General features: G+C 45.7%; 5 protein-coding genes across 6 annotated transcripts; 3 read left to right on the top strand and 2 right to left on the bottom strand.

The window, feature by feature from the left end:
- Positions 1 to 12480: 12480 nt before the first annotated feature.
- LOC125515014 (putative pyridoxal 5'-phosphate synthase subunit PDX2) lies at positions 12481 to 14986 on the top strand. Its single transcript, XM_087526603.1, has 7 exons — positions 12481 to 12781; positions 12888 to 13015; positions 13708 to 13795; positions 13897 to 13970; positions 14105 to 14296; positions 14476 to 14573; positions 14677 to 14986. Exons 1-7 carry the CDS (start codon positions 12724 to 12726, stop codon positions 14807 to 14809), a joined length of 771 nt encoding a protein of 256 aa, XP_087382729.1. The 5' UTR covers positions 12481 to 12723; the 3' UTR covers positions 14810 to 14986.
- Positions 14987 to 16099: 1113 nt separating this feature from the next.
- Positions 16100 to 18532, top strand: LOC125513253 (protein TRI1). Its single transcript, XM_048678321.2, has 2 exons — positions 16100 to 16564; positions 18069 to 18532. The coding sequence occupies exons 1-2, from the start codon at positions 16256 to 16258 to the stop codon at positions 18192 to 18194; spliced, it is 435 nt and encodes a 144-aa protein (XP_048534278.1). The 5' UTR covers positions 16100 to 16255; the 3' UTR covers positions 18195 to 18532.
- Positions 18533 to 18755: 223 nt separating this feature from the next.
- On the bottom strand, positions 18756 to 21989 carry LOC125513252 (alpha/beta-Hydrolases superfamily protein). The gene is made up of 7 exons (XM_048678320.2): positions 21786 to 21989; positions 21508 to 21683; positions 21339 to 21394; positions 20868 to 20982; positions 20069 to 20191; positions 19137 to 19311; positions 18756 to 19052 (listed from the first exon to the last, which is right to left on the bottom strand). Exons 1-7 carry the CDS (start codon positions 21873 to 21875, stop codon positions 18867 to 18869), a joined length of 921 nt encoding a protein of 306 aa, XP_048534277.2. The 5' UTR covers positions 21876 to 21989; the 3' UTR covers positions 18756 to 18866.
- Positions 21990 to 41985: 19996 nt separating this feature from the next.
- Positions 41986 to 42729, top strand: LOC125513534 (protein RESPONSE TO LOW SULFUR 1). The gene has a single exon (XM_048678663.2). It carries the CDS (start codon positions 42107 to 42109, stop codon positions 42431 to 42433), a length of 327 nt encoding a protein of 108 aa, XP_048534620.1. The 5' UTR covers positions 41986 to 42106; the 3' UTR covers positions 42434 to 42729.
- A 9284-nt stretch (positions 42730 to 52013) lies between these two features.
- Positions 52014 to 55485, bottom strand: NPH3 (Phototropic-responsive NPH3 family protein). 2 transcript variants are annotated; one of them, XM_048681130.2, is made up of 5 exons: positions 55206 to 55485; positions 54956 to 55117; positions 54793 to 54862; positions 53843 to 54476; positions 52014 to 53531 (listed from the first exon to the last, which is right to left on the bottom strand). In XM_048681130.2, the coding sequence occupies exons 2-5, from the start codon at positions 55072 to 55074 to the stop codon at positions 52159 to 52161; spliced, it is 2196 nt and encodes a 731-aa protein (XP_048537087.1). In that variant the 5' UTR covers positions 55075 to 55117; positions 55206 to 55485; the 3' UTR covers positions 52014 to 52158. The 2 variants fall into 2 exon arrangements, with proteins under 2 accessions (XP_048537087.1, XP_048537088.1); XM_048681131.2 differs by having other exon boundaries at positions 55210 to 55485.
- Between the last annotated feature and the right edge of the window lie 14898 nt (positions 55486 to 70383).

Below are 70383 nucleotides of genomic sequence, written 5' to 3'. Positions count from 1 at the left end.
TGAAACTTGGGAGATAACTGATCATCCTTATGGGTGCAAACCTATAGGATGCAAATGGGTATTCAAGAAGAAGCTTAGGCCTGATGGTACTATTGAAAAGTACAAGGCTCGGCTCGTGGCTAAGGGTTATACCCAAAAGGAAGGTGAAGACTTCTTTGATACTTACTCACCTGTGGCTCGACTGACCACTATTCGAGTTCTACTTTCACTAGCTGCCTCGCATGGTCTTCTCGTTCATCAAATGAATGTTAAGACTGCTTTCCTAAATGGAGAGTTGGACAAGAAAATTTATATGAAACAACCAGATGGGTTTGTACTAGATGGCCAGGAAGGAAAAGTGTGCAAGTTGCTGAAGTCTTTGTACGAACTTAAGCAAGCACCCAAACAGTGGCATGAGAAGTTTGAAAGAACTTTAACAGCTGCAGGCTTTGTTGTGAACGAAGCTAACAAATGTGTGTACTATCGCCATGGTGGGGGCGAGGGAGTTATACTATGCTTGTATGTTGATGACATACTGATTTTCGGAACCAATCTGAATGTTATTAAGGAGGTCAAGGATTTCCTATCTCGTTGTTTTGAGATGAAGGATTTAGGAGTGGCTGATGTCATTCTGAACATCAAGTTGTTGAGAGACGATGATGGTGGGATTACATTGCTTCAATCTCACTATGTGGAAAGGATCTTGAGTCGCTTTGGCTATAGTGACTGCAAGCCCTCTCCAACACCATATGATGCTAGTGTGTTGCTTTGAAAAAATCGAAGAATTGCTAGAGACCAATTGAAGTATTCTCAGATTATTGGCTCGCTTATGTACTTAGCCAGTGCTACAAGACCTGACATCTCTTTTGCTGTTAGCAAACTGAGTCGTTTTGTTTCAAAACCAGGAGATGTGCATTGGAAAGCTCTAGAAAGAGTTTTGCGTTATTTGAAAGGCACTGCAAATTATGGAATTCACTACACCGGGCATCCAAAGGTGCTTGAAGGGTATAGTGACTCAAACTGAATCTCAGATGCTGATGAGATAAAGGCCACGAGCGGTTATGTATTCACTCATGGAGGTGGCGCTGTTTCTTGAAAGTCTTGCAAGCAGACCGTCTTAACGAGGTCAACAATGGAAGCAGAACTCACAGCACTAGATACATCTACGGTTGAAGCAGATTGGCTTCGCCGGCTCTTGAATGACTTGCCGGTTGTTGAGAAACCTGTACCGGGTGTCCTTATGAACTGCGACAATCAAACTGTGATCACGAAAGTGAGCAGCTCAAAGGATAACATGAAGTCATCAAGACACGTTCAGAGAAGGTTAAAGTATGTCAGGAAAATGAAAAACTCCGGAGTTATTGCGTTGGATTATATCCAAACGTCTAAAAATCTGGCAGATCCTTTTATCAAGGGTCTATCACGTAATGTGATAGATAATGCATCGAGGGAGTGAAGGAAATATGCCCTAGAGGCAATAATAAAGTTATTATTTATTTCCTTATATCATGATAAATGTTTATTATTCATGCTAGAATTGTATTAACCGGAAACATAATACATGTGTGAATACATAGACAAACAGAGTGTCACTAGTATGCCTCTACTTGACTAGCTCGTTAATCAAAGATGGTTATGTTTCCTAACCATAGACAAAGGAGTTGTTATTTGATTAACGGGATCACATCATTAGTTGAATGATCTGATTGACATGACCCATTCCATTAGCTTAGCACCCGATCGTTTAGTATGTTGCTATTGCTTTCTTCATGACTTATACATGTTCCTATGACTATGAGATTATGCAACTCCCGTTTGCCGGAGGAACACTTTGGGTGCTACCAAACGTCACAACGTAACTGGGTGATTATAAAGGAGCATTACAGGTGTCTCCAAAGGTAGATGTTGGGTTGGCGTATTTCGAGATTAGGATTTGTCACTCCAATTGTCGGAGAGGTATCTCTGGGCCCTCTCGGTAATACACATCACATAAGCCTTGCAAGCATTACAACTAATATGTTAGTTGTGAGATGATGTATTACGGAACGAGTAAAGAGACTTGCCGGTAACGAGATTGAACTAGGTATTGGATACCGACGATCGAATCTCAGGCAAGTAACATACCGATGACAAAGGGAACATCGTATGTTGTTATGCGGTCTGACCGATAAAGATCTTCGTAGAATATGTAGGAACCAATATGGGCATCCAGGTCCCGCTATTGGTTATTGACCGGAGACGTGTCTCGGTCATGTCTACATTGTTCTCGAACCGTAGGGTCCGCACGCTTAAGGTTTCGATGACAGTTATATTATGAGTTTATGAGTTTTGATGTACCGAAGGAGTTCGGAGTCCCGGATGAGATCGGGGACGTGACGAGGAGTCTCGAAATGGTCGAGACGTAAAGATCGATATATTGGACGACTATATTCGGACTTCGGAAAGGTTCCGAGTGATTCGGGTATTTTTCGGAGTACCGGAGAGTTATGGGAATTCGCTGGGAGAAGTATTGGGCCTTGATGGGCTTTAGTGGGAAGAGGAGAAAAGGCCTGCTGCGCCCCCCCTCCCCTCTAGTCCGAATTGGACTAGGGAAAAGGGGGTCGGCCACCTTTCCTACTCCTCCACTTCCTTCTCCCTTCCTCCCCTCTTGGTGGACTCCTACTAGGACTTGGAGTCCTAGTAGGACTCCACATCCTGGCCGCGCCTAGCCTTGGCCGGCCTCCTCCTCCTCCATCCTTTATATACAGGGGTAGGGGGCACCCCATAGACACACAAGTTGATCCTTGAGATCGTTCCTTAGCCGTGTGCGGTGCCCCCTGCCACCATATTCCACCTCGATCATATTGTAGCGGTGCTTAGGCGAAGCCCTGCGATAGTGGAACATCAAGATCGTCACCACGCCATTGTGCTGACGGAACTCTTCCTCGACGCTTTGCTGGATCGGAGCCCGAGGATTGTCATCGAGCTGTACGTGTGCTAAGAACTCGGAGGTGCCGGAGTGACGGTGCTTGGATCGGTCGGATCGGGAAGACGTACGACTACTTCCTCTACGTTGTGTGATCGCTTCCGCAGTCGGTCTGCGTGGGTACGTAGACAACACTCTCCCCTCTCGTTGTTGTGCATCACCATGATCTTGCGTGTGCGTAGGAATTTTTTTGAAATTACTGCGTTCCCCAACAGTGGCATCCGAGCCAGGTTTTATGGTTTGATGTTATATGCACGAGTAGAACACAAGTGAATTGTGGGCGATATAAGTCATACTGCCTACCAGCATGTCATACTTTGGTTCGGCGGTATTGTTGGACGAGATGACCCGGACCAACCTTACGCATACGCTTACGCGAGACCGGTTCCCCCGACGTGCTTTGCACACAGGTGGCTTGCGGGCGACTGTCTCTCCAACTTTAGTTGAACCAAGTGTGGCTACGCCCGGTCCTTGCGAAGGTTAAAACGGAGTCTATTTGACAAACTATCGTTGTGGTTTTGATGCGTAGGTGAGATTGGTTCTTGCTTAAGCCCGTAGCAGCCACGTAAAATTTGCAACAACAAAGTAGAGGACGTCTAACTTGTTTTTGCAGGGCATGTTGTGATGTGATATGGTCAAAACGTGATGAGATATAAGTTGTTGTATGAGATGATCATGTTCTGTTGAAGTTATCGGCAACTGGCAAAAGCCTTATGGTTGTCTCTTTATTGCATAAGATGCAAGCACCAAATAATTGCTTTACTTTATCGCTATGCGATAGCAATAGTTGCAAGAGCAATTGTTGGCGAGACGACCACGTGACGACACATTGATATAGATCAAGATGATGGAGATCATGGTGTCATGCCGGTGGCAATATAGATCATGACAGTACTTTGGAGATGGAGATCAAAGAAGCAAGATGATGATGGCCATATCATGTCACATATTTTGATTGCATATGATGTTTATCTTTTATACATCTTATTTTTTGCTTAGATTGATGGTAGCATTTTAAGATAATCTCTCACTAATTATCAAGAAGTGTTCTCCCTGAGTATGCACCGTTGCGAAAGTTCTTCGTGCTGAAACACCACGTGATGATCGGGTGTGATAGGCTCTACGTTCAAATACAACGGGTGCAAAACAGTTGCACACGCGGAATACTCAGGTTATACTTGACGAGCCAAGCATATACAGATATGGCCTCGGAACACGGAGACCGAAAGGTCGAGCGTGAATCATATAGTAGATATGATCAACATAGTGATGTTCACCAATGAAACTACTCCATCTCACGTGATGATCGGACATGGTTTAGTTGATTTGGATCACGTGATCACTTAGAGGATTAGAGGGATGTCTATCTAAGTGGGAGTTCTTAAGTAATATGATTAATTGAACTTAAATTTATCATGAACTTAGTCCTGGTAGTATTTTGCAGATCATGTTGTAGATCAATAGCTCGCGTTGTTGCTTCCCTGTGTTTATTTTGATTTGTTCCTAGAGAAAATTGTGTTGAAAGATGTTAGTAGCAATGATGCGGATTGGATCCGTGATCTGAGGTTTATCCTCATTGCTGCACAGAAGAATTATGTCCTTGATGCACCGCTAGGTGACAGACCTATTGCAGGAGCAGATACAGACGTTATGAACGTTTGGCTAGCTCAATATGATGACTACTTGATAGTTTAAGTGCACCATGCTTAACGGCTTAGAATCGGGACTTCAAAGACGTTTTGAACGTCATGGACCATATGAGATGTTCCAGGAGTTGAAGTTAATATTTCAAGCAAATACCCGAGTTGAGAGATATGAAATCTCCAACAAGTTCTATAGCTAAAAGATGGAGGAGAATCTCTCAACTAGTGAGCATGTGCTCAGATTGTCTAGGTACTACAATCGCTTGAATCAAGTGGGAGTTAATCTTCCAGATAAGATAGTGATTGACAGAATTCTCTAGTCACCATCACCAAGTTAGTAGAACTTCGTGATGAACTATAATATGCAAGGGATAACGGAAACAACTCCCAAGCTCTTCGTGATGCTGAAATCAACGAAGGTAGAAATCAAGAAAAACATCAAGTGTTGATGGTTGACAAGATCACTAGTTTTAAGAAAAGGGCAGAGGGAAGAAGGGGAACTTCAAGAAGAACAGCAAGCAAGTTGCTGCTCAAGTGAAGAAGCCCAAGTCTGGTCCTAAGCCTGAGACTAAGTGCTTCTACTGCAAAGGGACTGGTCACTGGAAGAGGATCTACCCCAAGTGATTGGCGGATAAGAAGGATGGCAAAGTGAACATAAGTATATTTGATATACATGATTATTGATGTGTACTTTACTAGTGTTTATAGCAACCCCTCAGTATTTGATACTAGTTCAGTTGCTAAGAGTAGTAACTCGAAAACGGGAGTTGCAGAATGAACAGAGACTAGTTAAGGGTGAAGTGACGATGTGTGTTGGAAGTGGTTCCAAGATTGATATGATCATCATTGCACACTCCCTACACTTTCGGGATTAGTGTTGAACCTAAATAAGTGTTATTTGGTGTTTGCGTTGAGCATGAATATGATTTGATCATGTTTATTGTAATACGGTTATTCATTTAAGTAAGAGAATAAATTGTTGTTCTGTTTACATGAATGAAACCTTATATGGTTACACACCCAATGAAAATAGTTCGTTGGATCTCGATCGTAGTGATACACATAATCATAATATTGAAACCAAAAGATGCAAAGTTAATAATGATAGTGCAACTTATTTGTGCCACTGCCGTTTAGGTCATATTGGTGTAAAGTGCATGAAGAAACTCCATGCTAATGGGATTTTGGAATCACTTGATTATGAATCACTTGATGCTTGTGAACCATGCCTTATGGGCAAGATGACTAAAACGCCGTTCTCCGGAACAATGAAGCAAGCAACAGATTTGTTGAAAATCATACATACTGATGTATGTGGTCTGATGAATATTAAGGCTTACAGCAGGTATCATTATTTTCTGACCTTCACAAGATGATTTGAGCAGATATGGGGATATCTACTTGATGAAACATAAGTCTGAAACATTTGAATAGTTCAAAGAATTTCAGAGCGAAGTGGAAAATCATCGTGACAAGAAAATAAAAGTTTCTACGATATGATCGCAGAGGTAAAATATTTGAGTTACGAGTTTGGTCTTCAGTTAAAACAATGTGAAATAGTTTCACTACTCACGCCACCTGGAACACCACAGCATAATGGTGTGTCCGAACGTCATAACCGTACTTTATTGGATATAGTGCAATCTATGATGTATCTTACCGATCTACCACTATCATTTTGGGGTTGTGCATTAGAGACAGCTGCATTCACGTTAAATAGGGCACCATCAAAATCCGTTGAGACGACGCCTTATGAACTATGGTTTGGCAAGAAACCAAAGTTGTCGTTTCTTAAAGTTTGGGGTTGTGATGCTTATATGAAAAAGTTTCATCCTAATAAGCTCAAACCCAAATCAGAGAAATATGTCTTCATAGGATACCCAAAGGAAACTGTTGGGTACACCTTCTATCACAGATCCGAAGGCAAGACATTCGTTGCTAAGAATGGATCCTTTCCAGAGAAGGAGTTTCTCTCGAAAGAAGTGAGTGGGAGGAAAGTAGAAAACTTGATAAGGTAATTGTACCTTCTCCCTTATTGGAAAGTAGTTCATCACAAAACCTGTTCTTGTGACTACTACACCAATTAGTGAGGAAGCTAATGATGATGATCATGTAACTTCAGATCAAGTTACTACCGAATCTCGTAGGTAATCCAGAGTGAGATCCGCACCAGAGTGGTACGGTAATCCTGTTCTGGAAGTCATGTTACTGGACCATGACGAACTTGCGAACTATGAGGAAGCGATGATGAGCCCAGATTCCGCGAAATGGTTTGAGGCCATGAAATCTGAGATATGATCCATGTATGAGAACAAAGTATGGACTTTGGTTGACTTGCCCGATGATCGGCAAGCCATAGAAAATAAATGGATCTTTAAGAGGAAGACGGACGCTGATAGTAGTGTTACTATCTACAAAGCTAAAATTGTCGCAAAAGGTTTTCGACAAGTTCAAGGTGTTGACTACGATGAGATTTTCTCACTCGTATCTATGCTTAAGTCTGTCCAAATCATGTTAGCAATTGCCGCATTTTATAAAATCTAGCAAATGGATAAACAAAACTGCATTCCTTAATGGATTTACTAAAGAAGAGTTGTATACGATGCAACTAGAAGGTTTTGTCGATCCTACAGGTGTTAACTAAATATGCAAGCTCCAGCGATCCATCTATGGACTGGTGCAAGAATCTCGGAGTTGGAATATACGCTTTGATAAGTTGATCAAAGCATATAGTTTTATACAGACTTGCGGTGAAGCCTGTATTTACAAGAAAGTGAGTGGGAGCACTAAATCATTTCTGATAAGTATATGTGTATGACATATTGTTGATCGGAAATAATGTAGAATTATTCTGCAAAGCATAAAGGAGTGTTTGAAAGGAGTTTTTCAAAGAAAGACCTCGGTAAAGCTGCTTACATATTGAGCTTCAAGATCTATAGAGATAGATCAAGACGCTTGATAAGTTTTTCAATGAGTACATACCTTGACAAGATTTTGAAGTAGTTCAAAATGGAGCAGTCAAAGAAAGAGTTCTTGCCTGTATTACAAGGTGTGAAGTTGAGTAAGACTCAAAGCCCGACCACGGCAGAAGATAGAAAGAGAATGAAAGTCATTCCCTATGCCTTGGCCATAGGTTCTATAAAGTATGTCATGTTGTATACCAGATCTATTGTATACCCTGCACTGATTTGGCAAGGGAGTACAATAGTGATCTAGGAGTAGATCACTGGACAACGGTCAGAATTATCCTTAGTAAAATAAAGGATATGTTTCTCGATTATGGATGTGACAAAAAGGTTCGTCGTAAAGGGTTACGTCGATGGAAGTTTTTGACACTAATCCAGATGATTCTAAGTCTCAATCTGGATACATATTGAAAGTGGGAGCAATTAGCTAGAGTAGCTCCGTGCAGAGCATTGTAGACATAGAATTTTGCAAAATACATACGGATCTGAATTTGGCAGGCCCGCTGACTAAATTTCTCTCACAAGCAAAACATGATCAATCTTTGGGTGTTAATCACATAGCGATGTGAACTAGATTATTGAATCTAGTAAACCCTTTGGGTGTTAGTCACATGGAGATGTGAAACAATCACATAAAGATGTGAACTATTGGTGTTAATCACATAGCGATGTGAACTAGATTATTGACTTTAGTGCAAGTGGGAGACTGAAGGAAATATGCCCTAGAGGCAATAATAAAGTTATTATTTATTTCCTTATATCATGATAAATGTTTATTATTCATGCTAGAATTGTATTAACCGGAAACATAATACATGTGTGAATACATAAACAAACAGAGTGTCACTAGTATGCCTCTACTTGACTAGCTCGTTAATCAAAGATGGTTATGTTTCCTAACCATAGACAAAGGAGTTGTTATTTGATTAACGGGATCACATCATTAGTTGAATGATCTGATTGACATGACCCATTCCATTAGCTTAGCACCCGATCGTTTAGTATGTTGCTATTGCTTTCTTCATGACTTATACATGTTCCTATGACTATGACATTATGCAACTCCCGTTTGCCGGAGGAACACTTTGGGTGCTACCAAACGTCACAACGTAACTGGGTGATTATAAATGAGCATTACAGGTGTCTTCAAAGGTAGATGTTGGGTTGGCGTATTTCGAGATTAGGATTTGTCACTCCAATTGTCGGAGAGGAATCTCTGGGCCCTCTCGGTAATACACATCACATAAGCCTTGCAAGCATTACAACTAATATGTTAGTTGTGAGATGATGTATTACGGAACGAGTAAAGAGACTTGCTGGTAACGAGATTGAACTAGGTATTGGATACCGACGATCGAATCTCGGGCAAGTAACATACCGATGACAAAGGGAACAACGTATGTTGTTATGCGGTCTGACCGATAAAGATCTTCGTAGAATATGTAGGAACCAATATGGGCATCCAGGTCCCGCTATTGGTTATTGACCAGAGACGTGTCTTGGTCATGTCTACATTGTTCTCGAACCGTAGGGTCCGCACGCTTAAGGTTTCGATGACAGTTATATTATGAGTTTATGAGTTTTGATGTACCGAAGGAGTTCGGAGTCCCGGATGAGATCGGGGACATGACGAGGAGTCCCGAAATGGTCGAGACGTAAAGATCGATATATTGGACGACTATATTCGGACTTCGGAAAGGTTCCGAGTGATTCGGGTATTTTTCGGAGTACCGGAGAGTTATGGGAATTCGCTGGGAGAAGTATTGGGCCTTGATGGGCTTTAGTGGGAAGAGGAGAAAAGGCCTGCTGCGCCCCCCCTCCCCTCTAGTCCGAATTGGACTAGGGAAAAGGGGGTCGGCCACCTTTCCTACTCCTCCACTTCCTTCTCCCTTCCTCCCCTCTTGGTGGACTCCTACTAGGACTTGGAGTCCTAGTAGGACTCCACATCCTGGCCGCGCCTAGCCTTGGCCGGCCTCCTCCTCCTCCATCCTTTATATACAGGGGTAGGGGGCACCCCATAGACACACAAGTTGATCCTTGAGATCGTTCCTTAGCCGTGTGCGGTGCCCCCTGCCACCATATTCCACCTCGATCATATTGTAGCGGTGCTTAGGCGAAGCCCTGCGACAGTGGAACATCAAGATCGTCACCACGCCATTGTGCTGACGGAACTCTTCCTCGACGCTTTGCTGGATCGGAGCCCGAGGATTGTCATCGAGCTGTACGTGTGCTAAGAACTCGGAGGTGCCGGAGTAACGGTGCTTGGATCGGTCGGATCGAGAAGACGTACGACTACTTCCTCTACGTTGTGTGATCACTTCCGCAGTCGGTCTGCGTGGGTACGTAGACAACACTCTCCCCTCTCGTTGTTGTGCATCACCATGATCTTGCGTGTGCGTAGGAAATTTTTTGAAATTACTGCGTTCCCCAACAGGGAGATGGGTATGAGACCCACAATATGAGTTGTTCACAATGGTAACTCGTTCTTTGTGATCGGATATCCCGTGAATTAGATGTGGAAGACAAGCTGTTGGTCAACTGAGAGGAGAGTATCCTTACTATTCACAATACCACTCCATGAAGATGCAATACTCTCCTAATCTGCATGGCAGGTTGATGTATATGTTAATGTGTTCTAAGTGGCTTATTTAAGCAGAAATGTTATCCTGCAGAACATCTTTTGAAGAACACACCTATATGAGTCTGATTGTCAAACGTCGCAATCTATGAGAGTAGGGTTCTCTCTAGTAAACTCATGAAAGGTCATGGAGTATCACGCATAAGCTCCACCCGCGGGGAAGATCCACGGTAGCCACATATCGGTCAAGGCTTTATGTCAAGTTAGATTCGCAGAAAACTTGCAGTTCAAGGCCCAGTCCACTGTTCAAGTTGCTTACTAGTGTAGCATAGAGTTCTAGGTGGAAATTCAACTTAACAGTCTCCGCTGCAGTACCGGTATATAAAACAGTGTTTTGGAACCAAAGGCAAATTTCTGTGTGCCTCTGTGATCTGGTGGGGGATTGCTGGAATTTAGTCTATTTTGGGCAGCCCAATAACTATTTCAGAAATTCCTAATAAATCCTAGAGGCCCACTTAGCCCATTTGTGCAAGGCAAGGGATACTACTAAAGTTTAGTCCCACATTGCTAGTTTAGTGGGAGTTGGACCTTCTTATAAGGGAGGTTCTTTTCCCACTTGTACGAGCATGAGAACAAGAGGGATATCCACGCGCGCTCCTCCTCCGCCGCCCGCCACGCCACGCCTCGTCACGACGCGCCGCGGGTTGCGGGAATGAGCCGAGCCGATATCTAAATTTTTGCCACGCACGACGGGTATACGAAAGGTCACGTGGGAGTTGAAACGTTTTCTGTAGTGGGCACTGAATTCGAACGCCGCGCCTCTTCGGCCGCTGCCTGTTCGCTTTGTCTCCCTTCGTTGCTTCACCTCCTGCCGCAGCCTCTTTGCGTCCTTCTTCTGTGCCTATATAAGAGAGGTCGCTCCTCTCCAGCGAGACACAACAGAAGCTCCTCTTCCTCTCGCCACAAAGTTCCGATCACTGCGCTGCTGCTACGTTCTTCCCCATCCCCTCTTGCGACGTGCACCGCAGGTCGGGACAGTAGGCCTCCGAAACCGCACCTTTTGAGTCCTATACGGGAGAAGGGTGATAAGGTTTTTGGGGAGCGCTCAGCGCGACTACTGGCTGCTTCATCACGGACGATCCGGTCGCCGACGACTTCTTCCCCGACGTCCACGACCTCCTCGACGACATGGCAGGCGAGGACACCGACCCCAAGTCCAGCGCTTCTGCTGCTGCTGTCCCGTACGTGTTCTTGTCTTTCCTGTTAAAGGTTCTGCTGCAGTTCCTTGTTCTAGTCCTTGTCCTACACATGATAGGTTCTACTTCATATATGCTACTTGCTATACTGTCTGCTTTAGATATGATAGGCTACGGTTCATATATGCAGAAGCTATTTACCTTCTCTCTGTCAAAACGCATGACTTGTTTTATCTCTACTATATTAGTCATGCTTTATCTAGTATTTCTGTTAATAAAATCATTTGGTAAATTGCTCATATTTCCAATATTACCTTGGTTCGAATGTCGTCAATCTAGCATGAGCATACACACCTTAATTTCTACCGGTTCAATGGCTCCAGTTTGTATGAAAATCTGATAAAACCATCCAATTTGGTTGTCCTTTTTTGGGGGGTGGGGGGGCTTGTCCATTGAGCTTAACAAACCGACAAGGTCGCCAATTGTAGATTTTTATGACCGAAGAAAGGCAAAGTGGTCTGATTTATGGCTTTATCTGACAACCAATGAAATTGTGTTAGATCCAAACAACTAAAAAAAAATATGAACAACAAGTGGCAGGCTTGGCCATTAAGCTCAACAAACCGGCGGGATCGCCAATTCTAGTTTTTTATGACCGGAGAGAGACAAACTTGTCCGATTTCTGGCTTTATCCAACAACCAATGAAATTGTGATAGATCCAAACAGCTAGAAAGAAATATGAACAACAACAAAATCATCAATAAAACTAAAAGTTATCAAGAACTCTTTCAAAATCACCCTCTCTTGATCTTTTTTTTTGCAAGCTGTAATAACCCCTAAACGTGAAATCAAAATTGGTTATACCAAGATCACATCCTTGATGGGTGGGTTTTAAAACCGCTCACTTCTCATGAAATTGCCATAGAAGATAAAAGGGAATACATCGTTTCTAAGGAACAAACTGACAGCATGTTTTTATGGTTGGGGATAACAAGTTGATGGGTTCTTTTGTAGGGTGACCACTTTTTTAGGGTTGAAAATATTTATTTCTCCTATTCATTTTTTGAGAAGGAATTTATTTCTCTTATAGGGTGCGTGCCACTAGGGCTGGTGGGCTGACGGTCTCACAGCCGTCACCCGAGCCCAGCCCCTACCCGACGATCGGACGGCCTTTGTCGCTCGACTCCCACTCCCCCAGAGGCGCCGTCTCCGTCCGTCCGTGCGTCACCCACTCACCGTGTGTGGCGGCCGCCGCCCACGGCGACGTGCGCCTCCTTCCTCCCCTCCCTCCCCACTCCCGTGACGTCACCGCCACCCTCCGCCCCATTCCCACCCACCTAACCAAAGCCGCACCACACGTCCCGAGGCAGGCGAAGGGGCAGAGAGGGAGCGGCCATGGCGGCGGTGGTCGGCGTCCTCGCGCTGCAGGGCTCCTACAACGAGCACATGGCCGGTGCGCGCGCGTTCTTTCCTCCTCGCCTTGCCTGCGCGCGTGTCGTGTTACTGATTTCGGGTTGCCTGCGCGCGTGTCGTGTTACTGATTTCGGGTCTGGGTGCAGCGCTGAGGAGGATCGGGGCCAAGGGGGTGGAGGTGCGGAAGGCGGAGCAGCTGCTTGGCATCGACTCCCTCATCATCCCCGGCGGCGAGAGCACCACCATGGCCAAGCTCGCCAACTTCCACAACCTCGTAGGCTCTTCCTTCCTCACATGCTTCATAATCGCCGTCTATGTGTGTATGTGTATGTGTATGTGTTGATGGAGGCTCTGCGAAATATCTCTGAATCTATGCATCAGCCATGACACTTGATGGTTCACTGGAAGGTGGGAATTGGACTCAAATGATAAGGCTCTTTCTTTGTTAGATTCTGCCGTAGCTGAAAATGACTCAAGTGGGTACTACACCGCACTAGTAATTGGTTGCACATCAGAAAACGAATCAAGCGGGTTAGCACGCTGCACTAGTAATTGCCTGCCCAATTAGTATATTAATCACTGAAATTTGATCAAACAACTTGCTTTTGATCAGATTTGAGAAACACTGTCTTATCCTTATTGATGCACATTTCCCCCCTGTTTGTTTGGAAAACCAAAGAGAGGTTGTTTTAGTGCTTCATTGCATTGATCAAAAGGAAAAGAGAACTGCATCAAAGTCAAATTTCAGTTAGTCGTCTATGTGTAGTGGTGCTGGCTGTCGAATAGAGAATTGTGAAAAAGGGTAGTCATTCGAAATGGCAGTAATTTTCGACATTTCCTCTACATGGTCATGGCATTGTAGCCTGTAGCTTCAGCAGAACGCTTGTGACAGATTTACTCAATTGTTACCTGTTTATTTACTTACACTGTAAAATGCTCAAACATTTCAACCCATCTTCTTTGCAGTTTCCTGCACTTCGAGAGTTTGTCGGCACAGGAAAACCCGTATGGGGAACCTGTGCTGGGCTCATCTTCCTTGCTAACAAGGCAGTAGGTATGTGGAATTCTGGACCACCGACCAGTAACTTCTTAGGACTTTATCTCTATAAGATTAATTGATGGGACATCATGACTGATAAGCAATATAACTTGCAGGGCAGAAAACAGGAGGCCAGGAGCTTGTTGGTGGACTAGATTGTACTGTCCACCGTAACTTTTTTGGTAGCCAGGTAAATTTGAGGTCCATGTTGTTTATTTGATGGCTAAATTAGTTGGTAATATCATTTGATCTTCGAAAGTTCATCAGATAAATGGGGAAGAATGTGAACACCATGTCTGATTGCCGACTACATTTCTCTTGCAGCTTCAAAGCTTCGAAACAGAACTTTCAGTGCCAATGCTTGCAGAGAAGGAAGGAGGGAGTCATACATGCCGTGGCGTATTTATACGAGCACCTGCTATCCTAGAAGTAGGCCAGGATGTTGAAGTATTAGCCGATTGCCCTGTTCCTGCTGGCAGACCCAGCATTACAATAACATCTGGCGAGGGTTTGGAGGTTTGCTTTTTTTTTGCTCTCTTGAGTTTGACCATAATATCCATCTTCTGCTGCCAGTTATCATATTCTGCCCATATTTGAAAAGATTAGAGTTGTAGGGTCCAATGTAGATGGACTCAATAGGATTTGTCGGTCTAATCAAATAAGCACAGAACTGATGGGCAAATCAAATCTTGCAGGACCAAGTGTACTCCAAAGATCGTGTGATTGTTGCAGTTCGGCAAGGGAACATCCTTGCCACCGCATTCCACCCAGAGCTAACATCAGACTCTAGATGGTAAGCGTTCTACGTCCATGCGACTTTATGTTATTTACTTCACCACTCAGTGGCCAAGCTTTTAACACTGAAGACACATTGCTTGCGCTCTGCTCCTCGCCAGGCATCGCCTCTTCTTGGACATGGACAAAGAATCTCAAGCAAAGGCCTTGGCTGCGCTATCGCTATCTGCATCCTCAAACGATGCAGATGTTGGGTCGAAGAATAAGGCTCCTGATCTACCCATTTTCGAGTAGAGCTAGGAAACCCGAAATTTGATTATCCGGTTGGTGACAGGAAAGGATTCTGGGCATTTGTTATGCCCAGTCCAAAGAATATTTTTGGCGTCAAAGCTGTGCCAATCAAAATAATGGCCATTGTGCTCCAAACACTATGATATTGCTATGACAAGGAGGCTGACCAGTTGGATTGGATCTGTGTGTCAGTAGTACTTTTTTCGAAAAGGGGTGCTTTATTACTTAAAAGATTTAAGCATTACACCCGGCCTCTGCATAACTGAGATGCACACAACCAACGTCACTGTAGTACTACGTGTCTCGTGAATGCCTGAATGGTGATGTATATTTGTCATGGTTTTCATGTCAGCTTGATGAAAAAATTCTTCTAGTGTGATGGTAGATAATGCCGTTTTGGTTCATATTTACTGCTGAGTATCTTTGATATTACTCCCTATGTAAAGTAATATAAGACCTTTTAGATCACGAGTACTATGCATTTGTCGCATTGGTGAAGACAACTGGAGAAAGCATTCTTCTCTTGTGTCATTATCTTGTCGGCGAAGGTTGTGATTGACATTGCGATGAATTGTAGTAATCTCTTTATCTTGCCCCGTATCTGTATAGCTATTTTCATTTGTTTGTTTCGTGCCCATGTTTCTAGAACAAATTATAAAATAAATTCAGAACCACAAAATTCGACAACGACCGAAGTAGAGCTCCAAAAAAGTGCACGATGGCTGAAAGAGAACTTTGATTTTTTTTGTACATTTTTTTGTGGTGATTTTTTTACATTATAAATATACTTTTCTTACAACGATCATTATAGATATAGTACTTTTTAAAAGTTGAACATTGTAAATATAATTTTTTTGCAGGGTAACATTATAAATATATACTTCGAAATATGAATCAGCAGTAGGACTGGGAGGGCGAACAAACCGTCACGATTAACCCAGTAAAGAAACGCAAATTTGCCGTAAAGTGCATGAAGAGTCGAAGGGCCAGTTCTTTTGCTAGCTTTTTTGGACTTTCAGAATAAGCTGCCCCCTATCTAGCTTATTCTAGAAGTCTAACCAAAATTTTCTTTTTAAAAGCCTACTAGTCAAGTCTTAACTACTAGGCTTTTAAAAAAATAAGTTTGGTTCAGCTTCTAGAATAAGCTAGGTAGAGGACAGCTTATTGCAGCTTATTCTGGAAACCATCAAAAGAACTGGCCCGAAGACACTTGGCAAAGGCGAGATATGCGGATCCATCTGTAGTTACGACAAGTCGTAAGGACCGCAACGCAAAAGGGAGAGGTCTCCTCCTTCCCCACGGCCAAGTCCAAGGCTCCAAATACAAAATGGGCTCCAGGCCTTCCCCCAAACCCTAAACCTCGCAAAACCCTCCGCCCTCCCCACTCCCCCCGCTCCCTCGCCGTACACCACCACCGAAGCGGAGCGCGGAGAGACCCACCCCACGGCGATGTCGACGGCGGCGGCTACGGTGTTCCGCGGGTGCCGGGCCCTCATGTCCCCGGCGGCGGCGGCGGCGGCAAAGGGGGGCAAGAAGACCGCATCGGCGGCGGCGGCGGCGAAGGGGGGCAAGAAGCCCGCGTCGGCGGCCGCGAAGCCCAAGGCGGACAAGAAGCCGGTGGATCCGAACAATCTCCGCGGGATCATGCGGCCGGTGCCGGTCTCGGACGCCCTGCGCAAGTTCGGCGGCGCCGCTCACATCTCCCGCTCCGGCGTCCTCAAGATCGTCTGGGACTACATCAAGGCCAAGGACCTCCAGGTAGTGCCCGTGGACGGAGCCTTAGCTCTTCGTTGATCCTATTTGTGCGGCCTCAACTGTATTGCGCTGTGTTCGTCGGGCGGTGGGGATTTTTAAAGAAGCGAACATCATTTTGGTCGATTTGGTTATAGATTGTCTCGACTTACCAGCCAGTAGCGATTGTATTGCCTGGTTTGATGTTGGGATTGGGGTTTTTTTGGGGGGAGGGGGGGATTTACTGCTGTATTGTTGTCTTTTGGATATAACAGTAATTGGCACATTAAGTTTGACAAAAGTTTCATCCAAGTGAGTCTAAATATGTGTTCTGTTCGACCCTGATAATTTGTGGGTTGTGCTTAAGATAAAGCACCTTTCATTTGTTTGTGTTGCAAGATTATTGTAGGGGGAAACCTCTGTAGTTCATTCCTCATTTCCCTGTCTTAGATAGATACTCCCTCCGTTCCTAATTATAAGTCTTTTTAGATATTTCAATATGGACTATATATGGATGTATATAGACATATTTTAGAGTGTAGATTCATTCATTTTGCGCCGTATGTAGTCCATATTGAAATCTCTAACAAAGACTTATATTTAGGAACGGAGGGAGTAGTGTATTAATCTCACTGGGTAGAGTGACCTACTAGCATTTTAATTCTGTGCTGAGGTGGTTGCATTTGCGTAGCTCTAATACTAATGAGCAGGCCACTTGCTATTCAAATTTTCATGTTCAGCCTTGGTTCTTTCTGGAGATGTGTTGCTTGGTGTCTATCGAGCACATCATCAACAATACTTGTTAAACATTGGTGTTAGGCCCTAATCTTTCTGTTCACTGTGTTCCTCTGGTGAGGCAAGAATTTCTGTGTGTTTGGCGGAATTTATGTATAATTGAGAGTTGTTTGATGCTTTGATAAAATGTCTGTATTGTTGATTACACCTTTTTAATTCACATGGCTAAACCTATATGATCTAGTTTGCTGTATCAAAATTAGTTAATAGTTTCAATTGAAGTCCACTCTGCATTTGCAAAATTATAAACCATAACGTTGCAATTTGTATTAGATATGTTCTATTGACTGCTTTTAGCCAAGTTATACTGATGTTGCATAATCTATTGGCTAACTAAATAACAAATGCAATTGACCGTTTTACTAGCTTGCCATCTGTCTCCAGGAATTTATGTATTATGTATAATTGGCAGTTGTTTGATAATTGTATGGTTTGTTGATTGCACCTTTTTAATTGCATTGTTGAACCTATATGATTTTTAGTTTTCTTTATGAGAAACAGTTAATGGTTTCCGTCTGAAATCTACTCTGCAGTCTCCACTGGCAACTTGTGAATTCATAAAGATGAAGTTGTAATTTGTATATTAGATATGCTATTTTGAGTGCTTTTACTAGCTAGCTCAATTATTACTGATGTTGCACAATCTATGGACTGATTAGGTAAAAATTGAATCGACTGCTTTACTAGTTTGCCATCTGTGATCCTGTAATACAAACTCCCTCTACATGATTTGCAGAACCCACTGAACAAGAGGGAGATCATCTGCGACGAGAAGCTCAAAACCATCTTTCCTGGGAGGGACACGGTTCATATGATGGAGGTCACCAAGCTCTTGTCCCCTCATTTCGTGAAGACTATCTAAGGCTGTCGAGTGGGGGGCCAACGCTGGTGCTTTCTGCCCAGGGCCAGCGTTGGAATGGAAGGCTTCTTTTGCGATCCCTGTCCAAGTCAAGGTTCCACTAGGTAGTTAAGTTAATACGGAGTTCAGACTTCAGACTTTGTTCGCCATTTAAGGGTTGGGGGCTCGGTGATGCATGTAAGAAGGATTCCCTGTGTTTTGTGGTTTGTAGCTCCTGCCATCCTGAGAACGTGGTTCGGTGTTTTTAGTCTGTTAATTCCACTTTGCCCTAGTCATGTATATCATGCTGGTCTCTTGTTTGCATTGGATGGTGAATTTGTGATAAGCAGGTTGTGGTCAAATGCCGTGTCGTGTCATTCCGAAGAGTTCGGCTCGGTTTGCTGCAAGCATCATGGATGGTTACTTGCATGCATATTATACATTCTTTGCGCCTGCATATTATTATGTCTTGGCTGGAGCAATAGGCTGACAACCTCTCATTGTTTTTCCTTCTGCCTGTCACATGATGGTAAATCCCTTTGAGAAGATGTTTGTAGCTCACATTGTGCATGCAATTTCACACACATTGAATTGGCTTGAGTTGTACTCCAATTTGGCAAAAAGGAAAGGAAAACACAATTTGGCAATACACCATTTTGTTCACAATTTTTTGGAATTGGTCAAGCTTCTGTGGCATCAACTGAGGAGATGGTGCACCCATTGCTCTAGGATCGCCGGTGAGCCGTACCAGGGCCTCTCTTCATCATCAGAACCTACAGGAGAATGGTACACGCCGTCGAAGCTTATATTCAGTGCGCCCTCTAGATGCGCTGACACTTCGGGGACGACCCCATCTCCCCAGACTCCGGCGCTGCCGCAAACCTAGTGTGGGATTTAGGGTAGTTTCTGTTAGGAAAATAAATGTGGAATATTCCACAGCATGGCATTGCTTGGGGTGGCACTCACCTGTTTGTAGCCTTGTCCGACGAAACGGGCCCGGAAGGTGGGGCCTGTCGGAGCGGTTTTGTTGTCGGCACTGGCCATGACTGCTTCAGCTACTTCTGATGGGGCGTCCACGGCGACAAGCTCATCTGTGGTAGTAGCCAGGGAGTTTCCAGTTAAAGGAGCACCCTGAATGTACCTGTCAAGAAGGGAGGCTATAAAATTGGCGTTCATTCGTCCATATAGCAGAAATTGTTCCATCAAGAATCCAAAAAAAGAGAAAGTGTGTGTTCTACAGGACTACATTTTCAGGAAGAATGTCATAGTAATTTCAGCCAACCCAGGACAACAGCCTGCACCATTTATGTTCAAGTCTGGCAAGAGCTACATCAACGGTGTTACTACATATTTTCAACGCCCAGAAAATAAGTCGTTAATTATTTGATGCTGTGGCCCTTTGACCTTTGTGTTGCAAAACTTGTACTCCCTCCCTCCCAAAATAAGTGTCGCTGATTTAGTGATCTAAACGCTCTTATATTTCTTTAGAGAGGGACTGCTTCACATCCACAGTGAATGGTTCCAGCACAGGGGCGGATCAATGGGGGTTCCATGGGCCCATGGACCCCCCCCCCCCCCCCCTGCGAAAATGCAAAGTATATTTACTATATACACCCTCCGTTCCTAAATATAAGACGTTTTGGCAGTTCGATTCAATTCGAACTGCCAAAACGTCTTGTATTTAGAAATGGAGGTAGTAATAGTTAGGCTAATTTGTGTGCACTATCAGTCTTTATATACGTGAGTATTGAGCTTGGCACCCCCTGTCGTTCTATTCTAGATCCACCACTGTCTCAGCAGTCTTGGTTAGAAGATGAAATGTAATGCATAAGCCTCAATTCTATGATATGATTAACATATAGTCAATTAATCAGAACCTGAACTATAACGTAAGGTACCTTCCAGCAATGCATACATATCGTAGTTCTGGTGTGTAAACTGCGGGGGCACAATTCTTCTCGACGTAGTTCAGTAGTCCTCTAGTTTGGTCAATTACGCCAGAAACACCTTTGGGAGGAGGCCTGGGAATTAGAGGAAAAAGAAAAGAAATTCAGATAAAGAAAAGTATGTTCCGGGTTTCATTTTGACACTTCATTGTTCTCAAAATTCCACCTGCTATCAAGTTAAAAATATTAAAGCTTGCGGGAATAAACATGTACATGACTTTTATGTATCAACTATCAATCCACATGTAAAAATACATAATAGTTGGGAGATTTTTACATGTAAGGGCTTGTTTGGATGGTTACGTATTAAGTTCAATCCCTTTGGTGGATAGAAAATTGAAGTAAATTATTTGCACATCCAAAGGGAACAGGGTAATTTTTCTCACCTACCCAAACAAGGCCTAATCATATCCTCTAAACATAAAAGTACTGAAATCCACACACAAGTATGGAGAATATTGTGAAGGTAACAGGTATATCTACATTGTTGTAAGTTGGGACAACATAAACTTGCATGTTCTAGGAGAAAAACAGAAGGGGAATGTAACAATAGGTGCCAAATCTAATTTCCTCCATTTCATAATTCATGTCTGTGATGTAAGAGGCCCATAAATTTCTGCAAGAATTTGTCAAACTAAAGAATACAAGCCACTAAGCTTGCGTTACTCCCAAGTGCTAGTTAGAACAAAAAAAGGGTACCACCGGACTACTTATCCATGTGTTTTAACAGTGATCAGATAGAAAACCGTACAGGTGGGGAGTGCCAAGCGTGAGCAGCAAACTTATGTCAGAAGTCCCGAATTCCTCCATGTACACGCGCGCGAGCCAGCCCCCAGCTGAATGCCCTATCAATGATAGCTTCCCATCTGCAAGCATCAAACAGTCCAGAGTCAGGATGAATGCCCCCATTTTTAGAACATCGATCATTTTATTCCATGGTTTTCTGCACAATTTTTCTGCCTGCAATATCGTGGACAATTGAGAATACAGTCCACAATATTGAACCAGTCAGAGGGCTGAAACTAGCAGCAACAGAATTGGGATTCAAATTGGAAGAAACAATTGAACTTTAGATGGTGAACTGGAAGCAAGAATTTCCTTGTCATGGCAACTGAAACCAAGCACAAGTTGCTCAATGGCACAAAGGCAGTAAAACTGCTAGAGCTTCAATCGCGGGGCACTTGTCAGTGCTAGAAGTTACACCATGATTTGGGAGACGGACCTGGAGAGGATAGCTCCCTGGCCTCGGACACCGCTTCCTCCACCCGGTTCAGGTACCTGCAGTGCAGGCAAGGTGTTCGGTGAAACGACCGCCTGAGGTGACAAAATCAACCACGTACGCATTCGGGGAGGGATAGAATGCCCAGGAGGCTAGGGTGGCTGCATTTTACCAGTCGAGGACGGGGCGGGGGCGGAGGGTGCCCCGCCAGTAGCTGGGGTCGGCGAGCCCGGCGGCGTTGCGGAGCCAGTCGGGGCGCGAGACCCGGGCGACGACGGACGGCACGCCGTGGCCGTCCCGCAGCGCCGCGGCCAGCCGCGCGTAGTCGCCCGTGTTGTTCCCGAGCCCCTGCGCGCCACTACGACAGACCGCCGCGCGTCACACACGGACAACCGGAAAGGAAAAAGGAGCCGCGAGGCGACGAGGGGAGAGGGAGGGGCGGTGATTAACTGGGAGGATGACGGCCGGGCGGCGCGGCGAGGTGGAGGAGGCGTCGGAGGGCGCGGCGCGGAGCCGCGCGGGCGGGAGGAGGGAGAGCATGGCGCGCTGCGGTGGACGGTGGGTGGGTGGTGGGTGCCTCGCCGTGGCGCGGCGTGCGCCTCTGGAAGAAAAACTCTATCCGCCGCGGCGGTGTGCGTGCGTGTGACACGAGCGGCTTCACTCGGCAGAGCATAAGGCCAGGCCATCAGACGGCGGCCCATTCTGTTGGGCCGTGACCCCTGTGACGCTGTGTATGTTCATATAAATTTGTAAAAGGTGACCTAGCGAACTTGAACGCGAGAAAATGGGTCTTCCCTCTCGTTAGGGTTTCGCTCTTCTCTCGCCGCCACCGGCGACGTTGAGAGTTTTTTCGTCCCTCACCGCCGCTGATCTGACCGCTCCGCTCGGGCTGACCAAGGGGCAGTCCAGTACTGTTTCCCGGCCTTGGCAGGAGGGTTAGACGAGGTTTGGAGGTGTTAGGGTTTCTGGGTTGGAGCGCGGCGTACGATCGGATCCAAGGCCTGCTCTGGAGATGGCGAAGCAAGGCGCCCCGGGCGCATCATGCAGCAAGGGGAAGGGGAAGCTTCAAGATCTCATGGAGGAACTTGCCCTGAAAGAGGATGACCTAGATGATGTAGTTTTCGAGGAGGATGACGCGCCACCAGCGGAGAATCTCAGGTGGATGACCCTGGTTCGTGTCCATATCGATAAAGGGTTTAGCACGTACTAGTTCTTCCGTAATATGCGTTCTGCCTGGGATCTTGCAAGGAAGGTTAAGATCAAAACGCTTGAAGAGAACCTGTTCATCATGCAGTTCGAGTGCCTAGGTGATTGGGAAAGAGTGACACAAGGGGGGAGTGGCACTTTCGGGGTAACCCCGTGATTATTGTGCCTTATGATGGTTATTCCAAGCCCTCATCGATCGAGTTGTTCAAGTTTGAGATCTGGGCGAGAATCCTTGACTTACCGATCGCGTATCATGGAAAAGTGAAAGCACTGGCAGCAAAGATCGGCGAGTTTGTGGAATCTGAGCCGTCGTCCTTTGATTTTGAAGGCAATTTCTATAGGGTGCGGATCCGCCTGGATGTGCGTAATCAGCTGAAGAAAGCGACCTCTATTGTTAGTGGGGGTCAGCGAGAAATTTTTGTGGTGAAATACGAGCGACTCCCAGATTGGTGCCAGGTTTGCGGCATGATGGGCCATGAATTCAAGGAGCATGGTGATGGTGTTCACCCTCCCTCCGCCCTGACCTTCAAAAATCTCAGAGCACCCGCAACTACGGCATGGGGCACTCGCCGCCGCAACAATGGGCGAAGATCTAGGGGAACAGAGGGAGGGGGCAGCTCAGGACAGCGATCGCATGATGATGGCAATGGGGAGGATGACACCGAGATGGAGGACAATGAGGCAAGCCGCAAGAGGACGTCTGAAGAGGTAGCGACTGTGATCGCTCCCGGGGCAGCTAGTACGAGCCTGGATATTGTGCCGGTTGTAAACAGCAATGGTAGTACAGGAGTTCTACCGCTCAGCCCACCTCCAAAGCAAGACCCAAAGCGTTCTAAACTCTCACTGCAGCCAGAGAAGGTGCTGAATCCAAGCGGAAGGAAGAACTCAGCGGGTCTCAAAATTCTTGAAGCAAAAGCGGCGGTCTCCCCGGCGGAGGACCGCCGAGCACAATGAGTTGTCTTAGCTGGAATTGCCGGGGACTAGGCAACACCCCGACAGTTCAAGAGCTACGAGAAATCGTTCTAAAGTTTGCCCCTAAAGTTCTTTGTATCATTGAAACACAGATTGGTCAAGTTAGAGCTGAAAATCTATCAAGTACTTTAGGTTTTGATTCATCTTTTGATGTTGGTTCCACCGGTAGAAGTGGTGGTTTAGCTTTGTACTGGAATAATGAAATAAAAATTGAGGTGTTGGGCTACTCACAGTATCATATTGACGTGAAGATCTCTGAGATGGGAGGGGACCCGTGGAGGCTGTCGTGCTTTTACAGAGAGGCACAAACTCATCTCCGCCACAGAACGTGGGACACAATGAAAAATTTGGCTGCCTTACAAAACATGCCATGGATGTGCATTGGGGATTTCAACGAGGTTCTCCGATATGATGAACACGAGGGAATTGGACAGAGAAGTCAAACTCAGATTCAAGGTTTTCGCGATGCGGTAGATGTGTGTGGCCTGATTGATCTTAGTTACCAGGGTTGCAAGTGGACTTTCGAAAAAAAAGGTCACTGGCGGATCATATACCAGAGTCAGGCTTGACAGGGCTTTGGGCACGCCCGAGTGGTGTGCTCGCTTTCCACTAGCAGTGGTAGATCATTTAACAGCCGTGACATCTGATCACGCTCCTATAAATCTCACGTTGGCTCCAGTGGATAGAAGGAAGCAGGGAGACAAACTGTTTCGGTATGAATGCATGTGGGACACGCATCCCGAGTTGATCCCTACGGTTCAGCATGTGTGGGAGGCGAACGTGAAGGAAATATGCCCTAGAGGCAATAATAAAGTTATTATTTATTTCCTTATATCATGATAAATGTTTATTATTCATGCTAGAATTGTATTAACCGGAAACATAATACATGTGTGAATACATAGACAAACAGAGTGTCACTAGTATGCCTCTACTTGACTAGCTCGTTAATCAAAGATGGTTATGTTTCCTAACCATGGACAAAGAGTTGTTATTTGATTAACGGGATCACATCATTAGATGAATGATCTTATTGACATGACCCATTCCATTAGCTTAGCACCCGATCGTTTAGTATGTTGCTATTGCTTTCTTCATGACTTATACATGTTCCTATGACTATGAGATTATGCAACTCCCGTTTGCCGGAGGAACACTTTGTGTGCTACCAAACGTCACAACGTAACTAGGTGATTATAAAGGAGCTCTACAGGTGTCCCCAAAGGTACATGTTGGGTTGGCGTATTTCGAGATTAGGATTTGTCACTCTGATTGTCGGAGAGGTATCTCTGGGCCCTCTCGGTAATGCACATCACTTAAGCCTTGCAAGCATTGCAACTAATGAGTTGGTTGCGGGATGATGTATTACAGAACGAGTAAAGAGACTTGCCGGTAACGAGATTGAACTAGGTATTGGATACCGACGATCAAATCTCGGGCAAGTAACATACCGATGACAAAGGGAACAATGTATGTTGTTATGCGGTCTGACCGATAAAGATCTTCGTAGAATATGTAGGAGCCAATATGGGCATCCAGGTCCCGCTATTGGTTATTGATCGGAGACATGTCTCGGTCATGTCTACATCGTTCTCGAACCCGTAGGGTCCGCACGCTTAAGGTTTCGATGACAGTTATATTATGAGTTTATGAGTTTTGATGTACCGAAGGAGTTCGGAGTCCCAGATGAGATCGGGGACATGACGAGGAGTCTCGAAATGGTCGAGACGTAAAGATCGATATATTGGACGACTATATTCGGACATCGGAAAGGTTCCGAATGATTCGGGTATTTTTCGGAGTATCGGGTAGTTACGGGAGAAGCAATGGGCCTTGATGGGCTTTAGTGGGAAGAGGAGAAAGGGCCAAGGGCTGCTGCGCCCCCCCTCCCCTCTAGTCCGAATTGGACTAGGGAAAAGGGGGCCGGCCACCTTTCCTTCTCCTCCACTTCCTTCTCCCTTCCTCCCCTCTTGGTGGACTCCTACTAGGACTTGGAGTCCTAGTAGGACTCCACATCCTGGCCGCACCAATTGCCTTGGCCGGCCTCCTCCTCCTCCATCCTTTATATACTGAGGCAAGGGGCACCCCATGAACACAAGTTGATCTTCGTGATCGTTCCTTAGCCGTGTGCGGTGCCCCCCTCCACCATATTCCACCTCAGTCATATTGCAGCGGTGCTTAGGCGAAGCCCTGCGACGATAGAACATCAAGATCGTCACCACGCCGTCGTGCTGACGGAACTCCTCCCCAACGCTTTGCTGGATCGGAGCCCGGGGATCGTCATCGAGCTGAACGTGTGCTAGAACTTGGAGGTGCCGTAGTTTCGGTGCTTGATCGGTCGGGCCGTGGAGACGTACGACTACATCAACCAAACGCTTCCGTTGTCGATCTACAAGGGTACGTAGATCACACTCTCCCCTCTCGTTGCTATACATCACCATGATCTTGCGTGTGCGTAGGAAATTTTTTGAAATTACTACGTTCCTCAACAGTGGCATCCGAGCCTAGGTTTTATGTGTTGATGTTATATGCACGAGTAGAACACAAGTGAGTTGTGGGCGATATAAGTCATACTGCTTACCAGCATGTCATACTTTGGTTCGGCGGTATTCTTGGACGAAGCGGCCCGGACCAACATTACGCGTACACTTATGCGAGACCGGTTCTCCCGACGTGCTTTGCACATAGGTGGCTTGCGGGTGACAGTTTCTCCAACTTTAGTTGAACCAAGTGTGGCTACGCCCGGTCCTTGCGAAGGTTAAAACAGCACCAACTTGACAAACTATCGTTGTGGTTTTGATGCGTAGGCAAGATTGGTTCTTGCTTAAGCCCGTAGCAGCCACGTAAAACTTGCAACAACAAAGTAGAGGACGTCTAACTTGTTTTTGCAGGGCATGTTGTGATGTGATATGGTCAAGACATGATGCTGAATTTTATTGTATGAGATGATCATGTTTTGTAACCGAGTTATCGGCAACTGGCAGGAGCCATATGGTTGTCGCTTTATTGTATGCAATGCAATCACGCTGTAATGCTTTACTTTATCACTGAGCGGTAGCGATAGTCGTGGAAGCATGCGATTGGCGAGACGACAACGATGCTACGATGGAGATCAAGGTGTCGCGCCGGTGACGATGGTGATCATGACGGTGCTTCGGAGATGGAGATCACAGGCACAAGATGATGGTGGCCATATCATATCACTTATATTGATTGCATGTGATGTTTATCTTTTATGCATCTTATCTTGCTTTGATTGACGGTAGCATTATAAGATGATCTCTCACCAAAATTATCAAGAAGTGTTCTCCCTGAGTATGCACCGTTGCGAAAGTTCTTCGTGCTGAGACACCACGTGATGATCGGGTGTGATAGGCTCTACGTTCAAATACAACGGGTGCAAAACAGTTGCACACGCGGAATACTCAGGTTATACTTGACGAGCCAAGCATATGCAGATATGGCCTCGGAACACAGAGACCGAAAGGTCGAGCATGAATCATATAGTAGATATGATCAACATAGTGATGTTCACCAATGAAACTACTCCATCTCACGTGATGATCGGACATGGTTTAGTTGATTTGGATCACGTGATCACTTAGAGGATTAGAGGGATGTCTATCTAAGTGGGAGTTCTTAAGTAATATGATTAATTGAACTTTAATTTATCATGAACTTAGTCCTAGTAGTATTTTGCAAATTATGTTGTAGATCAATAGCTCGCGTTGTTGCTTCCCTGTGTTTATTTTGATATGTTCCTAGAGAAAATTGTGTTGAAAGTTGTTAGTAGCAATGATGCGGATTGGATCCGTGATCTGAGGTTTATCCTCATTGCTGCACAGAAGAATTATGTCCTTGATGCACCGCTAGGTGACAGACCTATTGCAGGAGCAGATGCAGACGTTATAAACGTTTGGCTAGCTCAATATGATGACTACTTAATAGTTTAGTGCACCATGCTTAACGGCTTAGAATCGGGACTTCAAAAGACGTTTTGAACGTCATGGACCATATGAGATGTTCCAGGAGTTGAAGTTAATATTTCAAGCAAATACCCGAGTTGAGAGATATGAAGTCTCCAACAAGTTCTATAGGTAAAACATGGAGGAGAATCGCTCAACTAGTGAGCATGTGCCCAGATTGTCTGAGTACTACAATCGCTTGAATCAAGTGGGAGTTAATCTTCCAGATAAGATAGTGATTGACAGAATTCTCTAGTCACCATCACCAAGTTAGTAGAACTTTGTGATGAACTATGATATGCAAGGGATAACGGAAACGATTCCCAAGCTCTTCGTAATGCGGAAATTGATGAAGGTAGAAATCGAGAAAAACATCAAGTGTTGATGGTAGACAAGACCACTAGTTTCAAGAAAAGGGTAGAGGGAATAAGGGGAACTTCAAAAAGAACAGCAAGCAAGTTGCTGCTCAAGTGAAGAAGCCCAAGTCTGATCCTAAGCCTGAGACTAAGTGCTTCTACTGCAAAGGGACTGGTCACTGGAAGCGGAACTACCCCAAGTGATTGGCAGATAAGAAGGATGGCAAAGTGAACATAAGTATATTTGATATACATGTTATTGGTGTGTCCTTTACTAGTGTTTATAGCAACCCCTCAGTATTTGATACTAGTTCAGTTGCTAAGATTAGTAACTCGAAACGGGAGTTGCAGAATAAAGACTAGTTAAGGGTGAAGTGACGATGTGTGTTGGAAGTGGTTCCAAGATTGATATGATCATCATCGCACACTCCCTATACTTTCGGGATTAGTGTTGAACCTGAATAAGTGTTATTTGGTGTTTGCGTTGAGCATGAATATCATTTGATCATGTTTATTGTAATACGGTTATTCATTTAAGTAAGAGAATAAATTGTTGTTCTGTTTACATGAATAAAACCTTATATGGTTACACACCCAATGAAAATAGTTCATTGGATCTCGATCGTAGTGATACACATAATCATAATATTGAAACCAAAATATGCAAAGTTAATAATGATAGTGCAACTTATTTGTGGCACTGCCGTTTAGGTCATATTGGTGTAAAGCGCATGAAGAAACTCCATGCTGATGGGATTTTGGAATCACTTGATTATGAATCACTTGATGCTTGCGAACCATGCCTCATGGGCTAGATGACTAAGACTCCGTTCTCCGGAGCAAGCAACTGACTTATTGGAAATAATACATACTGATGTATGCGGTCCGATGAGTGTTAAGGCTCACGGCAAGTATCGTTATTTTCTGAACTTCACAGATGATTTGAGCAGATATGGGTATATCTACTTGATGAAACATAAGTCTGAAACATTTGAAAAGTTCAAAGAATTTCAGAGTGAAGTGGAAAATCATCGTGACAAGAAAATAAAGTTTCTACGATCTGATCGCGGAGACAAATATTTGAGTTATGAGTTTGGTCTTCAGTTAAAAAGAATGTGAAATAGTTTCACTACTCACGCCACCTGGAACACCACAATGTAATGGTGTGTCCGAACGTCATAACCGTACTTTATTAGATATGGTGCGACCTATGATGTTTCTTACCGATTTACCACTATCGTTTTGGGGTTATGCATTAAAGACAACTGCATTTACGTTTAAAAGGGCACCATCTAAGTCCGTTGAGATGACACAATCTGAACTGTGGTTTGGCAAGAAACCAAAGTTGTCGTTTCTTAAAGTTTGGGATTGTGATGCTTATATGAAAAGGTTTCATCCTGATAAGCTCAAAACCAAATCGAAGAAATATGTCTTCATAGGATACCCAAAGGAAACTGTTGGGTACACCTTCTATCACAGATCTGAAGGCAAGACATTCATTGCTAAGAATGGATCCTTTCCAGAGAAGGAGTTTCTCTCGAAAGAAGTGAGTGGGAGGAAAGTAGAAAACTTGATAAGGTAATTGTACCTTCTCCCTTATTGGAAAGTAGTTCATCACAAAAATCTGTTCTTGTGACTACTACACCAATTAGTGAGGAAGCTAATGATGATGATCATGTAACTTCAGATCAAGTTACTACCGAATCTCGTAGGTAAACCAGAGTGAGATCCGCACCAGAGTGGTACGGTAATCCTATTCTGGAGGTCATGTTACTTGACCATGACGAACCTACGAACTATGAGGAAGCGATGATGAGCCCAGATTCCGCGAAATGGTTTGAGGCCATGAAATCTGAGATATGATCCATGTATGAGAACAAAGTTTGGACTTTGGTTGACTTGCCCGATGATCGGCAAGCAATTGAGAATAAATGGATCTTCAAGAGGAAGACGGACGCTGATAGTAGTGTTACTATCTACAAAGCTAGAATTGTCGCAAAAGGTTTTTCGACAAGTTCAAGGTGTTGACTACGATGAGAGCTTCTCACTCGTATCTATGCTTGAGTCTGTCCGAATCATGTTAGTAATTGCCGCATTTTATGAAATCTGGCAAATGGATAAACAAAACTGCATTCCTTAATGGATTTATTAAAGAAGAGTTGTATATGATGCAACCAGAAGGTTTTGTCAATCCGAAAGATGCTAACAAAATGTGCAAGCTCCAGCGATCCATCTGTGAACTGGTGCAAGCATCTCGGAGTTGGAATATACGCTTTGATGAGTTGATCAAAGCATATAGTTTTATACAGACTTGCGGTGAAGCCTGTATTTACAAGAAAGTGAGTGGGAGCACTACAGCATTTCTGATAAGTATATGTGAATGACATATTGTTGATCGGAAATAATGTAGAATTATTCTGTAAAGCATAAATGAGTGTTTGAAAGGAGTTTTTCAAAGAAAGACTTCGGTGAAGCTGCTTACATATTGAGCTCCAAGATCTATAGAGATAGATCAAGACGCTTGATAAGTTTTTTCAATGAGTACATACCTTGACAAGATTTTGAAGTAGTTCAAAATGGAGCAGTCAAAGAAAGAGTTCTTGCATGTATTACAAGGTGTGAAGTTGAGTAAGACTCAAAGCCCGACCACGGCAGAAGATAGAAAGAGAATGAAAGTCATTCCCTATGCCTTGGCCATAGGTTCTATAAAGTATGTCATGCTGTATACCAGATCTATTGTATACCCTGCACTGATTTGGCAAGGGAGTACAATAGTGATCTAGGAGTAGATCACTGGACAGCGGTCAGAATTATCCTTAGTGAAATAAGGATATGTTTCTTGATTATGGACGTGACAAAAAGGTTCGTCGTAAAGGGTTACACCGATGCAAGTTTTGACACTAATCTAGATGACTCTAAGTCTCGGTCTAGATACATATTGAAAGTGGGCTAGAGTAGCTCCATGCAGAGCATTGTTGACATAGAAATTTGCAAAATACATGTGGATCTGAATGTGGCAGACCCGTTGACTAAGATTCTCTCACAAGCAAAACATGATCACACCTTAGTACTCTTTGGGTGTTAATCACATAGCGATGTGAACTAGATTACTGAATCTAGTAAACCCTTTGGGTGTTGGTCACATGGCGATGTGAACTATGGATGTTAATCACATGATGATGTGAACTATCGATGTTAATCACATGGTGATGTGATCTAGATTATTGACTCTAGTGCAAGTGGGAGACTGAAGGAAATATGCCCTAGAGGCAATAATAAAGTTATTATTTATTTCCTTATATCATGATAAATGTTTATTATTCATGCTAGAATTGTATTGACCGGAAACATAATACATGTGTGAATACATAGACAAACAGAGTGTCACTAGTATGCCTCTACTTGACTAGCTCGTTAATCAAAGATGGTTATGTTTCCTAACCATGGACAAAGAGTTGTTATTTGATTAACGGGATCACATCATTAGATGAATGATCTGATTGACATGACCCATTCCATTAGCTTAGCACCCGATCGTTTAGTATGTTGCTATTGCTTTCTTCATGACTTATACATGTTCCTATGACTATGAGATTATGCAACTCCCGTTTGCCAGAGGAACACTTTGTGTGCTACCAAACGTCACAACGTAACTGGGTGATTATAAAGGAGCTCTACAGGTGTCTCCAAAGGTACATGTTGGGTTGGCGTATTTCGAGATTAGGATTTGTCACTCCGATTGTCGGAGAGGTATCTCTGGGCCCTCTCGGTAATGCACATCACTTAAGCCTTGCAAGAATTGCAACTAATGAGTTGGTTGCGGGATGATGTATTACAGAACGAGTAAAGAGACTTGCCGGTAACGAGATTGAACTAGGTATTGGATACCGACGATCAAATCTCGGGCAAGTAACATACCGATGACAAAGGGAACAATGTATGTTGTTATGCGGTCTGACCGATAAAGATCTTCGTAGAATATGTAGGAGCCAATATGGGCATCCAGGTCCCGCTATTGGTTATTGATCGGAGACATGTCTCGGTCATGTCTACATCGTTCTCAAACCCGTAGGGTCCGCACGCTTAAGGTTTCGATGACAGTTATATTATGAGTTTATGAGTTTTGATGTACCGAAGGAGTTCGGAGTCCCAGATGTACCAAAGGAATGCACATAGCTTCACAATGGCTAATCGGACGTTTTCCGGTAGAAGCCCCCTCAATGCAACCGGAAGCAGTTGCGTCATAATCACATGGCAGTCATGAGACTTTAGGTTCTGAAACTTTTTCTCTGGCATATTTATTATTCCCTTTATGTTCGACGAGAAGCCAGTCGTGACCTTCATACTGAGCAGGCATTCAAAGAAGATTTCTTTCTCTTTTTTCGTAAGAGCGTAGCTGGCAGGACCTTTATACTGCTTCGGAGGCATGCCGTCTTTTTCATGCAAACGTTGCAGGTCCTCCCGTGCCTCAGGTGTATCTTTTGTCTTCCCATACACGCCCAAGAAGCCTAGCAGGTTCACGCAAAGGTTCTTCGTCACGTGCATCACGTCGATTCAGGAGCGGACCTCTAGGTCTTTCCAGTAGGGTAGGTCCCAAAATATAGATTTCTTCTTCCACATGGGTGCGTGTCCCTCAGCGTCATTCGGAACAGCTAGTCCACCAGGACCCTTTCCAAAGATTACGTAGTGTAAATCATTGACCATAGCAAGCACGTGATCACCGGTGCGCATGGCGGGCTTCTTCCGGTGATCTGCCTCGACTTTGAAATGCTTGCCTTTCTTTCGACATTGATGGTTGGTCGGAAGAAATCGACGATGGCCCAGGTACACATTCTTCCTGCATTTGTCCAGGTATATACTTTCAGTGTCCTCTAAACAGTGCGTGCATGCGTGGTATCCTTTGTTTGTCTATCCTGAAAGGTTACTGAGAGCGGGCCAATCGTTGATGGTCACGAACAGCAACGCCTTAAGGTTAAATTCCTCCTGTCTGTGCTCATCCCACGTACGTACACCGTTTCCATTCCACAGCTGTAAAAGTTCTTCTACTAATGGCCTTAGGTACACATCAATTTCGTTGCCGGGTTGCTTAGGTCCTTGGATGAGAACTGGCATCATAATGAACTTCCGCTTCATGCACATCCAAGGAGGAAGGTTATACATACATAGAGTCACGGGCCAGGTGCTGTGATTGCTGCTCTGCTCCCCGAAAGGATTAATGCCATCCGCGCTTAAAGCAAACCATACATTCCTTGGGTCCTTTGCAAACTCATCCCAGTACTTTCTCTCGATTTTTCTCCACTGCGACCCGTCAGCGGGTGCTCTCAACTTCCCATCTTTCTTTCGGTTCTCACTGTGCCATCGCATCAACTTGGCATGCTCTTCGTTTCTGAACAGACGTTTCAACCGTGGTATTATAGGAGCATACCACATCACCTTCACAGGAACCCTCTTCCTGAGGGGCTCGCCGTCAACATCACCAGGGTCATCTCGTCTGATCTTATACCGCAACGCACCGCATACCGGGCATGCGTTCAGATCCTTGTATGCACCGCGGTAGAGGATGCAGTCATTAGGGCATGCATGTATCTTCTCCACCTCCAATCCTAGAGGGCATACGACCTTCTTTGCTGCGTATGTACTGTTGGGCAATTCGTTATCCTTTGGAAGCTTCTTCTTCAATATTTTCAGTAGCTTCTCAAATCCTTTGTCAGCCACAGCATTCTCTGCCTTCCACTGCAGCAATTCCAGTACGGTACCGAGCTTTGTGTTGCCATCTTCGCAATTGGGGTATAACCCTTTTTTGTGATCCTCTAACATGCGATCGAACTTCAGCTTCTCCTTTTGACTAATGCATTGCGTCCTTGCATCGAAAATGACCCGGCGGAGATCATCATCATCGGGCACATCGTCTGGTTCCTCTTGATCTTCAGCAGCTTCACCCGTTGCAGCATCATTGGGCACATCGTCTGGTTCCTCTTGATCTTCACCAGCTCCCCCCGGTGCAGCATCACCGTATTCAGGGGGCACATAGTTGTCATCGTAGTCTTCTTCTTCGCCGTCTTCCATCATAACCCCTATTTCTCCGTGCCTCGTCCAAACATTATAGTGTGGCATGAAACCCTTGTAAAGCAGGTGGGAGTGAAGGATTTTCCGGTTAGAGTAAGACCTCGTATTCCCACATTCAGTGCATGGACAACACATAAAACCATTCTGCTTGTTTGCCTCAGCCGCATCGAGAAACTCATGCACGCCCTTAATGTACTCGCGGGTGTGTCTGTCACCGTACATCCATTGCCGGTTCATCTGCGTGCATTATATATAATTAAGTGTCCAAATTAATAGAAGTTCATCATCACATTAAAACCAAAGTGCATACATAGTTCTCATCTAACAACATATAGCTCTCCAGAGCATCTAATTAATTAAACCATACATTGAAACTATGTAAAACATTTCAATGCGAAAACAAATGCGATCATAATCGCAACTAAGGTAACAATTGATCCAACGGCATAATGATACCAAGCCTCGGTATGAATGGCATATTTTCTAATCTTTCTAATCTTCAAGTGCATTGCATCCATCTTGATCTTGTGATCATCGACGACATCCGCAACATGCAACTCCAATATCATCTTCTCCTCCTCAATTTTTTTTATTTTTTCCTTCAACAAATTATTTTCTTCTTCAACTAAATTTAACCTCTCGACAATAGGGTCGGTTGGCATTTCCGATTCACATACATCCTAAATAAATAAAATCTATGTCACGTTGGTTGGCATAATTTTCATAAACAATAAATGAACCAATAGTTATAAAGATAATATACATACCAAATCCGAATCATAGACAGGACGAGGGCCGACGGGGGCGGATACCAAAACCATCGCACTATATAAGATGCAATAATAAATGTAAGAAAATGATACAAGTATCTATCTAAACATACAAGTAAGAATATTTTTCCTTTCAGAAAGAAGATAAGAACAAGAGGCTCACCACGGTGGTGTCGGTGATGAGATCGGCGCGGGTGATCGACGGCGGTGAAGACGGGGACGGGGCGTGACGGACCGCTAAATCTAGACAAATCTCGAGGAAAATGGAGCTTGGAGGTCGAGCTTCGAGAGGAGAAAGCTTAAGTAGTGTGGCTCGGGCATTCCATCGAACACCTCATTTGCATAGGAGGTGAGCTAGAGCACCACAAAGCCCTCGCCCCCTCGGCCAGAAAACACAGAGCACTGTGCTCTGCTCTTGCGCGAGGGGGTATATATAGGCACCTCATTGGACCCGGTTGATGACATGAACCGGGACTAAAGGGAAGCCTTTGGTCCCGATTCAAGCCACCAACTGGGACCAATGGTGGTGGGCCAGGAGCGAGGCCCATTGGTCCCGGTTCCTCCCACCAACCGGGACCAAAAGGTCCAGACGAACCGGGACCAATGGCCCACGTGGCCCGGCCGGCCCCCTGGGCTCACAAACCGGGACCAATGCCCACATTGGTCCCGGTTCTAGACTGAACCGGGACTAATGGGCTTAGCCGGCCTGGACCATAGCCCTATTTTCTACTAGTGGGGGACATGACGAGGAGTCTCGAAATGGTCGAGACGTAAAGATCGATATATTGGACGACTATATTCAGACATCGGAAAGGTTCCGAGTGATTCGGGTATTTTTCGGAGTACCGGGTAGTTACGGGAGAAGCAATGGGCCTTGATGGGCTTTAGTGGAAAGAGGAGAAAGGGCCAAGGGGCTGCTGCGCCCCCTCCCCTCTAGTCCGAATTGGACTAGGGAAAAGGGGGCCGGCCACCTTTCCTTCTCCTCCACTTCCTTCTCCCTTCCTCCCCTCTTGGTGGACTCCTACTAGGACTTGGAGTCCTAGTAGGACTCCACATCCTGGCCGCACCAATTGCCTTGGCCGGCCTCCTCCTCCTCCATCCTTTATATACTGAGGCAAGGGGCACCCCATGAACACAAGTTGATCTTCGTGATCGTTCCTTAGCCGTGTGCGGTGCCCCCCTCCACCATATTCCACCTCGGTCATATTGCAGCGGTGCTTAGGCGAAGCCCTGCGACGATAGAACATCAAGATCGTCACCACGCCGTCGTGCTGACGGAACTCCTCCCCGACGCTTTGCTAGATCGGAGCCCGGGGATCGTCATTGAGCTGAACGTGTGCTAGAACTCGGAGGTGCCGTAGTTTCGGTGCTTGATCGGTCGGGCCGTGGAGACGTACGACTACATCAACCAAACGCTTCCGTTGTCGATCTACAAGGGTACGTAGATCACACTCTCCCCTCTCATTGCTATACATCACCATGATCTTGCGTGTGCGTAGGAAATTTTTGAAATTACTACGTTCCCCAACAGAACGGCCCTAATCTAACTGTGGCAGAAGTTCGAGAAAATTTGCAATCCCTGTCCAACAACTTGGGGGAGTGGAGCAGGCCAACTTTTGGGAGTGTCAAGTCAGAGATAAGGAGGCTGAAGAAAGATTTAGAGCGGCTCAGGAGCGATCCAGCTAGGACTGCACCTAGTCATGTTGAGATCAAAACAAATGACCGCCTGATTGAGCTTTATCTTCGGAAAGAAATAATGTGGCGCCAACGTTCGCGAGTGACGTGGTTGTCGGAGGGGGATAGGAACACACATTTTTTCCACCTCCGGGCATCAAACAGAAGGCGCAAGAATCTGATAAAATCTTTGCAGAAGCAAGACGGACAACTTACGGAAGAGTTAACGGAGATGCAGCAAATGGCACTGGATTTTTATAAAACCCTATACACTTCGGAAGGGGTGGAGGGGCTTGATGATGTGCTTCAACATGTCCCCTCGAGGGTAACAGAGGCGAGGAATGAGACTCTTTTGGCGCCGTACAAGGAGGAAGAAGTTAAGAATGCACTCTTCTAGATGTTTCCGACAAAGGCTCCGGGGCTGGATGGTTTTCCGGCACACTTCTTTCAGAGGCACTGGGATATATGTGGTGCGGCGGTGACACGAGCTGTTCTGAGCATAGTTCGAGGAGAAGAGAGTCTGGAGTGTGTGAATGACACTGTTTTGGTATTAATCCTCAAGGTATCAAAACCAATTCTTCTGTCTCAATTTCGACCTATCAGTTTATGCAATGTTTTCTACAAGATAGCTTCAAAGGTTCTAGCTAATAGACTGAAGGTAATACTCCCTGATGTTATTTCTGAAGAGCAATCAACCTTTGTGCCTGGCCGGCTTATTTCTGATAACATAATCTCAGCATATGAGTGTCTGCACTTCATGAAAAGGAACAAATCAAAGAACAATAATTATTGTGCTCTCAAGCTCGACATGATGAAGGTGTATGACCGAGTGGAGTGGAACTACTTGGAAGCTATTATGAGGAAACTGGGATTTGCGGCATCATGGGTCTCTATTGTCATGACCATGGTGAGAACAGTTTCTTTTTCAGTAATGTTTAACGGATGCAAATCATAGGAGTTTTTACCTTCTAGAGGTATTCGTCAGGGAGACCCTATCTCTCCATACCTTTTCTTGTTGGCAGTAGAGGGCCTTTCGTGCCTGTTAAAATCTCATAATGGATCATCCCAGCTCAGCGGCATAAAGGTGGCTCCATCGGCTCCGTCGGTGAACCATCTTTTATTCGCGGATGATAGCCTGCTGTTTTTCAGGGCTAGTGTTGATGGAGCAGAAGAAATGTCACACCTTTTGGATACTTACTGTATGGCCTCGGGCCAGAGGATCAACAAGGAAAAATCTTCGATCTTTTTCAGCAAAGGATGCCCACAGATCATCAGAGATGCGGTAAAGGGAAGCCACCAGGTTCCTAATGAGTCTTTAAGTGACAGATATCTCGGTATGCCCATGGATGTTGGACATGCAAAAAAGGGCACCTTCAAGCACTTGAGCGACAGGGTATGGGATAAGGTGAAAGGCTGGATGGGCAAGTGCCTGTCTGCAGGGGGTAAGGAGGTGTTGATCAAGTCGGTTGCAAAGGCTATTCCGGTTTACTCCATGTCATGTTTCAAGCTCCCCAGAGGCTTATGTGAACACATAAATTCTATCATCCACAAGTTCTGGTGGGGCTGCAAGGAAGGGCAACGTAAACCGGCTTGGGTATCGTGGGAAGTAATGACGCGGCCAAAGTACTTGGGAGGAATGGGTTTCAGAGATCTCGAGCTTTTTAATCTAGCATTGTTAGCTAGACAGGCATGGAGGGTGTTGCATGATCCTTCATCACTGAGTGCTAGGATCCTCAAGGCGTCTTATTTCCCAAATGATGAGTTTCTTATGGCAGAATTGGGTTCGCGTCCCTCGCAGATTTGGAGAGCTATCCTAGAAGGGCGAGACATCTTAAAACAGGGCATAATTTGAAGAATTGGCAATGGTCACGCGAACATATGGGATCATAATTGGATTCCTAAGGAGGGATCATTGCGGCCAATTGTATCTCGGGTCATAAACCCACCGCAGTTAGTATCGGAGCTATTACATCCAGCAACTGGATCATGGAATGAGAACCGTGTTCGTGAAGTATTCCTGCCTACAGATGCCAAGGCTATCATGCGGATTCCTGTGTGCATGAGTAATGTTGATGATTTTTGGGCATGGCATCCGGAGAAGAAGGGGCGTTTTACAATAAGATCGGCTTATAAATTTATGATCAAAACTAAGATTACACGGGAAAGCTGGCTTGAAGGGAGGAGTGGATCCTCAAGCACTGACCGAGAAGAACGGGACTGGACCTCGCTTTGGTCACTGAAGGTGCCATCGAAGGTCAGAATCTTCATATGGCGACTTGCCCGTCACTCACTCCCAACAACGGACATTCTAAACAGGAGGAATATGGCCACACGCGACTCCTACCCGTTGTGTGGAGCTCCAGACTCATGGTGGCACGCCCTGGTGTCATGCACTTCAGCACGCTGTACTTGGGCGCTATCGGATCCGGCCGTGGTAGCTCACATGGCGGAGATTGAAGACCCCAGCGCCAAGAACTGGCTCTTTAGGATGCACGAAGACCTTGACCAGCAGTCCTTTACCAAGATGATTGTGACGCTGTGGGCGGTTTGGTATGCCAGGAGGAAGGCGATACACGAAGGCATTTTTCAATCTCCAATGCAAACTTCCTCATTTTTCACCTCGTACCTTAATGAGCTGCAGCAACTGGAGAAGCCGATCGAGCGACAAGTGCGGGCAGTATAGCAAGGAGGTAACAGGAGTTGGCGTGCGTCACCGCTAGGTGTTGTAAAGATTAATGTGGACGGAGCCATGGGACGTCATAGACGTGGCGGGGTAGTGGCAGCAGTGTGCCCAGATCACACGGGAGTTTATTTGGGCTCATCAGCGGTTGTTTATCGCGGAATTACTGACCCCACGATCTTGGAAACATTCGCGTGCAGGGAAGCTCTAGCTCTTGCAGAGGATCTTCAGTCGACAAGAATGATGATTGCTTCAGATTGCAAAGGAGTGATTCAAGATATAAACGAAGGAACAAACGGTCCACATGCGGCTATAGTACATGAAATAACACTTCGGAGAGGCTTTTTCAATTCGGTTGCTTTTGTGTTTGAGCGTAGAAATCATAATTTCGAATCTCATAATCTCACCTAAGTTCGCTTGTAATTTAGGAGTAGGTCGGCATGTTTGGTTGGGAGTTCCCCATGACCAAAGTCGTGTACCTATGAACATTGCTATCATTCAATAAAGTGGCGAGATTTCTCAAAAAAAATATAAATTTGTAAAAAGAAATTTCTCAAAAATAAATAAATTTGTAAAGTTCCCTGAAACAAATACTCCCTCCGTCCCAAAATAAGTGACTCGAGTTTATACTAACTTTGTACTCCATTTATATTTTTACAAACTCGAGTCACTTATTTTGGGATGAAGGGAGTACTATAGATTTGTAAAGGTAGTACAAACTCAGATATGGATGTATCTAACACTAAAATGTAACTAAATACATCCGTATTTAGACAAATATAAGACAAGAATTTTGGGACGGAGGGAGTATAATTTTTTTTGAAAATCCTCAAAAAATATAAATTTGTAAAGGCCTGTTTGATTATTACTCCCTCTGTAAAGAGATATATAGTAATCTAAATGATTTTATATTTATTTACGAAGGGAGTAGTAAATATAGTAATCAGTGTATACTCCCTCCATTCACAAATGTAAGATGTTCTAGATTTTTCCCTGGACGAAATGTATATAGACACGTTTTAGTGTGTTTGTTCACTCATTTCAGTCAATATGTAGTTCATATTAAAATATTAAAAATATCATATATTTGTGAACGGAGGGAGTAGTTCATAAAATTCTCAAAACACAAGAATACGAAATAAAATAAAATTCAAGTAGCATGTCCTCTTGAATTCTATAAGATTTCTAAATCACGGACATTTGGATCAACTAGTATGTGATGTCACAGGAAAAAAAGTTGCACCAAGAGTTTTGAGTAGATGGAAACTTTCCTTCAAAACAGAGTGCAAAGTAACACTTAGTTTTTTTTCCTAAGGATCCTAAAACTGTGAATGTAGAAAAATTTCCTTAGGATGCATCTTAAAATCCCATGCAATTACTTTGAACCAATGAAGCCCTTAAAGAGATGTTTATGTTTTGAATTAAAATATCTTTTTCAAAACCTGTTTGTGCATCTGATAAACAAATGCTTCCTAGTCCGGAAGTAAGTGTCGCTCAAACGGATGTATCTAGATGTATTTCGGTGCTAGATACACCTGTTTGAGCGACACTCATTTTCTAACGCAGGGGGTACTCATGTATTTACCCAAAAATAAAATATAATGTAAATACTAAAATCAATGTATATATTAATAGAACAAAAAATAGAAAATTAAATAAATGCAAAAAATAATCATAATAATATCGTGAAAAATAAAAAGTCTACCAGGTTCATCCTCCGACTCTATCGAGCAACTAGTCCTCATGGCTCGCCTTTTTATCTTCTATGATAGTTCCATGAAGAATGAACAGTTTGATAGCCCACCTACCAAGTACGATGGTGGTGTGGTCTTTGTTGCTCGATTTCGTGGAGGACATCAGAATCTGGGGGAGACGACAGAGCCTTCGAAAAGCAGCGTTCGTGGGAGGTTTTGGTCGGCGTCCTTGACTACATGGGTGGTGAAATGGCGGCGGGCTACGACAGCGGCGTGGAGGTTCTTCCTTACCGTCGGACCTAAGGTTCAGTTTCTCCCAGTGGCGGAGCTTCAAAGGAAAACCTGGGCGAGCCAGCCCAAAGGAGAGAACTGCAGGTGATGTGCTTGGCTAGGCTCCAAACCGTAGGTAAAAGAAAAAGTGCAAAATACTGGGACGACCATGGCTCAGTTTGGCCCTAACCAAGCTCCGCCCCTGTTCTCTTCCCTTCGTCTCTCTCTCTCTCTCTCTCTCTCTCTCTCTGGAGGTGCAGGCGAGGTCCCTCCCCTATCTCATGCGAAAGTTCGAAATCCGGCTACACCTCCACAAATTGATTTCAACGCAAAAAATTGCATGCATGTACAAAAACTTCAATGCTTCCTAAAAAAAGTCAGATGTATTTTTGAAATCTTCTATTACCTCTGATCTCAAAAAAAAAAGAAATCTTCTATTACCTCCGTCTCAAATTAGTTGTCAATGTTTTGTATCTAGACAAATTATAAAACAAATAATTCAGGACGGGAAAAGTACTATTCCCTCTGTCCCAAATCACTTGCTGCGGAAATGGATGTACATAGACGTATTTTTAGTGATATATCCATTTCTCCTACGAAACCACGGAGTTGTTCTTCCCCGTTTTTTCTTCTATAATATAAGATACACATACTCGTGCGTATTCGAGATTTTTTTTTGAAAACGGAGCGAATACTGTAGTATTTTTTTTTCTGGAATTTACTGTTAACTTGGGAGCTCGAGCTCACCGTAGCACTTTCGCTCTATTCGCCTCTTCTTTCGACCAAGGGAACCCAACGAGTCGCCGAGTCTGGCCCGCGTCGACCACAGCCGTCACCTCAACGGCTCAACCCATTTCGTCGATATCTTGGACGAGCCAGAATCACCACCGGCCACCGCTGACGTACCCGTCGCCGCTTCCCGTCCGCACGTCCAGATACACCGAACCCGGACGCCTTCCCGGCCCTCAGCCCCGCCCATAAATGAACCATGAGACCCCATTCGTCACCCCATCAAAGCAATCCCAGGACCTCCAGCTAATCATAGCAGCCACTCGACTCGATTCGATTCGATCTTTCTCGGCGTCTCGAGCTCCCCATTCTTCGATCTCATTCCATCCATGGCGCCGTCCATCTCCATTGCCGCCGCCTCGCCGGCCTCGGGCTGGAAGAGCGGCAGGAAGGCCGGGGCGGCGCCGGCGGAGGGCGAGGCGGAGAAGGAGGCGCTGCTGCTGCGGCGCCGCAACGCCGAGCTGGAGCGGGAGGTGGCGCTGCTGCGGGCGGAGCTGGAGGCCGCGCGGCTGCGCGCCGAGGCCGCGGAGGAGGCCGAGGAGCGGCTGTGCGCGCAGCTGGGCGAGGCCGAGTGCGAGGCCCTCGAGCTCGCGCGCGCCTACCAGGGCCACGTCCAGGAGCTCGCGCGGGAGCTCGCCGCCGCACGCAGCAGATAGCGGAGCGCCGAGGCCGAGCTCGTCGGTGATTCTTTGACGATCGACGAAGAGACGTGTCGCGCTCTCGACACACGCGGTGCGACGGCAGTATAGATTTCTAGACAAATGTAAAACGAGGTTAATTAGTACTATTTTCTTGTCCGAGTATAGATTCCTAGCAAGATGTCCGAGTAAAAAGATGGCAGTGTTTCTAACTTGTACGACTACAATTGAATAGCAGGGCGGAAGTATATATTCCTTCCTCCAGAAATATTTGTCGAAGAAATAGATGTATCTAATGTAATTTAGTTATTGCACATTTAAATGACACAATCAAGTATGTAAACAATCAAGTATGTAAAGGAAAAAAGAACCCAAAAGAAATTTTCCACACGAATCTCCGCATAAGATCAATGACATAGAACTTAGATGTGCAATACTTACGGCACATTTAGATGTATTTTAGCAAAACTGTTTAGTTTTATATGTATCATTTTTATTTATTTCTGCTACAAGTGAAAAATCAACCTGCATGTTAGGTGTTTGGGTGTCGTTAACTATGCAGCTCGCCACTCGCAAAAAAAAAAAACTATGCAGCTCGCCAAACTTCCGCTCCTCGCTCCGGTTCTGTGCTCCCGGGATGATTTGCCCCAATTGTTTCTATGGCGGGTGGTCCTGGCCCCATCCCTCAGTCTTAGGGGCAAAATATCTAAAAGAAAAGTGGGTTAAGATCTAATTTCCCTCTCGGCTTCTCATGCAAGTCCATTTATCGATCATGAAAACCATATTCCAGGGAGCAATTGATTGATGAGCACCCTCTTTCGGGAGCCTCTCAACGGTCACTTGCCACGTCGCATTCTCTTTGGTTATTAATTTTCTATTTTTTCGTACGCGTTTTCGGTTATTTAGACATTTTTCCGGCCTTTTGGTTTTTATCGGTTTTTCTTTGCTTTTAGATCAATTTTTTTATTTGCTTTCGTTAAAGGCACGAGCGCACGGCCGTGCCTCTTAGAAACGAAACAAATATTTTCTTTTTCCATTCAATGAGAAACACGGTTTTGCTTTCGTGAGAGGCACGACTGTGCCTCTCAAAAAAAAAAAAAATTCTTCCGTGAGAGTCATGGGCTTGCTTCTTGAAAATGGAAAAAATACGTTTTCTCTTTTTTTTCCTTCCAAGAGAAGAACGGTTCTGCTTCGTGAGAGGCACGGCCGTACCTCTCTTAACGAAAAAAATATGTTTTCTCCTTTTTTTTTCTTTCGTGAGAGTCATGTTTTTGCTTCTGTGAGATGCACGGCCGTGCAACTTGTAAACAAAAAAAACACGTATTATTTTCTTTTTTTCCATGGAAAGAACGGTTTTGCTTCCGCGAGAGTCACGACCGTGCCTCTCAGAAACGAAAAACATGTTTCCTTTTTTCCTTTCTGTGAGAGGTACAGTTTTGCTTCAGTGAGATGCATGGTCATGCCTCTTAGAAACTGAAAAAAAACATGTTTTCTATTTTTTTCCGCGAGAGGCGCGGTTTTGCTTCCGTGAGAGGCACGACTGTGCCTCTCGAAAACGAAAAAAAAAATATTTTTTTTCTTCCGTGAGAGGTACGGGCTTGCCTCTTGAAATGAAAAAAAATACGTTTTCTCTTTTTTTCCTTTCAAGAGAAGAACGGTTCTGCTTCGCGAGAGGCACGTCCATACCTCTCTTAACGAAAAAAAACGTGTTTTCTCTTTCTTTTTCTTCCGTGAAAGGCATGTTTTTGCTTCCGTGAGATGCACGGACGTGCAACTTGTAAACAAAAAAAACACGTATTCTTTTCTTTTTTCCATGAGAAGTACGGTTTTGCTTCCACGAGAGTCACGACTGTGCCTCTCAGAAACGAAAAAACATGTTTCCTTTTTTTCCATTTTGTGAGAGGTACAGTTTTGCTTCAGTGAGATGCATGGCCGTGCCTCTCAGAAACTGAAAAAAACATGTTTTTTATTTTTTCCTTCCGCGAGAGGCATGGTTTTTTTTATCTTTTTTTCATGAAAAAATTGTCAAAACCTATCAATATGAGATTTTCTTTTGAAGATCTCGACGGGAGGAATCCAACGGTGAAAATAGTTTGAGATTTGGAGGCATGTTTAATTGATAAAACATTTTGAACAAACAGATCTACTAAAAAGAGAAATGTATTCAATAAATGTTAATCAAGCAATTGAAAAATGTTAATTTTGTGTATAGAAAATAATGTTGACCATGTATTTCAATAAATGTTCATCAAACATTTGAAAAATATTTACAATGTGTATAGAAAAGATGTTGACTATGTATTAAAAATATTGATCTTGTATTTGAAAAATGATAATCGAGCAGTTAAAAAAGTTATTCAGTAATTTGAAAAAGTTTAAAATGCGCATAGAAAAAGGTTGACCATGTATTAAAAAATATTAGACTTGTATTTAAAAAATAATAAACATGTATTAAAAATGTTGTTGATGTAACAGAAATAAAAAGAAACAAAGAAAAGTGAAAAAAATCAATAAGAACCGAAAAAGAAACAATGGAAACCTAATAAGAAAGAAAATAAAAAAAACCAAGTAAACAAGTGTAAAAAGAAACCATAAAACACGATAAATAAACATGAAAAAACAAAAGAAAACTGTTGAAAACATAGAAAAACTTAAGGAAATGAGAAAGAAAAGAAAGACAAATGAAAACCATGAAAGAAACAAATAGAAATGAAAGAAAAAACAAAAAAGCAAAGTATAATGACAAAAAAAGAAAACCTAAGAAAATGGGCAATGCTACGCGTCCGCCGGGTGATAAAACGATAAGATCAGCCACCTCGGTAACCGTTGGATGCCACCCGAAGCAGCCATCCAATCTACCGTCCCAGCCAACCGGGCACCTTCGTAACAGCTTGCTTGTTGCGCTCATGGCTTTGCAACAAGGACCTTGCTGCAAAGGTCCACCGAGACAGCACCACTGTCTCGGCCATAGAGCGTCACCGGCCGCCAGACTCGTCACGCCTCCTACGAACCAGCACCCCGGACATCTGCCTCTACTCTAGCACGACAACGACGAAGTCTCACGCCGGGCACACCTCTGACAATTTTTGCAACCGAAGCTATGTTTCTGAAACATGCGTCGTGTTGCAATGATTGACCTCGTACGCTCTAACACGTGGCGCTCATTCTGCGCTTTCTGCAACCGGGACTATGTTTCTGAAACAATACCCTTGATGCAGAAGAGAAATATATTCGTCGTCGAACCATTTTTCTTCTTTCTAAAACAAGACCTTTGTTGCAGAAACTTTCTGAAACTAAACCCCGTTACCAAAAAAAACTTCACTGCCAAACACTTTTTTTCTTTCCGAAACAAGATCTCTATTGCGGAAAGATTCTGAAACAAGACGCTTGTCGCAAAAAAAAACTAAACGCATAGGACTTGTCGCGAGTGCGAGTGCTCAATCAAAATCAATCCAACGGCTACACAGGCGGCGAATGTTGTGCTTGCATCCGCCGGCTGAAGGTTAGTGCTTTCCTAAGAAAATCAGAGAAGAAATAAGAATACCAAAGAAAAAACATAAGAAAACAAAAAAGCAAACAAACACATCAGCGATTTTAAAAAAAAACACACATCAGCGACTTTTTTTTTTGAGACAAACGAGTAACACGCTTTCGGGCCAGCCCATACGCGGGCGCGCTGTAGGAAAGGTTCAAGCGAGATGGATGCTAGTCGCGCTATAAGCGAGGCATAGCATTTGGAGATGGAGGGACCTCGTAACCAACCTGATTCCTATTTAGCACTTCAGGCGCCAATTACTTCATTACCAGTAGCTAGCACACATCCTCGATTCCTTCTGATGTTTTTTGGTTTATCTATTATCTTTTCTGTTTTCCTTTTTCCTTTCCTTATTAATTCATAGTTTTTTAAGATTGGCAAACTTTTTTTTTCCAATTTGTGAAAATTTTCAAATTCATGAACAATTTTGAATTCCTGACTCTTTTCCAATTTTATGATTTTTCTTCAAAGCGCGTGAACTTTTTTCAAATTAATGGACTTTTCCTAAATTTTAGAGATTTTTTTGAATTCATGGACTTTTTGAATTCACAAACTTCTTTAAAATTCATGGACCTTTTTCTGAATTCCTGATTTATTTTAAAAAAAGGGAAAAAAAGAAAAACATCAGAAACAGAACAAAAACTGGTGAAACACGGAAACCACAAGATCCCAACCCAAAAAACTAGAAGGGAATCTAAAACCGATGTTGGAAGAATTTGTTTTGGGCCGGCTCAGTTCGCTAGCCAGAAGGAATCAGGCTCTGTTTGGTTCATAAGGCCTAGGACTTTTTCTAGTCCCAACTAAAAAGTCTCTAGTTCCTAAAAAGTCCCTCCCTGTTTGTTTGTAGGGACTAAAAAGTCCCTAGTATCTCTCTAGAGGTTATTAAATGACCATATTACCCCTAGTATATAGAAAAATAACAACCAAACAACATCATGAGGTGGCGGGCCAATGGGTGTATGAAGGAGCATTGTTGAAAAAGTCCCAAAAAAGACCCTCCTTGAGAGTTTTCTTCATTTAGTCCCAAAACGCAACTTTTAGTCCCTAGTAGTCCCTCCCGTTTAGTTAAAAAGTCTTTAAAAGGGACTTTTTTTAGTCCCTACACCAAAAAGTCCCATAAACAAACACCCCCTCCAGGGTGTACGCCAATTGCCGGTAACAAAGTTTTGTCACCGGAAACGCTAAATACGAATCAAGCTAATGATAATCTACACGGAAAGGAAGCCCGGGTATTTAGCCCACTTCGGAGGGAGGAGAGGATTATTTTTCCTCTTCATCTTGGACTAACAGATAGCAACTTTTGCATTTTTTTGCAATATAAAAATGACGAATTTGTACACCGAAATTATCAATTGGATCATAAAGAATAAAAAAAAGCTTCACCTTCCATGTAATAAAAGCATCACGTTTGCATAAGTTTGCAAATCAAAACAGGCACACATCAACCAAGCCTCACCAGCCTAGAGCATTGGCAGTATCAAGTCAATTCATATAATCACATCCATGTGAGGACCACTTGCCTCTAATGTTGATGCACGCACCTACAAGAACAGCATACTTCTTATATCGTTCTAGAATTATTGGCACATAATCTGATGATGGTATCAACGAACAAAGGGGAGATTGAAAAAAAAATGATGGAAGCAAACATAATTGTAAAATGTCATAGTAGCAGCAACAATTGCTGGAACCTGCGTTGTCAACTGAACCAAACCTTAGCCACAACACATGTAGAGCACGCCTCGCACATAAAGTGCCCAGAGGTGCGTCCCAACTCCTAGGGGCGTGTTTGGTTGCCCGCACCGAGCTCAACCAGGCCCACGCGGGAAGGGAGAGGCTTGTTTAGTTACCTGGTTTTCCTGTTGGGCCTGCATCGCACGCTTCTCAAAGCAGCCCAGAGCCTGGCTCGCTGGAAACTCTCGGATCGGCAGTTTCTCGCAAGCCAGGCTGAGTGCGGCGCGAGGTCGCATGGGCGGGAGTGAGGCGCGGGCGAGGGGGGATGGCGGGAGATGGAAATCTGGCGCGTCGTCCCGGCGCCAAATTAGCCTCACCCCCCTTTCACTCGCTCACCCATAGCCACTGTCCCCTTTCTTCGCTACTGCCTCACCACCGGCGGCGGCTGCGATTTCAGATCTGCGCTATAGGCGGCGGTGGTGGCGACGACGGAAGAGGCGGCGACGTTTGCGGCGGATCTGGTGCTCCCCCTGTTGGCCACCGTCTGGTCGACCTACTCTGTGCCATGGCTCCCCCTACGTCGTCCTCGTCTCCGATGCCGGTAAGCAGCACCCCCTCCCCCTTTGTTAGCTCAGTGGTTAGGCCTTTAAGCTAGGTGTAGGATCGATTTCCCACTGAACGAACCGTCGATGTCGACTAGGTTATGGACGCACGGATGAGGCTGATAATCCAGGCAGCAGCACTGATTAGTGTGATTCAGGCATGGGTCATGTTCATGCACCAGAGAGCTGTTCGTCGTGCTGGGAGACCGTTGATCCGCTATGGTCCATTGTTTCCCCGGGAACAGGAGAGGATCCAAAATCTGAACTACATCTACAACTGCAATGACGTCGAGGCTCTGTCGATGCTTAGAATGAAAAGAGCACCATTTGCCAGGCTTGTCGAGACCTTCAGGAGCAGGGGCCTGTTACAAGATAGCATCAACACCAGTGTCGAAGAGCAAGTGGCCATGTTCCTCCATGTTGTTGGCCATAACCAGAGGTTCAGGGTCATTCACAACACGTTCAGGAGATCAATGGAGACCATCTCTAGGTACTTCAAGCAGGTGCTTTTTGCTGTTGGGGAGCTTAGAGGAGAAATGATCAGGAGACCATCTGGCCAGACTCCACCCAAGATTCGTAGAAGCCCAAGATGGTATCCATACTTCAAGGTGAGCATTGACAATATACACTTTTCATGGCTTGATATGCTTGTATTGTTCAAGTTCAGCACTAACACAGGCTAGTGATGTCATTTTCAGGACTGCATTAGGGCAATAGATGGTACTCATGTCACTGCCAGAGTTCCTAGGTCACATTCTGCATCATACAGGGGGAGAAAGCACTACACAAGCCAGAATGTGCTTGTTGATGTTGACTTTGATCTGAAGTTCACATATGTGCTGGCTGGCTGGGAGGGGTCAGCGCATGATGCAAACATTCTCACTGACAGCATGAGTCAACCTGATGGGATCAACATCCCCGACGGCAAGTTCTACCTTGGAGATGCTGGCTATGCATGTCGGCCGGGTATTCTTCCATCCTTCAGGAAAACAAGGTACCATCTCAACGAGTTCTCTGGTAGGAACTTTCCTAGGACTGCACAGGAGCTGTTTAATCTCAGACACTCCAGCCTTAGAGTAACTGTTGAGAGGGCATTTGGAGCTTTGAAGAATAGGTTTAAGATCCTGGATCAGAAGCCATTCCACCCATACTCCACTCAGGTTAAGCTAGTTCTTACTTGTTGCATTCTGCATAACTGGATTCTCCAGTGGGGCTTTGATGAACACGTGTCTGAGGAGGAAGAGGTCGAGCCTGATGATGTTGTTAGCTCTGGACATGGTGTGGAGGCATTTGACAATGACGCTTGAAAGAACAAAAGGTTGGAGTGGGCAGAGGCAATGTGGCTTAACAAAGGTCAGTGCAGGATTTGAAGAAGAGGAAGAAGAAACAGCAACAGCAGAAGCACAGAAGAAGAGGAAGAAGAAGCAGCAACAGCAGAAGCAGAAGAGGAAGATGAAGCAGCAACACCGATGAACTATCTCCTATTTAGCCAATGGCTCTTAATAATTTGATCTGTCATTTGATTGTAGTTAGGATGAACTGTCATTTGTTTAACTAGCTGGCACTATGTTCAGATTGTGTGTGGTAAGGTCACCACTAGTTAGAAGTGGTGACAACACCTTATGCAGGTTGCAACCAAACACCATGTCATATGTGCACCTAATGCAATGCGGGCAACCAAACTCTGGGTCAAAATGGTTGTCTCATGCAACTAGGGGCATGCAGGCAACCAAACTATGTGCATCTGGGTTTTTTTGGCCCGCATCCCCTCAAACCGGCTCAATAGAGCCAGGCTCGCCGGGCCAGGCTGAATCGGTAATGTAACCAAACACGCCCTAGTAGAACTAGATGATACGCCGTACGTTATTGCGGGAATATTTTACAACATATTTCAATGTGATTCATTGTATGAAACATGAATATTTGAAGTAATAATATAAAAGGCTAAAACTAAAAATACATATAATTTATTGTGTTTGATTACTATATAGTTGTTAAATATTTTTTAAATATATGTACCATAATAGAATGAAAATTCTATATTGAGATGGATCTTTTTTCATGCATGTCATGATGAAGTAGCATGCTTGCATGTTGAGAGACTATGGTAGTGAGGGTGGGCCTTTTCTCATGCATGTCATACGACGATGTGGCATGCTTGCATGTTGAAAGAAATAGTTAGTGGGGTCTAGCTATTTAAATATAGAAGATGAATGGCATGGAGAATCCGCGTCACTAGACAAGTGACACATGGGTAGATGACTACAAATTTCATTCATGTGATAGCTTTCATCACTAGATACACCCTTTATTTCGAACAATGTAACATCACCTTCATCCCACAATATAAGACGTTTTTATAAACTATTTTGTCTATCACTGCATAGAAAAGAAATGACTACAAACATGTCCAGTGAACAGTTGTGTTTACAAAACAGGCAAGTGGTACCAACAAGCAGGAGATCTGGAGATGGGACTTAGTAGTCGCAGGGCAGGAGCAATGAGTTTGAAATCGCCATTACTCGCCCTGTAGGGTTAGACGGAGAGATGTGTACAGTGTACGTACTAGGCAAGGCAGGCACAGTGCTTGTCACATCGTGGCCAGATAAGGGAGATGAAGGACGGGGCCATGTAATCCAGCTCAGCGACACTGCAGCGACCTCTCCTACGGCCCCATGATTTCTTGGACGTGCCCATGCCATCCATGGATGCGAGCACGCATGGATGGATCTCCATCCCTCCGTGGAGAGAGGAACAAAGGCTGAAAGAGCTCTTTTTTTTTATCCCAATTTGAATAAATAGTAAATAAAATTAGGAATTCTGATTTTTTTTACAGACATTGCCAGATGTTTTGACTGCTTACAATTTTTCGTGATGAAATGACATTCGGGGAGGTCTCGGCTAAAAACAAAACAAAGTGCTTTCAACAATAGCTTTTTTTGGAGCATCGATTTTTTTTTGGGGCCTAGGCCTACACAAATGTTATTTCATCACAAAGTTTAACATGAAGTTGAAACATTCATCAATGTTTATCATTAAAAAAAGTTCAGAATTGTTTGATTTATTTTACTGTTTATTAGAGAGAATGTGCGCTCGGGTTCAAAAACCCCATGTCCAACAAAGGTACACAACTCATAATACCTTTTTTTTTCTTCTTCGAGATTCATCCCCACCGTTTGTTAGCGGTCGATCTTATTAGGGCATCTCCAACATTGACCCGCAAATCGGCTTCCGCATCTGTCCGCGGACAAGGGGTGGGATCAGTCCGTGGACACGGATGCAGGAGCATACAATTCAAGCCGGGTTGCAACAGGATGGATGAAATTTAATCATACTGGATGAAATTCATTCAAGTTCGGTCATAAGTTACATAAACGACCGAAATACATTCAAGTCCCGTCCGGTCACATCGCTCGGCATCAATGCCGGCCGGTGCATGCTCTGTGCTGGCACGAATACGGCACGGGAAGTGACACGTGTGTTAGATAGAAAGCGGGGTAGAGGCGGGAGGTATTTTTCAACGGGCCACGATTGTTAGACGCGGTCGTGGCAGCAGTACGTCCAGACCCTCGCAAAGCCCCCTGCAGTTTGTCTCGGGTTTGCAGAAAAAATGCGTCTGGACCGGTCAGCCAGACCCATGTTGGATGGCAAAATACATTGGAACCACACGGTTCAAATGGTTGTAGATGGTATGAGAGTCAGGCCCTTCCACTTTGAAGCTACTAGTAGAAGACTAGCAGCCATGTCTAGGGTAAAGCTACAACAGATTCCCGCCAGATTCAAAACATTCAAACAAACTGCAACTGCAACCGCACACAAGCAAATGAAAGCGCCAAGCCAACACGCAGTCTGCACAAATGGAAATCACAAGCAAAACTCCATCGACAACATCTCGCTTCTCCTAAAGTAATTAATCAAGCATGATTGATCCATCACGAGATGGAGTTCCTCCACCTCCTCTGCGCCTTCCTGGCCGCCTCCCCCTGCGCCGCCGCGTGCCCGTGCCCGCCGCCGGGCCCCGCCGCCTCGGCGCCCGTCATCTTGGCCAGCCTCCCCAGCTTCTTCCACCCGTTGCTCCACGCCGATGGCCCCTGCTGCTGCTGCGCCTTGCCGCCGCCTCCGCCGACTTTGCCGCCGTGCTCGCCCGCCGGCGACTGCGTCACCTGCTTCTGCAGCGCGTCCATGTCGTGCTGCAGCTCCAGGTACTTGGCCTTCATGCTCTCCAGCTCGAACTTGAGCGTGTTGATGTCCTTCTTGGCCGCCGCCCAGCCCTCCTGGAACGACTGCGGCGTGGCGTCCAGCAGCTGCCGCCGCGTCGGCGCCGCCCCGTCCGGCGCCGCCTTGAGCGCCGACGACCCCGCCAGCGCGTTGCTGATCTTCACCTGCTCCGAGAAGAGCACCTGCACCACCACCCGCAGCGGCAGCCGCTCGTTCTGCGCCGCGTGCATGCACGCGTCGAACGACAGCTTCTGGCAGTCCATCACCCGGCACAGCCGCTTCCGCTCGTGCTCCGTCAGCGCCGGGTGCGCCTTCAGGTACGAGTCCACGGCGCGGTACAGCCCGTCGTCGCAGGCGCGCGCCGACTCCGGGAGCGACTCCGCCAGCACCTGGAACTTGGTCAGGGAGAGGTTGCGGTCGCGGGACACCTCCGAGAGGTAGCTGTCCAGCAGCCGGGCCACGCGCGCCTTGGCGTTCAGCCCCAGCCCCGACGATGACGACGCCGCCGCCGCGTTGGCCGGGGGCATCCTCGCGCCCGCGGCGGAGCCGTAGTACTCCCTCTCCGGCTGCGCGTGCGCCTCCCCGCGGCCCGGGCTGTACGACGACACCTGCTCCGTCTGCTCCTGCACCAGGAAGTGCTCGACGAGCCGCTGCACGAGGTCGACGTCGTAGGCGGTGTCGGCGCGGCCGACGGAGGGGATGAGGAGGTCGGGCAGCGCCGCCTGCTCGAGCTGCATGCCCACCCGCTTCTCCAGCTCCGTGACGAGGGCCGGGGCGGCCTTGAGCATGATGGCGAGGCGGAGCAGGCGGAGGAGGAAGCCGCAGGAGACGCTGTCCCGCTGCGGCGGGGTGATGCTGATGAGGCTCTCCACCACCATGCGCTGCTCGCGCGCCGGCGCGCTGGTGGCCACGTCGTCCTTGCCGCCCGGGCCGGCGATGATCATGTGGAGCCCGCCGGCCGCGGAGACCTGCGCCCACTGCTCGTCGACGCCGCCGCCGGCGTGGGGGACGACGTCCTTGGTGAGCCCCGGCAGCCATTTCGACGCGTAGTGGGTGATCGCCGCGCCGATGAGGTCGAACCGCATACCTGCCCGCCGGCACAATATACTTCAGAACTCAAAGATAAATCTGTTCCCAAGTACTCCCTCCGTCCGGGTGTATGAGTCATTCGCGTAATTCTAGATCATCGATTTGAGGAATTAAATATGTGTTATATGTCATGAAAAGTATACCACTAGATTTCCATACAGATGTAGTTTCTAAATATATATTTTTTGTCACATATAATACATATTTAGATAGTTAAATTATCGATCTAGAACTACGCGAATGACTTATAGACCGGGATGGAGGTAGTAGTAAAAATCTTGAATCAAATCTAAGTAATAAATTTGTTACCTTTGACCTTGATGGCGGTGACGACGCGCACGAAGTGGTCGATCCGGAGAACGGACACGTCCTCGAACCACCAGTCGGCGGGCGGCACGGGCTGCCCGCGGCCGGGGCTGGACTCCTTGGAGCCGCCGCCGGCGGCACCACCGGCGTTGTTCCAGCGGGGGCTCGCGGCGCCGCTCCGGGGCGGCCTGCCGCTGGCGGCGCCGGTGTAGGCCCAGCGGACGCCCCTGGGGTTGGTGCAGGCCTTCCAGGCGATGGACTCGCTGCAGCGGCGCACGATCTGCAGGTTCTCGGCCCAGGGCGAGAGGCCCTCGCAGCTCTTGAGGACGACGATGGAGTCGCGCCAGGAGGAGAGCACCACGTAGCTGAGGAAGGCCTCCGTCTTGAAGATGAGGTTGCCCTCCTCCAGGTCCTCCGTCATCTCCAGGTACTCGGCGGCGCAGCGCAGCCCGGAGATGTTGGACGCCGTCAGGTCGACCGCCATGCCGTAGCAGAACCTGGCGGCCAGCTCGAACGAGTCCGCGCCGCCCGGGAGGTCGTCCAGCTCGGCCACGGCCGTGTCCGGGTCCAGCGCCGCCGCCGTGGCCGACTCGTAGATGACGCGGCCCATCTTGCCGCTCCGGGAGATCATGGGGTACTGCTCCGCAAGCGCAACGCCGTGTGATTAATCAACAAATTATACGTCGATTGTGCTACTGTTGAGCTGAATCAACTTGTGTGTAAATTACAAGTACGCGCGCCAAAAAATGTTGTCTTGCTAGCTGCAGCGCAAGAGCAGATTTGAGAAACTATGCAGCTTCTACTTGTGGCACTGCGTGAGCACAAGTAGAAGAATGTCTAATGATTGAGCTGCGGGCCGGGTACACTTGTAGTCTAGTAAGTACGTACCACTACTACTGAGTTGTGGATGGTTCTCTCTGTTGGAAGAAGGGGAAGAAAAACCTGGAGAGTACCTTGTGAAGATGGAAGCTCACGTCCCCGACTCTGACGAGCAAATCGCTGGGGATATCGCTGTTGACATACCTGCTCAAATTGCAGGGGAGAAAGAACATACGACCATCAGCTGAAGTGCACACAAGGAAATCTCCATGCATGCCTGGTTCCACAACCGCATACCAGGAGTGATCTCTGCGAACGAAGCCGTCGGTCTTGAGCCCGTCGTGCCGGTCGGAGCCGCCGGCTCCGAGGACGGGGACGAGCCCGCGCTCGCCGGCGTCGCTCTCCGACTCCCACATGCTTCCCCGGCCTCCTCTCCTCTACTTGCGCGGGGCTTCGCTTCTGCGGAGCATGCAACAACAATGAACGTGTAAATGTGCATACATGCATGTATCTGTAATAAATATGTAGTGGAAGTTACTGGACATACGTACGACTAGTTAGAAATTCTCCTGTCCGATCTGGCCTTGCCGCTGCAGCTGGATTCCACCAGAAGAAGAAGAAGAAGAAGAAGAAGAAGAAGAAGAAGAAGGAGGAGGGAGGCTAGAGTGTGGGAGTGGAACGATGCGTGAAGTTGTGGTCTTGTGGACTGAAGGTTGGCAGCAAGGTCGTGATAGGAGAAGAAGAGTATCGAAGATTGGCCCCGATGGATTGGGTTTATGGGGTGAGATCGAGAGACCACATGGAGTGTTTGTTTGCTTGCACCTAGCTAGCTGCATGCCCAGGGACCTGGCTATCTTAGCTAGCCTTGTACTTGTACTTCCAATCTGCGGCCAAGTTTGGTGTTTTCGCCCTTCTGCAAAAGTTTAGCCAGACCTGACCTTGGTTCAGAAAAATTTTTTCGAGATCTGATCATTTTCCTACCGCCGGGGTCAATGATAATAGGGTATACGAGCGTACCGCCGAGACCCCTGACGGTAGGCAACTTATCCACGCCAGCGCAATACAGCCCTACTACCAAACAGATTAGCGGTAGCCTGTGCACACCTACCGCCGAGGCCCCTGGCGATAGGCAACGTATTCATATTAGCGCAATACAGCCCTACAGCCAAATAGGCTGCCAGTAGCCTGTGCACCCCTACCGTCAAGGCCTCTGGCGGTAGGAAACTTATCCACGTCAGCCCAAATGCAGTCCTATCGTCAAATAGGTTGGTGGTAGCCTGTGCACCTGCACTGCCGAGGCCCACGGCGGTAGGCAACTTATCCACATCAGCGCAATGCAGCCCTACCGCCAAACAAGCTGGCAGTAGCCTGTGCACCCCTACCACCGAGGTGTCCGATAGTAGGTGGGTGCACTGTGTGTGATACTACGAAATTATTTATGGTAGGGCGTGCACCCTTACTACCAAAGGCCTCGACGGTAGGCTAATATAACCTATCACCATCCATCCTGGTAGTAGGAAAAGGATCAGATCTTGAATTGTTTTTGAACTAGGATCAGATTTAACTAAACTTTTGTAAAAGAGTCAAAATACCAAATTACCCCCAAGCTGTGGATGTGCCCAGTCGGCCTCTCCCGTTCTCCCTCCACCATCATCCCGCCGAAAAAGCTTTTCAAGCTCACTGTAATTTTTTTTTTAGAAAAGGAGGATGACCCCCGGCCTCTGCATCTGGGCGATGCATACGACCTATTCTCACAAGACCTTACAAAGTCATACAACAGCAAGACTAAGCCACCATCTAAGCAACAACTGTCGCTACACTTATCCAATTGATGAAGGGGCGCTGATAGCGTGGGCCTAATACCAAACAGACATCGCAGCCAAACCTAAACATCTAAGACCTAATGTCCCAACCAGGACGCCTGCCTGGTATGGGGCACCTACCAGTCCGGCGCACTCCTCGACCAGGACACCTGCCGGGTATGAGGCCACCGCAGCCACCTGCCACGAGTCCATCTTCAGAGCTGTACTGTTGCATCTACCGTGCTAGGTCTCTCTGCCATCGACGCCACCACGATGCCAGACAACGTCGTCCTCCTGCGCAAGTCCATCCTCCCACATCGAACTCCAAATCTGCACTGTGCCACGCCGTCAAGATCCGTCGCCATCAATGTATGGATGAAGCAGCGCTTCATCAAAGAAACCTTGTGCATAGTAGTCTCTTCGTGTAACCTTTTCAATGGAGGCACCCTAAGAAATTGTACGCCCTTGGTTCATAAATATAGGATGTTTCGAATTAAGGATGAACTAAGCTTATTTCAAAACCGCGACACTTATTTTGAATCGAAGGGAGTATAACTCACTTTCTCCATCCCGTGTACATCTGTTTGAGAACACTTGATATGAGATGGAGGGAGCACATACGTATTAAAATATAGATAAACAAATACGTTAAAATGAGTCTACATACATTCGAATGAGATAAAGTTAAGAGCAACTATAAGAGTATAACAGTAACAGGAGTAGTAATTAATGGGGTGTACCATCTCTCTCTTCATGTGCAGGAGTGTGTCTTAATTTGGCCCTGTTCGAGCATGGGCCACGCTCCACAAGCGTCCCTTTAGCTGTCGGCAGTAGCGCCAATCATCTGCTTTCTCATAGCATTGTTAATAATATACTCCCTTCATTTTAAAATATAGTACGTCCGCGTTTCCCGAGGTTCAGCTTTGACTATAAATTTAACCAACGAGACCAACTGCGGCGGGAGAAAAAATTATATAATTAAAAACTTCTTTCGAATACGAATTCACTGATATAATTTTTACTCCCGCCGCAATCGGTCTTGATAGTTAAATTTACGGTCAAAGTTGAAGCATGTGGATAGAGGAAACACTACATTATGGAATGGAGGGAGTAGCTAACAGTTGGCTATAAGGAGTTGTCATGTCATTTAGTAGAGTCAACCGCATAGTCGGTATGTACAATAGTATATTATAAATATGTACTACTACTTTATTAGTAGTTGGTCTCTCTTACAAATCTCATAAAGCGTTTTGGATCTCGTGTTGCAGCTGGCTATTAACCAAGAGCCCGCTTCTTTTCTTTCTCCTTTTCTCTTTTCTTCAACTGAGCAAAGATATTTGCCTTAAAAAGAGTAAAGATATAATATTTTATTTCTTATGGCCTGCTTATGTCATATTATTGTACTTGCTCTCACAGTTTAAACAAAAGCAGTACCTTAAATGGATGTATCTAACACTTATTTGATGCAAAATATATATATTTGAGGGACAATTTTTTTCGGAAGGAGGGAGTATTCGCCTACGTAGCTCTCAGCGGCAGCGCTGCTGATTGATTGATGTCAACTGTTGGTTTCCTGACGACTGAATTTTATGATGCAGTGCATCTGGGTGGTAAAAGAGAAGGACGAACCTACGAGCGATTGCAATGTAGCGTCCTTCGTTTTCACGGGGAAATCGTGTGCCCCCTTGGTGCCGGAATGTGCCATACCGGTCGCCGTCGTCAACAAGGGGCGACGACGTAGCTCATCGCGCTGCCGCTCGTGCGCCCATATGTACGTCCATGCCACACTGTCACATGACTATAGCGACGTTGTTTGTTCTCGTCGGCTCCGGAGAAGGCCGGGCTTGCACAGCAGCAACATCCTTTTTTTTTGGCGGTGGTCCATCGTCTTAAATTATACACTTTCAAGGGACAGTCTTTTTATTTTCTTGGGCACTCCAAGTCCAAGGACACACTCAGAACCCCTATTTACTGGTTCTGTTTGGATACTCTAACTCAGTTATAGGTTAGAGTTAGATTCTAATTCTGAACCAACCCTGAACTAATTCTAATCAAATAGGTGTTTGGATGACAGGATTAGATTAATAATAAATATTCTTTCTCAATCATTTGGCTACTTTGAACTCTATTTTCTGCCGGATTTGGCGGAGCGAGCCTTAGCCGAGGCAAACGGGGACGCGCCCGGCAAGGAGCCGCGCTGACCTCTCGCGCAGCCCGCTGACCGAATCCGTTGTCCCTGCGCAAGGAGTCGCGCTGGCCGAGGCCGACGGGGACGGTTCGCGCAAGGAGCCGCGACTGCTTACCGGCCGACGGACAGGCCGCGGGGAGACGAGGGGGTTGGAACGGGAGGATAGGGCGGTGCTGCTTACCGGCGGATACGACGAGACGCCTTCACGGACGGTGCGAGAGGGAGGGAGAGAGAGGATGAGAAGCTCCGAGGAAGTGGGGAGGGATCTGCTGCGGGAAGAGCGAGAGAAAAAGTTTTTTTAATGGTCCCAAGGAGAACTAACCCAAATAAGCACCTCTTGGGTGGGTTAGATTTTTTGGATGAGTTAGATGCATCTAACCCAAACTAACCCTCCTGTTTGAATATTTTTGGGTTAGTTGAGTCTAAACTAAACCCAAACTAACTCTAACTCGTGAAACCAAACAGGGCCATTCATGCATGCCGTCATGCTCCTCGTTATCCCCCTTATATGTTCGGGAACTTGCATGTGATTGATGTTATTAAGTGAAGATGAAGAGAAAGAAAGAAAAGAAATAATAAAGAAAGAAAAAAGATGGTTTGGGATGGGCCGCATCGTATGTTGCAACTAACCGGGCGCGTCCGCGAGCTCTCGTATCCCCCTTACATTTGGTCTCAATATCAGGGTTTGCCAATATCCTGGACATATAGGGTGAGGGGTCCGGTTGGATCACTTTTTTCTTTATCTCTCATGTCCGGTCACTGGCCAGACGCGTCCGAGTTCGAGGAGGATTTGAGGAGGCCGGCTGTAGATGCTCTGATATGGTAATCCTACAAAGTAATAAAAGACCGAAGAGACTACCTAAGTCTATGGCTAAGAGCATCTACAATCGAAAATCCCATTTCCGGATAGGGGTGCTCACAAAATGGTCATCCAACACGACCCCTCAAAGCCAGTCGGAACGTCTGAGTTGTTCGACAACCGTCATATTTAGCCCATATGTGTGGCGGATATGAGGAAGCCTAGACATGTCCGCCACATCGTGTCGCTTACATTGTGGAGGAGGAGGAGGCATAGGAGGCATTAGGCATGGAGGTTGAGCCCAACGGATTTGCATGGAGGACACGGAGGTGGGGTTAACACACCCAAGCCGCGGAGGCGGCGGCACAATTTGAGGCGGAGCAAGTGGTCATCCTCGACTCAATCCAATCTAAGCAGGAGGTGGCGTGATACGTCTCCGTCGTATCTATAATTTTTGATTGTTCCATGCCAATATTCTACAACTTTCATATACTTTTGGCAACTTTTTATACTATTTTTGGGACTAACATATTGATCCAGTGCCTAGTGCCAGTTCCTGTCTGTTGCATGTTTTTGGTTTCACAGAATATCCATATCAAACGGAGTCCAAACGGGATAAAAACGGACGGAGATACTTTTCGGAATATTTGGAAAATCCGGAGGAAAAATCAACGCGAACCAGTGTCCAAGGTGGGCATGAGGTAGGGGGCGCCTCCCCTAGGGCGCGCCCCTGACCCTCGTGACCCACCTGTAAGGCGGTTGACGCCCTTCTTCGGCCGCAAGAAAGCTAATTTTCGGAAAAAAAAATCATGGCGAAGGTTTCGTTCCAATCGGAGTTACGGATCTCCGGATATAAAAGAAACGGTGAAAGGGCAGCAGAACAGAACGCAGAAACAGAGAGAGACAGAGAGATAGATCCAATCTCGGAGGGGCTCTCGCCCCTCCCACGCCATGGAGGCCAAGGACCAGAGGGGAAACCCTTCTCCCATCTAGGGATGAGGTCAAGGAAGAAGAAGAAAAAGGGGGGCACTCTCCCCCTTGCTTCCGGTGGCGCCGGAGTGCCATCGGGGGCCATCATCATCACCGTCATCTTCACCAACAATTTCACCGCCTTCACCACCAACTCTTCCCCCCTCTATGCAGCGGTGTAACCTCTCTCTTACCCGCTGTAATCTCTACTTAAACATGGTGCTTGACGCTATATATTATTTCCCTATGATGTATGGCTATCCTATGATGTTTGAGTAGATCCGTTTTGTCCTAATGGCTATTTGATGATCAAGATTGGTTTGAGTTGCATGTTTTATTATTGGTGCTGTCCTATGGTGCTCTTCGTGTCGCGCAAGCGTGAGGGATCCCCGCTGTAGGGTTTGCAATATGTTCATGATTTGCTTATGGTGGGTGGCGTGAGTGACAGAAGCACAGACCCGAGTAAGTAGGTTGTTTGCGTATGGGATAAAGGGGACTTGATGCTTTAATGCTATTGTTGGGTTTTACCTTAATGAATCTTTAGTAGTTGCGGATGATTGCTAGAGTTCCAATCATAAGTGCATATGATCCAAGTAGAGGAAGTATGTTAGCTTATGCCTCTGCCTCATATAAAATTGTAATAATGATTACCGGTCTAGTTATCGATTGCCTAGGGACAAATAACTTTCTCGTAACAACAAACTCTCTACTAAACCTAACTTAGTTATTTCTTTATCTAAACAGCCCCTACTTTTTATTTACTTGCTCTTTATTATCTTGCATACCTATCCAACAACACCTACAAAGTACTTCTAGTTTCACACTTGTTCTAGGTAAAGCGAACATCAAGCGTGCGTAGAGTTGTATCGGTGGTCGATAGAACTTGAGGGAATATTTGTTCTGCCTTTAGCTTCTCATTGGGTTCGACACTCTTACTTATCGAAAGAGGCTACAATTGATCCCCTATACTTATGGGTTATCAAGACCTTTTTCTGGCGCTGTTGCCGGGGAGCAATAGCGTGGGGTGAATATTCTCGTGTGTGCTTGTTTGCTTTATCACTAAGTAATTTTTATTTGCTCTTCTTAGTTGTTCTCTATCTTTAGTTATGGATATGGAACACGAAATATCAAAAATATTAGGTGTACTTTCTGCTCATGGAGATGGGGAACCTCCTAAAACCCTCGATGCTGGTTATGTGAAAGATATTATGTACTACTTTAATAATCCTGAGAAAACCCCATTTAATTATGTAATGGGAGTAACGTTGGATCAACGTGAATACTTTAGGGATTATCGCTTGACACAAAAAGGGAAACTATTATGGGATCAAATTCATATATTGAAGTGGTATACTTGGCAATTATGCGTGAGTTATGATTATACTTGTTGCTCTAGGATGAAGGCTCCACACCTTCCCTTTTCATGCAAATTCAATGATAATAAAACCTTAGCTTCTTATGCTAATGGTATATATGATTACTATGATGTGGGACAAATAGAAGAATTTGTTACTTTTATGGGTGCTTATGAAATTGAATCTATGTCTAAAGAGTTTGAAGATTTTGATGATGCTGTTTATAGATCTGAAAATTTAGCTATCCTGAAATATTTTTATGAGAATTATGAATACAATTACGAAATTAATGCGCTTATTAAGAAAGTCTCCGCTGTCCAAGAAGAGACTAATATTTTACAGGAGTCCATGGAAGAAGAAATTGATGAAACTGTGAGCTCATTGGATGAAAAAGATGAGGAAGAGAGCGAAGAACAAAAGGAGGAAGAGCGGATTGATCACCCGTGCCCACCTTCTAATGAGAGTAACTCTTCAACTCATACATTGTTTAATTCCCCTTCGTGCTTACCGAAGGATGATTGCTATGATGAGTGTTATGATCCCTTGGATTCTTTTGAAATATCCCTTTTTGATGATGCTTGTGGCCAAGATGCCAATATGAATTATGCTTATGGATATGAACTTGCTATAGTTCCTTATGTTAAACATGAAATTGTTGCTATTGCACCCACGCATGATAGTCCTATTATCTTTTTAAATTCTCCCAACTACACTATATCGGAGAAGTTTGCCCTTATTAAGGATTATATTGATGGGTTGCCTTTTACTACTACACATGATGATTTTGATAGATATAATATGCATGTGCTTGATGCTCCTAATTGCAATTATTATGAAAGAGGAACTATATCTCCACCTCTCTATGTTTCCAATATGATAAAATTGCAAGAAACTATTTATACTATGCATTGGCCTTTACTATGCGTGCATGAATTGTTCTTTTATGACATGCCGATGCATAGGAAGAGAGTTAGACTTCGTTGTTACATGAAATATGTTATTTTGTGCTCACTACTAAATGCTAAATCATTGTTAATTAAAATTGGCTTTGATATACCTTGGGATCCGGGTGGATTCATTACTTGAGCACTATATGCCTAGCTTAATGACTTTAAAGAAAGCGCTGCCAGGGAGACAACCCAAAAGTTTTAGAGAGTCATTTATTTATGTTGTGTGCTTTTATAAAGTTTAGAAATAAAAATAATGTGCCAAGGTTGCCTTTAGGATGTTTACATTTTCTTGATGGTTTGTATGGTGCAGGACAGAAACTTTGGCTGTAGTGCGCGATTTTACATTTTTTGCTGGAACGTCAAATGGTTCTGATTCTTTTTGCACTGTCTTCCCATACAAATTTTTTATTTTTCCTAATTTTTGCAGAATTTTTCAAGTATCATAAGTATGGTGAATGTTCAGATTATTACAGACTGTTCTGTTTTAGACAGATTCTGTTTTTGATGCATAGTTTGCTTGTTTTGATGAAACTATCGATTTATATCAGTGAATTAAGCCATGAAAAAGTTATATTACAGTAGACACAATGCAAAAATAAAATATGAATTGGTTTGCAACAGTACTTAGAGTAGTGATTTGCTTTATTATACTAACGGATCTTACCGAGTTTTCTGTTGAAGTTTTGTGTGGATGAAGTGCTCGATGATCGAGAAGGTCTCGATGTGAGAAGAAGGAAGAGAGGCAAGAGCTCAAGCTTGGGGATTCCCGAGGCACCCCAAGTAAATATTCAAGGAGACTCAAGCGTCTAAGCTTGGGGATGCCCCGGAAGGCATCCCCTCTTTCTTCAACAAGTATCGGTATGTTTTCGGATTCGTTTCGTTCATGCGATATGTGCAATCTTGGAGCGTCTTTTGCATTTAGTCTTCATTTTTCTTTTATGCACCATGCTGGTATGATATAGTCCTTGGTTTATTTATAGAATGCTCATTGCAGTTCACTTATATCTTTTGAGTATGGCTTTATAGAATGCTTCATGTGCTTCACTTTATATCATTTGAAGTTTGGATTGCATGTTTCTCTTTACATATGCGACCGCCATTTGTAGAATGCTATTTCGCTTCACTTATATTTGTTAGAGCGTGGGCATATCTTTTGTAGAAAGAATTAAACTCTCTTGCTTCACTTATATTTATTTAGAGAGATGACAGGAACTGGTCATTCACATGGTTAGTCATAAAATCCTACATAAAACTTATAGATCACTGATATGATATGTTTGATTCCTTGCAATAGTTTTGCGATATAAAGATGGTGATATTAGAGTCATTCTAGTGGGTGGTTGTGAATTGTAGAAATACTTGTGTTGAGGTTTGTGATTCCCGTAGCATGCACGTATGGTGAACCGTTATGTAACGAAGTTGGAGCATGAGGTATTTATTGATTGTCTTCCTTATGAGTGGCGGTCGGGGACGAGCGATGGTCTTTTCCTACCAATCTATCCCCCTAGGAGCATGCACGTAGTACTTTGTTTCGATGACTAATAGATTTTTGCAATAAGTATGTGAGTTCTTTATGACTAATGTTGAGTGCATGGATTATACACACTCTCACCCTTCCATCATTGCTAGCCTCTCTAGTACCGCGCAACTTTTGCCGGTACCATAAACCCACCATATACCTTCCTCAAAACAGCCACCATACCTACCTATTATGGCATTTCCATAGCCATTCCGAGATATATTGCCATGCAACTTCCATCATCATCATATACATGACTTGAGCATTCATTGTCATATTGCTTTGCATGATCGTAAGATAGCTAGCATGATGTTTTCATGGCTTGTCCGTTTTTTGATGTCATTGCTACGCTAGATCGTTGCACATCCCGGTACACCGCCGGAGGCATTCATATAGAGTCATATCTTTGTTCTAGATATCGAGTTGTAATATTGAGTTGTAAGTAAATAAACGTGTGATAATCATCATTATTAGAACATTGTCCCATGTGAGGTTATCAAAATAAAAGTGGCCAAAGAAGCCCCCCCAAAAGAGAGAGGCCAAAGAAGCCTACAAAAAAAACAAAAAAAAATGAGAGAAAAAGAGAGAAGGGGCAATGTTACTATCCTTTTTACCACACTTGTGCTTCAGAGTAGCACCATGTTCTTCATATAGAGAGTCTCTTGAGTTATCACTTTCATATACTAGTGGGAATTTTCATTATAGACCTTGGCTTGTATACTCCAACGATGGGCTTCCTCAAATGCCCTAGGTCTTCATGAGCAAGCAAGTTGGATGCACACCCACTTAGTTTCAGTTTGAGCTTTCATATACTTATAGCTCTAGTGCATCCGTTGCATGACAATCCCTACTCACTCACATTGATATCTATTGATGGGCATCTACATAGCCCGTTGATACGCCTAGTTGATGTGAGACTATCTTCTCCTTTTTGTCTTCTCCACAATCACCATTCTATTCCACCTATAGTGCTATGTCCATGGCTCACGCTCATGTATTGCGTGAAAGTTGAAAAGGTTTGAGAACGTCAAAAGTATGAAACAATTGCTTGGCTTGTCATCGGGGTTGTGCATGATGTGAGTATTTTGTGTGAAGAAGATGGAGCATAGCCAGACTATATGATTTTGTAGGGATAACCTTCTTTGGCCTTGTTATTTTGAAAAGACATGATTGCTTTATTAGTAGGCTTGAAGTATTATTGTTTTTATGTCAAATGATAGACTATTGCTTTGAATCACTCGTATCTTAATATTCATGCCATGATTAGATATGTGATCAAGATTATGCTAGGTAGCATTCCACATCAAATATTATCTTTTTTATCATTTACCTACTTGAGGATGAGCAGGAATTAAGCTTGGGGATGCTGATACGTCTCTGTCGTATCTATAATTTTTGATTGTTCCATGCCAATATTCTACAACTTTCATATACTTTTGGCAACTTTTTATACTATTTTTGGGATTAACATATTGATCCAGTGCCCAGTGCCAGTTCCTGTCTGTTGCATGTTTTTGGTTTCGCAGAATATCCATATCAAACAAAGTCCAAACGGGATAGAAACGGACGGAGATACTTTTCAGAATATTTGGAAAATCTGGAGGAAAAATCAACGCGAACCAGTGTCCGAGGTGGGCACAAGGTAGGGGGGCACCCCCCCTAGGGCACGCCCCTGACCCTCGTGACCCACTTGTAAGGCGGTTGACGCCCTTTGTCGGTGTCAAAACCGGCGGATCTCGGGTAGGGGGTCCCGAACTGTGCGTCTAGGCGGATGGTAATAGGAGGAAGGGGACACAATGTTTTACCCAGGTTCGGGCCCTCTTGATGGAGGTAAAACCCTACGCCCTGCTTGATTAATATTGATGATATGGGTAGTACAAGAATAGATCTACCACGAGATCAGAGAGGCTAAACCCTAGAAGCTAGCCTATGGTATGATTGTTGTTCATCCTACGGACTAAAACCCTCCGGTTTATATAGACACCAGAGAGGGCTAGGGTTACACAGAGTCAGTTACAATGGTAGGAGATCTACATATCCGTATCGCCAAGCCTGCCTTCCATGCCAAGGAAAGGCCCTTCCGGACACGGGACGAAGTCTTCAATCTTGTATCTTCATAGTCCAGGAGTCCGACCGAAGGTATAGTCCGGCTATCCGGACACCCCCTAATCCAGGACTCCCTCAGTAGCCCCTGAACCTGGCTTCAATGACGACGAGTCCGGCGCGTAGATTGTCTTCGGCATTGCAAGGCGGGTTCCTCCTCCAAGTACTTCATAGAAGATTTTGAACACAAAGGTAGTGTCCGGCTCTGCAAAATAAGTTTCCACATATTGCCATAGAGAGAATAATATTTACACAAATCTAATCTGCTGACGTATTCCGTAGCGTGACATCACACCATGGCCAAGTCTTTATTCGAATCATTTTACTGTTCTACCTCAGCGCGTTTAGCGAGGCAGTTTCCTTGGCACGTCTTGTTAAAGTAGAGATCGTGTCACCTTATTCCGGGATTCTCATTAATACGGGCGTGGGAAACCCAACCGCGCCATTGACTATGGCACTTGGGAGATAAGCGAGTTTTACCAGGCTGGTGGGGGCGCATAGTCGCGTCCGCCCATATAAGGGGATAAGGATCCACCTTTTCATCCACGCCTTCTTCCTCCTTTGCCTATCCATTCTCGCGTACTCGAGATCCAGCGCCCAAGTCCGCACACCCCACCTCAACCTTCTCCAGCCATGTCCGGAGCGAGAGGCAAGTGGATGGTCTCCTCCGTCACGGAGGGACACATCAAAAAATTGAGGAAGGCCGGATACTTGTCTAACGACATTGCGCACCGGCTTCCCAAAGAGGGGCAGCTCATCCCCACCCCTAGGCCCCATGAGAGGGTAGTGTTCCTCCCCCATTTCCTCTGCGGACTGGGCTTCCCTCTCCACCCATTCATCCGGGGGCTCATGTTCTACTATGGCCTGGATTTCCATGATCTGGCCCCGAACTTTGTCCTCAATATCTCGGCGTTTATCGTCGTGTGCGAGGCTTTCTTCTGCATCCGCCCCCATTTCGGCCTATGGCTCAATACTTTCAATGTCAAGCCGAAGGTGGTGCGCGGCACCCAGGCGGAGTGCGGAGGCACCATGGTGGGCAAGATGCCCAACGTCCTATGTCCCGAGGGCTCCTTCGTGGAGTCCCTAAAGGGGTGGCAATCGGGGTGGTTTTACATCATCGAGCCGCGCGATCCTGAATGGGTCGCAGCCCCCGAGTTCCGATCCGAACCCCCTACGCGGCTCACCTCCTGGAAAGAGACGGGCCTATCATGGGGTAAAGAAGGAGAGCTGACCGGACTCCAAACATGCGTCCAAACCCTGGTAGACAAGATGCTCAAACTTGTCAACGTAGTCCAGGTTATGCTCATCTGCCGGATCCTCCCGTGTCAACAACGGGCTTTCAACCTGTGGGAGTTCGACCCGGCGCAGCACCGAACTCTGAGCGGGCTCTTCGACACGACGTACGAAGATGCCTGGAAGGTGCTTTTCAAGGGCGCAGAGGCCCCCGCATCCGCTACCGAGGATCGCGGATTCAGCATGCAGCGTCGCGCTCGTGCGGTGAGCTGTTTTTACCTTTTACAGGGTATTAGTTTTTTTCATAGTTTGACTCCATGCGGGATCTAAGCTCCCTTACCTTTGAGAGGATTGGAAGGAGACGTCCGGACAGATCAACTGTCCGGCTCCTTTGCCCGAAGGCCCAGCGGACGCTCGCTTGGCGAAGCTGCTGGTTCCGGCACCCTATGTGGTGCCGGAGAAGAAGGCCAAGAAGAAGGCCACGGGGGCTCGAAAGAGTGCCCGACGCCAGGAGGTGTCGGATTCATCATCCGACGACTCCAAGGTGCACTCCTCCCATGAAGACGAGGAGGAGGAAGAAGAGACCTCCTCCCCTCCAGCGGGGGGAGGGAAGAAAAGGAAGGCCGCCCCAACTGGGGAGGCCGAAGGGTCCAAGAGGGGAAAGACCCCTCCTCCGGACTACTCCACCGACGATGGCGAAGAGGAGTGGCCGCACAGGGCCAAGCCCCTGGCGAGATCGTAAGTATCCGGATACCAGAGTGATTCATTGTATTCCCCCATTGCACAGCTTTTCCTTACGTCGAACATGATTGTGCAGTCCGCCCAAGGCCGGGCTCGACGAGTCGTCGAGCGGCTCCCTGGATTCGTCGGATGTGAATTCGCTTCCGACGGCTTCCTCCCCCCACCCTATGGACGGCGCCGAGGTGGCGTCCCAACAGGTTCCAAGCCAGGAGGAGGTGGTCCTGGAGGCGCCGCAAGGCAACCTCCCGGACTCCAGGCGTAAAGGGGATAGAACCCCCAAGGGCTCCAAGTCTGGCCTTGAGCCGGACACCGCGGCGGAACCTTCAACGGTTCCGGACTCCGGTAGGCAGCCTCCTTCCAAGAGGAGCAAGCCTACTGAGCCGGTGACCTCCGTCCAACCGGAGGCATCGGACAATTTGCTGGAGACGCTTAACGGCGCCTCCATCGACGAGGGGCACCACACTATTATGAGTGCGGTGATCCAGAAGGTTCAGTCCGCCAAGAGCGGACTGACTGAAGCCTGTGCCAGCCTTCTAATAGGCTTTGAGGTAAGTAAAGAATATGTAAAAATATTACCGCATAGACAGTAGCTCCTGATACTCTGTTCAGCGTTCGGAAAGAAAAGCCGAATAGAGGATCTAATTCGCAGGAGTTTAACAAAAGTAAGTCGATATGCGTATGCAGGCTTCGCTGCTAGCATCCGCCGCACTGACAGCGGAGGTGGGCACGCTGAAGCAGAACCTCGAGCGGTCCGAGCAAGAGCTCGGCCTGGCCAAGCAGCAGCTCGAGGAGAAGGAAGGTAAGAAATACCTTATTGAAATATGTGAAAGGTGCAATTGCAAAAAGTGACAGGATTAACGCGGCTATTGTAGGGGCCACAACTGAGGTGGCGAACCTTAAGCAAGCGCTGTCCGAGGCCGAGAAGAGGGCGGCCACGGAGCTCACCGAGCGGGAGAAGCAGGTTGGCGAGGTGCGGCAAGAGCTCCAGGCTCTCATGAAAAAACATGAGAGTTTGGAGCTTGACTCGAAGACGTGGGAGTCTGAGCTCGCGGCGGCCATTGAAGATGCCAAGTATGCCAAGGACGAAGCCCAGAAAGCCCTCCAGGAGGTTGAGGCAATAAAAAAGATAGCGGCGGGTAAGGCATTCTTTATGAAAAGCAAGCACGTAAAAGTGAATTACTTGTTACTTACCCGAATCCGGAGCTCTCCAGGATCATTCGCAGACTTGCCCCGTAGCGTGTCGGATGCCTCCGCCTTCTACCGAGCCGAGGAGGGAAGCTCGACGGAGAAGGTGTTCTGGTCTCAGTATGCTGAGGCCGAAGACCCGGTGCCCTTAAGCGACCAGCTGAAACAGCTGGTCGAGCTCCATAAGGTGGCCGAACAGGCCATGAAGGGCCTCATAGTCCGGCTGTGTCCTGGAGAGGCCATGCCTGGGAGCTACTTCGGGCTGGTGAGGCGGCTGGTGGAGGCCTGTCCAAGGCTCGAAGTCATCAAGCGCTCCGTATGCATTGAGGGTGCCCGTAGGGCGCTTGCCCGTGCGAAGGTGCACTGGGGCAAGCTGGATGCTGAGAAGCTTGTGAAGGATGTGCCACCGCCGGGCAAGGAGCATCACAAGCCCGAGATGTATTATGAGGGCGTTCTGAAGGGTGCCCGCCTTGTGGCGGATGAATGTCCCATGAATGTAATTTTTCAGTAAACTCGCTCGTTTTGTCCTGTGCGCTGAAAACTTGTTCATGTGCGCTAAGCAATGCTTTTTGAATTTAAAATATTACCTTCTGTGCGGCTGTTTATCAAATTTGAGAGATGGCGAGTCGTCGGCTTCTGCCCCCATGGCACGAGTGCTGGGGTGTTCGGGATAAACATGAGCGCTCTTTTTCCCATTCTTGGGTCCTTCGAGGGAGGCGCTCAACACAACGAACAAGGCAATCAGACTATAATGCTTGAACACTCTCACTTAGCCATAGAATTCTATAATTTTAAATTTCGGCGAAGCCCCTAGTGTTCGGAAGACCGAGTTCGGGGCGCTATCCATGCCTAGGCCGGACAAATCCGACTCCTCGCTCTAA

This window comes from Triticum urartu, chromosome 6A (assembly GCF_056163025.1).
Source record: "Triticum urartu cultivar PI428250 chromosome 6A, HENAU_Tu73, whole genome shotgun sequence".
Taxonomy (NCBI): domain Eukaryota; kingdom Viridiplantae; phylum Streptophyta; class Magnoliopsida; order Poales; family Poaceae; genus Triticum; species Triticum urartu.
Note: the sequence above shows the minus strand (reverse complement) of the source record. Positions and strands in the feature narration are given on the sequence as shown.

What these genes read in the sequence shown, in the direction of transcription:
- LOC125515014 (XM_087526603.1), top strand. Translation starts at nt 12,724, where the DNA reads ATGGCGGCGGTGGTCGGCGTCCTCGCGCTGCAGGGCTCCTACAACGAG. An exon ending in CTACAACGAGCACATGGCCG is followed by an intron (nt 12,782 to 12,887) that starts GTGCGCGCGCGT and finishes GTCTGGGTGCAG; the next exon opens with CGCTGAGGAGGATCGGGGCC. An exon ending in CTAACATCAGACTCTAGATG is followed by an intron (nt 14,574 to 14,676) that starts GTAAGCGTTCTA and finishes GCTCCTCGCCAG; the next exon opens with GCATCGCCTCTTCTTGGACA.
- LOC125513252 (XM_048678320.2), bottom strand. Translation starts at nt 21,875, where the DNA reads ATGCTCTCCCTCCTCCCGCCCGCGCGGCTCCGCGCCGCGCCCTCCGAC. An exon ending in GCCCGGCCGTCATCCTCCCA is followed by an intron (nt 21,684 to 21,785) that starts GTTAATCACCGC and finishes AGTGGCGCGCAG; the next exon opens with GGGCTCGGGAACAACACGGG. An exon ending in CAGGGAGCTATCCTCTCCAG is followed by an intron (nt 20,983 to 21,338) that starts GTCCGTCTCCCA and finishes TGATGCTTGCAG; the next exon opens with ATGGGAAGCTATCATTGATA.
- LOC125513534 (XM_048678663.2), top strand. Translation starts at nt 42,107, where the DNA reads ATGGCGCCGTCCATCTCCATTGCCGCCGCCTCGCCGGCCTCGGGCTGG.
- LOC125513253 (XM_048678321.2), top strand. Translation starts at nt 16,256, where the DNA reads ATGTCGACGGCGGCGGCTACGGTGTTCCGCGGGTGCCGGGCCCTCATG. An exon ending in TCAAGGCCAAGGACCTCCAG is followed by an intron (nt 16,565 to 18,068) that starts GTAGTGCCCGTG and finishes CATGATTTGCAG; the next exon opens with AACCCACTGAACAAGAGGGA.
- NPH3 (XM_048681130.2), bottom strand. Translation starts at nt 55,074, where the DNA reads ATGTGGGAGTCGGAGAGCGACGCCGGCGAGCGCGGGCTCGTCCCCGTC. An exon ending in TGAGCTTCCATCTTCACAAG is followed by an intron (nt 54,477 to 54,792) that starts GTACTCTCCAGG and finishes CTTGCGGAGCAG; the next exon opens with TACCCCATGATCTCCCGGAG. An exon ending in CACCGCCATCAAGGTCAAAG is followed by an intron (nt 53,532 to 53,842) that starts GTAACAAATTTA and finishes GCCGGCGGGCAG; the next exon opens with GTATGCGGTTCGACCTCATC.